We start from the raw sequence: 72,089 nt of genomic DNA, 5'->3' as shown, positions 1-72,089 counted from the left end.
TATGAAAAGCCACAGTCCATTTGCCATTTAGCTTATTTGACTGAGAAAAAACCGAGGCACAGGAAGTCACAGTCATGGAACCAGAGTCACACAAACACAAAAGGCAGATCAGGGTCACATGAGGTCTGTCTGCAGCCACAGGCCCTTCCTCTCCTCCACTAGAAGTGAGGAATTACTGGGTTCCAAGGACCCATAGTCATTTATTGGCTCAAATCCTCTCTTCTTAGGCATCCAAACCTCAGAGGAGTGAGAGCAAACGGTCAGCTGATTAGTCTGCACTCCAGAACTAAATCACCTGCCTCAACTGTCAGAGGCAGTGCAAAAAATGTCCAGGCCTCTCCCACATATCTTAACCCTTATCCTTGAACCTCAAATCCTGTGTTTCCCAAAGTGTCCATGTCACTGGCATGACAAGATAAAGGAGAGGACCTTGTTTTCTTTCCCCACTTAAACACTGCACCAGCACAGGCCCAGTGAGAGACACACACTCAGGAGCTCTCACATAACAAATGAAGGAATTGACTGAAGAAATGAATGATTCATAACCTCTTTAGAGACTGGATCATGGATGCAGAATTCTAGGAAGTTCTAGCCACACCTGTCCTTTGACCTTCAGAGGCTGACAAGCATGTTTCATCCCCCAACTACCTCTTGCCTCTAATGCCACCCCACCTAATATAACTCTGAAGCTCTTTGGCCACTGGTGGGTTTTCAGGGCTCCCTTGTCCTGGGCTGTTGAGCTGGGGCACCTGGTCCCTGGGGTCACTGAAGTCACTGTAGGGCCAATGTTCACTGCCATGCTATCTCTGCCTCTCTCTGCTTCTCTGTGTCCTTCATCTTCCTCTCACTTCATTCTAACTTGCAAGCCCTGTCCTGCACAGCTTCTTCCTCCACTCCTTGGCTTTCCCCAGACACTTCTTCTAACTAGGCTGACTGTTCTGTTCCCTTCCTGCTAACACTGTGACCTGGCTCACCTCCCAGGAAATAGGAAAGGCACAGAAATCACCCAGAGTTTCCACTCCTCCCAGGCTTCATCTCGAGCCAATGTCCCCAGGTCACTAAGAGAATGAGCTTCCACTGTATCCCCATCCAGGATTCTGTTCCTTTGTGAGGCTGTTCTGTGGACAAGACCATGGGACAGGGATAGGCAGCTCCTCCATCCACTCTTATAATTCCCAGACAAGTTCTTCTGGCCTCCTGCATAAAGAAAACCAATTTATCCCAATGGTGATTTGCAGTAAAGAAAGATTTTAATGAGTCCAAGTCTGCCAGACAGGAGGATGGAGGTTTATTATTACTCAAATCAGCTTCCCTAGTGGATCAGGGGTTAAAGATTTTCAAGGATAGTTTCAGGGGCACAGGACTAAAAAATGGGTACTGCTGACTGTTTGGGGATGAAATCATGTGGGCGGAGGGAAATGATCTGTTTGTGCTTGAATCTGCCTCTAGGTGGGGACCACGTGACTGGCTGAGCCATTAGTCATGGGTATGGATGAGGTCAGCCGGTTGCCAGAATGCAAAGAATGAGAAACATCTCAAAAGACCAATCTCAGGTTCTACAATAGTGATGTTACCTATAGGAGCAATTAGTTACAAATTTTGTAAAATCTGGCCAAATGACATTTGAGCAGTAAGTGATTATAGAAACTGTGCTCCATTTTAGCAGAATTCACTTCCCTCCTATAATCCTACTCTCCTGGTCTTTCACCAGTTTTACAAAGGCAATCTCTGGGCAAAATAAGGGTATTAGTGTTATGGAGGAACTATTATTATTCTTGCTTCAAAGTTAAGCCATAAACTAAATTCCTCCCATGGTTAACCTGGCCTATGTCCAGGAATGAGTGAGGACAGCCAGCCTGAGACTAGATGCCAGGTGGATTCAGCCATGCTAGTTTGCTATCACTGTTGTAAACTTTGCACTGACTCACCAGGTTGTCAGTTGTTGGACAGGCCTGTAGTGCCCAAAGCCCATGAGCTCATTTCACCCATTTCACTCGTGACTCCATCCTCAGCCTACTATGGAGCTCACATTCTCCAGTCACTTCCTAGAGATTTCTGGTTTCCTTTCAGGCATATAACAAGCTTGAAATTTGTCACTCGGTTTTAATAGTAAGTAAAAAGCTGACCAAACTCAAAAGTCAACAACTCATTAAAATCCCTAAGAGATTAGCCTGGCACAGTGGCTCACGACAATAATCCCAGCACTTTGGGAGGCTGAGGCGGGCAGATCATGAGATCAGGAGATCGAGACCATCCTGGCTAACACAGTGAAAGCCCGTCTCTACTAAAAATACAAAAAATTAGCCGGGCGTGGTGGCGGGCAACTGTAGAGGCTGAGGCAGGAGAATGGCATGAACCCAGGAGTCGGAGCTTACAGTGAGCCAAGATCGTGCCAGTGTACTCCAGCCTCGGCAACAGAGCGAGACTCCATCTCAGAAAAAAAAAAAAATGGGTTGTTGGAGAAATGAAGAATTCTTTTGATGCTTACTGGTAGACTGCACACAGCTCAGGAAGGAATCCCTAGCTTGAGGATGTGTCAGTAGAAACTTCCAAAACTGAAACAGGAAAGCTCAAAAAGAGTGGGGGGAAAAAAAGTGGAACAACATATTCAACTTCATATTTAATATTTTGTATTGACAATAGCAATTTTTCAATTTTGTAGTTGTGGGACAACTACCAAGGCTGTAACATACATATAATGGGAATCCTGATGGTTTCAGGGACCTGTTGGAGGTGGTCATGTGGCTGCTAGCTGATGGTTTTACGGCCTGTGCTACAAACCATTGTTTCATCATTATGATGTCATTTTCATAAGTTGGGGTTCTTCATGTGGGCGACACATGAGCTATTGGCTTCTCACTTAGACTCTTCCTAATTCACACAAACTGAAACACTAGTCATATTTCCTGAGGTTAACAGAAAATGCAGAAAGCATTTCAAATACCTGTTTTGGGCTCCTCCAAATTTTTCCTAACTCTGCACAGAAATTAGAAACAGGGAGTTCTTTCTATATTTACTAACATAACACTTATCACTTCTTTTAATTTGACATCATTCCTCTCTTTATGTAATTGACACACTGACCAGTTCTGTCCTTTTAACGGGACTCTCTCTACTTAAGGACTTGCTAATTTCAAATCACCTTTGGCATCTTTCTTTGAGCATAATGTGATCCTGTTGGAATTCACCCCACACCTAAACCTTAATTTGGTATCACGAGAAATATTACTACCAGCAACTGATCTTAGATGTTTGGACCATACGTAAAAATTTCCACTTATGACAACCTTTAGTGTTTCCTCCAAATTTGCTGTTGCTGTTGTTACTGGAGTCAGAACATAGCATGAGGTCTAAATTCCTGAGAACTTTCTATGGGAAAATTACAGTATTACAAATTGAGCATCCAAATCCAGAATCCAATATCTGAAATGCTCCAAAATCCAACACTTCTGACCACTGACGTGATGCTAAAAAGAAGTGCTCACTGGAGCATTTTGGATTTTAAATCTTTCAGATGTGGGATGCTAAACCAGTACATCTACTGCAAATACTCTAAAATTAAAAAGAAGTTAGAACTCCAAAACACTTGGTTTTAAGCTTTCTGCATAAGGAACACTTTATCTGTATGAACAATAGGCATGAAGCTGCACAAGAGATCTCTAGAACCTCCTCATCCTGCATAACTGAAACCGCACACCCACAGAACAATACCCTAGTCCCCTGACCACAGCTCCTGGAATCTACTGCTCTACTCTCTAATTCACTCTGGAATCCACTGAGATGAGGTACATAGAGTAGTCAAACTCATAGAATCAGAGAGTAGAATGTCTAATGAGAGAAAGTATCTGCAAGACTTCTTCCCAAATATTGGTCTAATAGCCACCAAACACATATGGTCCATGAGGGCCAGACTTCCATCATCAGTTCATGCTCGCCCTTTCCACCAGTCAGTTCTGCATTTGCAAACATCCACATGTATTTCTAGAAAGATCCACATGGTCCTCACCTGCCCTCTACAGGGGGAAGGGAACATCATGGACCCAGAACAGGGAACATGGTCTTGGTCCAAAGCTATCAGCTCTTGCCTGTCCCCTTCACTCTTTGTAGGTCATTTCCTGGACTCTGCTCTATCTTTAGAGGTCACTGGCTCAAGTCAGTCACTATGAGACAGCTGGGAAAACTGCCCCACCTTGTAGCTCCACTGCCTGATGACTAAACTGACCTCCAGACTTGACTCTGGTCTCCCCTGTGTTATTTCTGCTCAAGTACCCAGCCCAAGGCCAGGCTTCCCAAACCCAAAGGGTTTAAGGACATTGGGAAGTTCCATCATCCATCTCTAGGATGTCCTTGGAAGGGGAAGCTACAGAAAAAGCATACCTTGGGGTGCAAGGTAAGACTGAAACTAAGAAGATTCCAGCACTACATGCTCCAGGTGAGGACCACAGGGTGGGCCAGGCAGGTCGTTGGAGAGGGAGGGACTCAGAGAGGCACCAGGGGCTGTGACTGCTGGTCCCATGTTTTTCCATGACCCAATGCTACTGCTCAATACACACTTGGGAAAGTCTGTGCTTCTACCACATAAAGCAGGCAGCCTCAGAATCTCTGAGCCCTCAGATTGCCATGCATCTGTCTTGTAACACACACACCTTCCATGGGCTTTTAGGGACTTGGATGTGCTGAGTGGTGGGCAATGCCAACTCTGATTGAAAAATGTCTTAGGAGGAATCAAAAGTGCCACACAGGGCAATCTTCTCTGTTATCTGCACAGTGGAGACTCCCAAGCCCTCCATCAACAGCAGCAACTTCAACCCCAGGGAGGCCGCAGAGACTGTAATCTTATCCTGTGATCCTGACACTCAGGACGTAAGCTACCTGTGGTGGATAAATGGTCAGAGCCTCCCTATCAGTCCCACGTTGCAGCTGTCTGAAAACAACAGGACCCTCACTGTATTTGGTGTCACAAAGTATACTGCAGGACCCTATGAATGTGAAATGAAGAGCCCAGTGAGTTCCAGCCGCAGTGACCCAGTCACCCTGAATCTCATCTGTGAGTATCTTCTGTTCCTCTGCGAGTCAGCTGCAATCCCAAATACACATGGCCAGAGGCCAGGCCTCCCAGTCCCTCTCAGGTGTAAGTACAGAGACCTTTACCCCTGGACATCAAAGCTTGCCATGACTACTAAGGCTAGGCTTAGGCTTGATCTACAATGGGAGAGAAGAGGCTGCTCCTGTCATGGGAAACTCAGGGTCCACAGCTTATGATGGGAGAAACAGGTCAATGTCTCAGGTTCCAGATCAGTGAACACAGCAGGGATTTGGCTGGGACTTCAGTGTTGTGACTTAGCTCACAGGGTCACTGTGACCCTTCCACAGACCAGGATTTTCCCTTCCCTCTGACAACATCACCTGTGACTTTATTCTCTTTGCTTCAGATGGTCTGGATACCCCCACCATGTCTTCTTCATACACCTATTACCATACAGGGGAAGTCCCCAAACTATCCTGCCTCACAGACTCTCACCCACTGGCAGAGCTTTCTTGCCTGATTGATGGGAAGTTCCAGCAATCAGCACAAGTGTTCTTTATCCCCCAAATCACTAAAACATATAGAGGGGTCTATGTCTGTTTCATGCATAACTCAGCCACTAGTGGAATGAATGTCATAATCAAGAGGATCATAGTCCCTGGTAAGTGGGTCCCTGGAGCACTGCCAATATGTTTTCCGGTGAAGTCTCTCTGGCTATTAGGGAAGAGCCAACTGCCCTCTGCAAACGGAGAGGGAGTATCAAAAACCCAGGACAGGGAATATGTTTCTGATCCAAAACCACCAGCTTTTGCCTGTCACCTTCACTCCTTCTACATCATTCTTTAGACTATACAGTAACAATGAACAATCTGAAAGGAAATTAAGAAAAGAATTTCCATTCACATTAACATCAAAAGGAATAAAATATTTTGGAATAAGTTTAACCTAAAAGATCTACGGGTTATACCCTGAAAACTACAAAACATTACTGTAAGAAATTAAAGACGACATCAATATATGGAAGACAATTCATTCTCACTGATTGGAGGAATCAATGTTGTTAGGAAGACAATATTACCCAAAGTGAGCTGCAGATTGAACACAATCCCTATCCAATCCCAGTAACATTTTTTGCAGAATTACAAAATCTATCCTAAATCTGACCTGACAGGCTCTTATTGATGACTGCCACAACAGAGACACCGAGGAAAAGATGCAACCATGAAAAGGTGGAAAATGTTGATGACATTGAAAATAGCAATCATTATTTCTCACACCCCAAAGCCTTCAAAAATATACAAGTGCAGCATGGCCAGTATGCAACTGACCAAAAACAAATCACCAAGCTAGAAATATGGTGAAAGGAAAAAAAAAAGAGCAAGAAAATATTTGGACTATCACCTCCCACTTTTGCATACTAATCTGAGGCTGAAAAGAAATGCTCACTGGAGCATTTTAGATTTTGAATCTTTCAGATTTGGGATGCTAAATCAGTAAGTATGTGACAAATATTTCAGAATCAAAAAATGTCAGACATCCAAAACACTTATTGCCCTAAGTCTTATGCATAAGAAATACTCAATCTGTGTGAACTGTAGGCATTAAGCTGTACAGCAGATCTCTAGAACCTCCCCGTCTTGCAGAACTGAAACTGCACCCCCATGAACAACTTCTGATTCTCCCCACTCCCAGCTCCTGGCAACCAGCAGTCTCTTCTCAGATTCACTCTGGAATCCACTTCCATGATATCTCTAGGTTAGTCAAACCCATGGAATTGAAGTGTAGAGTGTCCAGTGAAAGAAAATATTTGCAAAACTTCTCCCCAAATTTGTCTCATATCCATCAAATACACATGGTCCATGAGGAACAGATATCCAGGAGTTAACTCCCACCCTTTCCCCCAGTCAGTTCTGCATTTGCAAATGTCCACATATATTTCTGGAAGGATCCACATAGTCCTCACCTATCCTCTGCAGAACGAGAGGAAACTTAAAGGACCCAGAATGTGGAATATGGTTCTGCTCCAAAGCCACCAGCTCTTGCCTGTCACCTTCACTCTTTCTAGATCATCCTTGTACTCTGCTCTATCTTTGGAGGTCACTGGCTCAAGTAAGTCATCATGAAACACCTGCAGAAAACTGCCCCACTTGTGCCTCCATGGCCTGATGACTGAACTGACCTCCAGGCTTGACTCTGGTCTTCCCTGTCTTATTTCTGCTGAAACATCCAGTCCCAGCCCAGGCTTCTCAGTATCTTCAGGGTTTCAGGACAATGGAAAATGCCATTATTACTCATCTCTAGAATGTCCTTGGTAATGGAAGCTGCAGAGAAATCACATCTACGGGGGCAAAGTAGGATGGAATTTGGAAAGGGCACAGCAGTTGCACATTCCAGGTAAGAAACCCAAGGTGATCCAGTCAGTCAGCTGATTAGAGAGAGACTGGAGGTGTAACAGGAGCTGTGGCTCCCGCTGACGTGTCTGTCCATGACCCAACACTGCTGCTCAATTCACACTTGAGAAAGTCTATGCTTCCCTAAGACACAGCAGGCGGCCTCACAGTCTTTGAGCCCTTAGATCATCATGCATCTGTCTTGTGACACACACACCAGCTATTGACTTTCAAGGACTCAGATGGGCTGAGAGGTGGGAGATGCTAACTCTGATTGAAGGATGCCTGTAGAGGAATCAAAGGTGCCACACAGGACAATCTTCTCTCTGTTATCCACCCAGCGGAGCTTCCCAAGCCTACATCACCAGCAACAACTTCAACCCCATGGAGAATAAGAATGTTGTAGCCTTAACCTGTGAACCTAAGACTCAGGGCTACATCTACATGTGGTGGCTAAATAGTCAGAGCCTCCCGGTCAGTCCCAGGCTAGAGCAACCCAGTAAAAACAGGATCCTCATTCTAGCCAATGTCACAAGAAATGACACAGGACCATATGAATGTGAAATATGGGACCGAGTTGGTAGCATCTGCAGTGACCCAGTTACCCTGGATGTCCTTTTTATCTTTGGTTCCTCTGTGGACCAGGCTACCAGCAGAAATCCAAATGACCAGAGGCCAGGCATTTCAGTCTCCCTCAGGTCCAAGTACAGACACTTTTATTTCTGGACACCAGGGCTGGCCATGGCTCCCTGCCCTGAGAAAACTTGGCTAGGCACAGCCTTAAGCAAGAATATAAAGGGAGGGGCTGCTCTTGTCATGGGAAACTTGGGGTCTACAGCCTGTGATGGGAGAAACACGTGAGTACCTCACGCCTCGGCTCAGTGAAGACAGAAGGGGTTTGGCTGGGCCTTGAGGGTGTGTCTTGGCTCAGAGGGACACTGAAATCCCTTTAAGAGACCAGGCGCATCCCCTTCCCTCAGACGACATCACCTGTGGCTTTTTTCTCTTTACACCAGATGGTCCATACGACCCCAGCATTTTCTCTCCATTCACCAATTACCGTTCAGGAGAAAATCTCTTCTTGTCCTGCTTCGCGGACTCTAACCCACCGGCAGAGTATACTTGGACGATTAATGGGAAGTTTCTGCAATCAGGACAAGAGCTCTCTATCCCCAAAATTACTACAAAGCATAGTGGGCTCTATGGTTGCTCTGCTCGAAACTCAGTCACTGACAGCGAACGTTCCACATTCCAGAGGATCAAAGTCTCTCGTAAGTGGATCCCTGCATCATTGGCAATAGAGTTTTAGGTTTTACTAGCCATGTGACAACAGGAAAGTTGTTACACTACTCTAAGCTTCTGTCTTTTCATCGGCAAATGGAAATAATGTCTACCTGACAGGGTTACTGTGTGAATTAAATGACGTACAGGTAAAGTATTTAGCACAGGGCCTGGCACATAGGACGTGCCCCTCAACAGTACCTATTTCCATATATATATAGAGAAAAAGAGATAACACATAAAACACTAGGACATGGTTACTGACTACTTGTGGGAGAGAAAGAAAAAAACTAAGTGCAAACAATCAATCCTGGTATGTTAGTTTTTACCAACTGAGATGCATCCAGGATGGGATTAGACATATAATTAATCAGGGAAGACATCTGTGAGGGAATGTGGGACAGGCATGAAGGTAGTATGGGAGAACCCAAAGGAGGTGTTGAATTTGAAATGCACTGACCTGGGCCTTCTGTCAATCAAGTCCCTGCCATAGAGACCTAACAGGGTCTCATTCATGGTTGCCACCACAGAGACACTGAGAAAAAGATGCAACCATGAAAAGGTGGAAAGGTGGAAAGTTCTAGTGACATAGAAAATAGTGACTAGCCTTTCTCTCATCTGAAAGCTTTTGGAAATATCTCAGTGCAGCAGACAATTGACAGAGGACTGATCAAAAACCTAGAAACATGGTGAGAGGGTATAAAAACTGCAAGAATATAATCATCTCCCATCACCTTTCCAACAGAAATAATACATTTCTTGAAGAAACAATTGTAGAGTACCTCATGTTACATGCTGGTTCCTGAGGTTCCCCCCTGTAAAATAACATCATCTCCATTCCTTCTTTTCCTTTCTTTCCATGACAGCTCCTTTAAGAAGAGGACATTTATCCTGGCGTTATTAGACATAGCAGCTGTGATGTCATTTCTGTATTTCAGGAAGACTGGCAGGTATAATGGCCTTTTCTCTTGTCCTGTTTCCTGCAGGGCTGACTGCCATGCTTGGGAGAGGGAAAAGACTTATTTCCCTGTATCTCGGACTGGATCTCCTCCTTCCTCCCCCAAACTCCTGCTTCTCAGCACTAATTCCTGCAGTTCCCTTTCTCCCTGGCCTTTATGCTGCCTGTATCCCAATGCCTTTTAGACTTAATTATCTCTGGCTTCTGCTCGTTTGTTGCTCAGATTCAAATGAGAAACACAATTTCATATTGTGAAACCCTCTTCATTATTTTTCACATCTCTCAACAGTGTAATTCTTTCCATTCCCATAAAGCTCAACCACTTCTCAAAGTGTTGCTTGACTTCTTGTCTCCAGACTTTGAAACCTTCCTTGCATATGACTGCCTCTTTACCTTTCTAAAATCTAGTTAATTCACTTAATCAAGAACCTCCAGTGTCTACTCTAGCCTATTTGGTAAACTCAAATTGCTTCTATTTGCTAATTCTTCTCACTTCCTTTACCCCTACTTCCTAGTATAATTTCTCCATCCTGATTAGAACTGTCTTCCTACCCACCCCTGCCACTTCACCTATATAGACATAAAATTCTTAGTTTCAAAGCTATGCTTAAAAACAGGGTGAACTCCGCTCCACCATCTTCACTACAGATGTAACCACACCCTTCATCACAAGCCATCTCTGACCTCGTGGAGAACAAAGACTTTAGGATGAGCCTGTGAACCTGAGACTCAGAACACAACATATGTGTAGTTGAGATCTTTTACTGATGACCAATTCACATGTTCAGAAAAGATACAGAAAAGAAGAAGGCAACGTCCCTACCCCAGAGCACATAAAGCCTAAGACAGAAAATGAGACCTGAAAATAATCATGATACCAAAATAGAAAAAAAGTGAAGGCCACAAGAAATCAGAGAAATCTGATGGGAAATATAGCTACACATTGGAATCACTGGAAAACATTTTTAAAAGTGGACGCTCAAGCCCACCCATGAGTTCCAGTTTAAAGGTCTGGAGAGGGACCCAGACACTGGTAATTTTTAAGTCTTCCCTGACACTACAAACATGTAATGAGAATGGAGAACTCTTGTTGTAATAGGTAGAATTTAAAACTAAATCAATGATTTTCAGCTAGAAGTACTGGAATTACCTAAGGACCTTTTTGAACATACATAAGACTAGACGTTTTTGGCCCTAATTATTAATGGGCTACACCAAGAACTCAGTAATCCTGTTGGGAAATAGAAGATGAATGGACAAGCCACTTTATTTCATATGTTAAAATATATATAAAGCATTTTCAAATGAGTGATGTGATGCTAAACCTTGTCTAAATAATATTTATGGGAATGTTAATCAGATGAGTTTTCTAGGCTGGGCACAATGGCTCAGGTCTGTAATCCCAGCACTTTGGGGGGCCGAGGCCGGCAGATCATGAGGTCAGGAGTTCGAGATGATCCTGGCTAACACAGTGAAACACCGTTTCTACTAAAAACACAAAAACAAATTTAGCCGGGTGTGATGGCAGGCTCCTGAAGTCCCAGGTACTCCAGAGACTGAGGTAGGAGAATGGCATGAAGGCAGGAAGTGGAGCTTGCAGTGAGCAGAGATTCTGCCACTGCACTCCAGCCTGGTCAACAGAGCGAGATTTCATCTCAAAACAAAACAAAAAAGTTAAAATATTTTTAACAAATGAGTTCTAAACACTATATGAAATTTCTGGAAATCCAATATGTTATCAGTTATAGTGTCACATGCCACAGAATAACTAGATTTCTATGTGAGCTGTGTCTTTACCATAATAAACCTAATATAAATCTCATTAGATTTTTAACCATGGTACTTTTAAATCTTTGTCATTCCCAGACAGTTGCTTTGATTCTTCCTCGAGGTATTTACAGTCAGCTACAGTCCAAAATTGCTTTTTCTTTGAGGAGATATATGGAAAAGGCTCTGACAACGACCCTTGAATACAAGTTTCTGATAACTTCAAGATCATACCACTGGACTCTCTGAGAACTTTCAAAATTTTAATGAACATGCTGATAACTTCATGAAATTCAAGACAAAGAAGAAAAAAACCTCAGTTTTATTGGACTAAATAATCGAAAGGAAAATGTTTTCATAATTTTTTATTTGAAAATGTGCTGATTCTTTGAATGTTTTATTCTCCAGATTTATGAATTTTCTCTTTTAAGCTATTTATACTTTACAGCAATTTGGTAAGGTATACTTTTGTAAACAAAAATTGAAACATTTGTTTTACTCCAATCTGAGTGCCTCAGAATTGGGAAACTACTCATGAGTATTCATATGCCTAGGGTAATAAAGTTATTTGCACAAGTTCAGTAAGAATCTACTCTCTTTATAACAGGACACATTTGAAAACATTGGTTATGTTACCAAGGCTTTGACTAGGATGTTCTATTTGAGAATATACATAGAATAGACCGGGCGCGGTGGCTCAAGCCTGTAATGCCAGTACTTTGGGAGGCCGAGACGGGCGGATCACGAGGTCAGGAGATCGAGACCATCCTGGCTAACACGGTGAAACCCCGTCTCTACTAAAAAATACAAAAAACTAGCCGTCGGGTGGCGGGCACCTGTAGTCCCAGCTACTCGGAGGCTGAGGCAGGAGAATGCGTAAAACCCGGGAGGCGGAGCTTGCAGTGAGCTGAGATCCGGCCACTGCCACTCCAGCCCGGGCGACAGTGCGAGACTCCGTCTCAAAAAAAAAAAAAAAAAAAGAGAATATACATAGAATAAACCCATAGGGAATGCAGGGAAAGTCTGAAGTTGGCCTTGATTTGCCTTCCTAGTCTCGAGAGGTTTTTGAAAGTTTAATCTGGGAGTCTTATAAAGCTTCTAACAAAGCAAAGTTTAAAAAGATCCTCTATGGTGCATTGCTACTCTTGCTGCACTTAGGTAAAAAATCTAGGCAAGTTCGGTGAGACTCAATCTATTTTGCAAACAAATTCATCCTACTGGGATTATCCTTGGTTAAAATAGAGACCCTTATATAGAGAAAAATTATTTTGAAAAGAAAAACTGTAGTACACCTGTTACCATATTGAACCACTGTTCATTATCTTTGAGTATTTATAATCCATTGGTAGACTGGACTGGACCCTGAATTCTTTCGGTTCTTTCAATTCAATTTTCTCCAATGAAATCATTAAGAACAGGAACAGCTCTGTTCCTGAAGCCACATAAGCTAGAGGTGGACAACTCAGTGTAAATTTCATGGTAAAACCCTCGTGTCTGAGGTGTGGGCCACTCAGAGCTCACCAAATATTCAACACCATCACTTAGAGACACTTAAACTGCAAACCACAACAACAAGTTGATGACTGTACACTGTGGACAACTTTTCTCAAGATGTCAGAACAAGACTGTCAATCATGATGAGACTCTTACCTCTCTTAATTTGTTCTTGTTTATGCCTGTCTCCTTTGCTTCCCAGAAAAATGCTGTACTTAGGATTTCACAAGAAGTACCTTCTGAGAGTAAGCTAACAGTGTCAGATATAGCACACCTACCAAAATTTTTTCTTTTTTTAAGATGTAGTTTCTCTCTTTGCCCACACTGCAGTGCAATGGTACAATCTTGGCTCACTACAACCTCCGCCTCCTGGGTTCAAGTGATTCTCCTGCTTCAGCCTCCCTAGGAGCTGGAATTATAGGCATGCTCCACCACATCAGGCTAACTGTGTATTTTTAGTAGAGACGGGGTTTCCACATGTTGTCAGGGTGGTCTCGAACTTCCAAACTCAGGTGATCTGCACGCCTCGGCTTCCCACAGTACTGGGATTACAGGCGTGAGCCTCTGCACGTGGCTCACACATTTTAACATAACAAGAGATCCTTTAGCCCACCCAAAGGCTGAAGTTAGCTCCATCTTTAACACAACTTTTTCCTCAAATCTATGGAGCTTTTTAGGCTTCTACTTCTATACTTGCCTATTCTTCTTACTCCCTGTTTTAATTTAAGGTAGACATGCAATGCTAGAAAATAGAATTGCTCTCTACCAGCTAAACAGGGGGGAGCCTGTGCAGTTTCTGACACTTCTTATTGTACATGGATAAATACATCGGGTATTGTAGAGACTCAGTTGTGAAAACCAACAAATGTGCTGCCTGGTTAAAATGACTAGACTCTTCTGGCTTCTTCTTTGATCTATTCTATTGTAGTTGGTTTGCATTTTGCTTAAGGTGCATATTCCAACCTCATGATATTTTTGTCCTGATAGTCATACTGGTACTCTCCCTCATGTGGTGCAATTTACAAACATTTTTATTTGCGTGAAAATATTTGTGTGCAGCCATCCTTCAAATATCAAATTGTTTCTCTTGGACTGGAATTCAAAAACTCAAAGAAATGTGTGGTTTATGGGCCAGGCACAGTGGCTCACATCTGTAATCCCAGCACTTTGGGAGGTCAAGGCGTGCGGATCACAGGGTCAAGTGTTCGAGACCAGCCTGGACAATATGGTGAAACATTTCTCTACTAAAAATACAAAATTAGCCAGGTGTGGTGGTCTGCACCTGTAGTCCTGCAGGGAGATCCCTGAAATCATTGCTGTGGAATAAAAGATGAAATGCTCCTGATTATTGTAAATACAAAATTACATGCAGGATTGCGTAAAGACAATGCCAGATTGGGCTGCCAGAATGAGCCAACAGCGCGTGATGTGCTTCCCCCTGCAGAGAGCTTGTAAATGGACGTGTAGTCAGGGAGGTTTCACATCACCAAGATTCCTATCCCAGAAAAGCAGATGTTCATAGCTCTGGGAATGGAATGCAACCCTTGTGGAGAACCTATAAATGGACACATGAGGGGCGCCTGTTCATATGGATAAGATAGGGTTATAAATGCCCTTATCTTGCCACAGCTCTTCTAGGTCTTTTTAGGGTTAAGGCATACTCCCGTCAGAGAATTTTTTGGTTTAACGGTTGTCTAGCTTCACATCCTGTTTCTATTGATTGTTTGCAACCAGCTTTTCCTGCAATTCTTACTGCTGATTAATAACTTGCTAATCATAGGTTATGGATAGACTGTGTTTCTGTTGTAAGGCTCCGTTAGAAATTGTTGATGCACACACTATGTTGCAAATTCTCATCTCTGTATACTGTACTTCTGCATACCGATGTTATGTTAAAGAATTACCTTATGTCCATGTGACCATCTCACCTCATAATCAAACTTATGTTAAAGAATTACTTCATCCCGTATGACCATCTCACCTCATAATCAAACGACCCTAAATCCCTCACCAACCTACCCCTGCCCTCACTAAACTTAATAATAAATGCTGGTATATCCAGTGCATTGGCGGCATCACAGGATCAGAAGGCATTGATCCCCCTGGACCCAGTTATCACTATCTTGTGTATGTCTTTTGTTTATTGACCTGGAAATCCACCTGGGAACAAAGAAAGAGCCCTGTTGCATTGTGGGCTGCTGGCCAGATCCCGCAATATAATCCCAGCTACTTGGGATGCTGAGGCGGGAGAATCACTTGAACCCGAAGACGGAGGCTGCAGTGAGCCGAGATCATGCCACTGCAATCCAGCCTGGGCCACAGAGACTCCATCTAAAAATAAAAAAAAGTAGGGGTGGGGGGGGGGGTGGTGGTGCCAAGATGGCCGAATAGGAACAGAACCAGCCTCCAGCTCCCAGCGTGAGCAACACAGAAGACGGGTGATTTCTGCATTTCCAACTCAGGTACCTGGTTCATCTCACTGGGGTGCCTTGGACAGTGGGTGCAGGACAGTGGATGCAGCCAAACGATTGAGAGTGGAAACAGGGCGAGGCATCATCTCACCTGGGAAGTGCAAGAGGGAAGGGAATTCCCTTTCCTAGCCAAGGGAAACTGTGACACACAACATCTGGAAAATCTGGTCACTCCCACCCTAATACTGTGCTTTACCAAGGGTCTTGGCAAACGGCACACCAGGAGATCATGTTCTGAGCCTGGCTCAGAGCAAACTCCAACAAACCTGTAGCTGAGGGTCCTGACTGTTAGAAGGAAAACCAACAAACAAAGGACATCCACCAAAAAACCCCATCTGTACGTCACCATCATCAAAGACCAAAGGTAGGTAAAACCTCAAAGATAGGGAAAAAGCAGTGCAGAAAAGCTGAAAATTCTAAAAATCAGACTGTCTCTCCCCCTCCAAAGGAACGCAGGAACCAGCAACGGAACAAAGCTGGACAGAGAATGACTTTAACCAGTTGAGAGAAGAAGACTTCTGACAATGAAACTTCTCCGAGATAAAGGAGGAAGTACGAACCCAGTGCAAAGAAACTAAAATCCTTGAAAAAAGATTTGAAAAATGGCTAACTAGAATAATCAATGTAGAGAAGTCCTTACACGACCTGATAGAAATGAAAACCATGAAATGAGAGCTACGTGACAAATGCACAAGTTTCAGTAACCAACTCGATCAACTGGAAGAAAGGGTATCAGTGATTGAAGATCAAATGAATGAAATGAAGTGAGAAGAGAAGTACAGAGAAAAAAGAGTAAAAAGAAGTGAAAAAAGCCTCAGGAAAATTTGGGATTACGTGAAAGGACCAAATCCACGTCTGATTGGTGTACGTGAAAGTGACGGGGAGAATAAAACCAAGTTGGAAAACACTCTGCAGGATATCATCCAGGAGAAATTCCCCAACCTAGGAAGGCAGGCCAACTTTCAATTTCAGGAAACACACAGAACACCACAAAGATACGTCTCGAGAAGAGCAACTCCAAGATGCATAACTGTCAGATTCATCAAGTTGAAATGAAGGAAAAAATGTTAAGGGCAGCCAGAGACAAAGGTCGGGTTACCCACAAAGAGAAGCCATCAGACTAAGAGCGGATCTCTCAGCAGAAACTCTACAAGCCAGAAGAGAGTGGGGGCCAATATTCAACATTCTTAAAGAAAAGAATTTTCATCCCACAATTTCATATTCAGCCAAACTAAGCTTCATAAGTGAAGGAGAAATAAAATCCTTTACAGATGAGCAAATGCTGAGAGATTTTGTCACCACCAGACTTGCCCTACAAGAGCTCCTGAAGGAACCACTACACACGGAAAGGAACAACTGGTACCAGCCACTGCAAAAACATGCCAAAATGTAAAGACCATCAATGCTAGGAAGAAACTGCATCAACTAACGAGTAAAATAACCATACAACATCATAATGACAGGATCAAGTTCACACATAACAATATTAAACTTAAATGTAGATGGGCTAAATGGTCCAATTAAAAGACACAGACTGGCAAATTGGATAAACAGTCAAGAGCCATCAGACTGCTGTATTCAGGAGACCCATCTCACATGCAGAGACACACATAGGCTCAAAATAAAGGGATGGAGGAAGATCTATCAAGCAAAAGGAAAACAAAAAAAGGTAGGGGTTGCAATCCTAGTCTCTGATAAAACAGACTTTAACCAACAAAGATCAAAAGAGATAAAGAAGGCCATTACATAATGGTAAAGGGATCAATTCAACAACATAACTATCCTAAATACATATGTACCCAACACAGGAGCACCCAGATGCATATAGCAAGCCCTTAGAGACTTACAAAGAGATTTAGACTCTCACACAATAATAATGGGAGATTTTTAAACCCCAAGGTCAGCATTAGACAGATCAACGAGACAGAAAGTTAACAAGGATATCCAGGAATTGAGCTCAACTCTGCACCAAGCGGACCTAATAGACATCTACAGAACTCTCCAACACAAATCAACAGAATATACATGCTTCTCAGCACTACATCAAACTTATTCCAAAATTGACCACATAGTTGGAAGTAAAGCACGCCTCAGCAAAAGTAAAAGAACAGAAATTATAACAAACTGTCTCACAGACCACAGTGCAATCAAACTAGAACTCAGGATGAAGACACTCACTCAAAACCACAAAACTACATGGAAACTGAATAATCTGCTCCTGAATGACTACAGAGTACATAATGAAATGAAGACAGAAATAAAGATGTTCTTTGAAACCAATGAGAACAAAGATACAACATACCAGAATCTCTGGGACACATTTAAAGCAGTGTGTAGAGGGAAATTTCTAGCAATAAATACCCATAAGAGAAAGCAGGAAAAATCAAACATTGACACCCTAACAACACATCACAATTAAAAGAACTAGAGAAAAAAGAGCAAACACTTTCAAAAGCTAGCAGAAGGCAAGAAATAACTAAAATCAGAGCAGAACTGAAGGAGATAGAGACACAAAAACCCCTTCAAAAAAATCAGCGAATCCAGGACCTGGTTTTTTGAAGAAGTCAGCAAAATTGATAGACTGCTAGCAAGACTAATAAAGAAGAAAAGAGAGAATTATCAAATAGACACAATAAAAAATGATAAAGGGGATATCACCACCGACCCCATAGAAATACAAACTACCATCAGAGAATACTGCAAACAACTCTATGCAAACAAACTAGAAAAACTAGAAGAAAGGGATAAATTCCTGGATACATACACTCTCCTAAGACAAAACCAGGAAGAAGTTGAATCCCTGAATAGACCAATAACAGGTTTTGAAATTGAGGTAATAATTCATAACCTATCAACTAAAACAAGTCCAGGACCAGACGGATTCACAGCCAAATTCTACCAGAGTTACAAGGAGGAGCTGGTACCATTCCTTCCGAAACTATCCCAAGCAGTAGAAAAAGAGGGAATCCTCCCTAACTCATTTGGGAGGCCAACATTATCCTGATACCAAAGCCTGGCAGAGATACAACAAAAAAAGAGAATTTTAGACCAATATCCCTGATGAACATCGATGTAAAAATCCACAATAAAATACTGGCAAACAGAATCCAGCAGCACATCAAAAAGCTTATCCACCATGATCAAGTGGGCTTCATCCCTGGAGTACAAGGCTGGTTCAACATATGCAAATCAATAAACATAATCCAGCATATAAACAGAACCAAAGACAAAAACCACATGATTATCTCAATAGATGCAGAAAAGGCCTTTGACAAAATTCAACAGCCCTTCATGCTAAAAAATTCTCAATAAATTCAGTAATGATGAAACGTATCTCAAAATAGTCAGAGCTCTTTATCACAAACTCACAGCCAATATCATACTGAATGGGCAAAAACTGGAAGCATTCCCCTTCAAAACTGGAACAAGACAGAGATGCCCTGTCTCACCACTCCCAGTCAACATAGTGTTGGAAGTTCTGGCCAGGACAATCAGGCAAGAGAAAGAAATAAAGGTATTCAATCAGGAGAAGAAGAAGTCAAATTCTCCCTGTTTGCCAATGACATGATTCTATATTTAGAAAACCCCATTGTCTCAGCCCAAAATCTACTTAAGCTGATAAGCAACGTCAGCAGAGTCTCAGGATACAAAATCAATATGCCGAAATCACAAGCATTCTTATACACCAATAACAGATGAACAGAGTGCCAAATCATGAATGAATTACCAATCACAATTGCTTCAAAGAGAATAAAATACCTAGGAATCCAACTTACAAGGGATGTGAAGGACCTCTTCAAGGAGAACTACAAACCACTGCTCAGTGAAATAAAAGAGGACACAAACAAATGGTAGAACATTCCATGCTCACGGAGAGGAAGAATCAATATCATGAAAATGGCCTGTCCAAGGTAATTGATAGATTCATTGCTATCCCCATTAAGCTATCAATGATTTTCTCCCAAGAATTGGAAAAAACTACTTTAAAGTTTATATGGAACCAAAAAAGAGCCTGCATTGCCAAGACTATCCTAAGCCAAAAAAAAAAGCTGGAGGCATCACGCTGCCTGACTTCAAACTATACTACAAGGCTACAGTAACCAAAACATCATGACACTGGTATCTAAACAGAGAGATAGATCAATGGAGCAGAACAGAGCCCTCAGAAATAATACCAGACATCTACAACCATCTGACCTTTGACAAACCTGACAAAAACAAGAAATGGGGAAAGGATTCCCTATTTAATAAATGGTGCTGGGAAAACTGGCTAGCCATAAGTAGATAGCTGAAACTGGATCCCCTCCTTACACCTTATACAAAAATTAATTCGAGATGGATTAAAGGCTTAAATGTTAGACCTAAAACCGTAAAAAAAAAACCCTAGAAGAAAACCTAGGCAATACCATTCAGGACATAGGCATGGGCAAGGACTACATGTCTAAAACACCAAAAGCAATGGCGACAAAAGCCAGAATGACAAATGGGATCTAACTAAAATAAAGAGCTTCTGCATAGCAAAAGAAACTACCATCAGAGGCAACAGGCAACCTACAGAATGGGAGAAAATTTTTGCAATCTACTCATCTGACAAAGGGCAAATATCCAGAACCTACAAAGAACTCAAACAAATTTACAAGGAAAAGCAAACAACCCCATCAAAAAGTGGGTAAAGGATATGAACAGACACTTCTCTAAAAGAAGATATTTATGCAGCCAACAGACACATGAAAAAATGTTCATCACCACTGGCCGTCAGAGAAATGCAAATCAAAACCACAATGAGATACCATCTCACACCAGTTAAAGTGGCGATCAATAAAAGGTCAGAAAAAAACAGGTGCTGGAGAGGGTGTGGAGAAATAGGAACACTTTTACACTGTTGGTGGGACTGTAAACTAGTTCAACCATTGTGGAAGACAGTGCGGCGATTCCTCAAGGATCTAGAACTAGAAATACCATTGGACCCAGCCAACCCATTACTTGGGATATACCCAAAGGATTATAAATCATGCTGCTATAAAGACACGTGCACATGTATGTTTATTGCGGCACTATTCACAATAGCAAAGACTTAGAACCAACCCAAATGTCCAATAATGACAGACTGGATTCAGAAAATGTGCCACATATACACCATGGAATACTATACAGCCATAAAAAAGGATGAGTTCATGTCCTTTGTAGGGACATGGATGCAGCTGGAAACCATCATTCTCAGCAAACTATCGCAAAAAACAGAAAACCAAACACCGCATATTATCACTCATAGTCGGAATTGAACAATGAGAACACTTGGACACAGGACGGGGAACATCACACACTGCGGTCTGTTGTAGGGTGGGTGAAGTGGGGAGAGATAGCATTAGTAGATATACCTAAGGTAAATGACGAGTTAACGGGTGCAGCACACCAACATGGCACATGTATACATATGTAACATGCACATTGTGCATATGTACCCTAGAACATATGCATATGTACCCTAGAACATAAAGTGCAAAAAAAATTTAAAAAGACAAAGGAAATTAAAAAAAGAAAAGAAGAAAATGATGGAAGCCCAAAACTACAGTTATTGAGACTAATGCTAATTCTTTAAGTTTTGATCATATTCTCACCTAAGTGAGAGTACAGACACTTCAAAATAGAGCCACACATGCTGGATGTTATATACTCCCACTGAAATTTTAAGGAAGCAGATAGCTCTCAAAACATCACATTTTTCTGTAAAAAGAAGATTCCAGTCTACCTGAGAGACCGTAATAAGGAAGTCCCCTCTGCTTTAACTTTTACCAAAATAAGTGACCTGAAGTACTCTGATGTTAACCAATCAATTTATTTCTATGCTTTGTTTACTGATTCACATTTGACAAAACCCAATGTTTTGTTATTGTATTGCTGAGGTGGAGTTATCACTGTATGTGTAGAGGGAGAGCTGCCCCAAATCATAAATCACAGATAAAAGCCAATTACATCTATAACTAAATTTGTTGAAATTTTGTCTTGTCACACATGTTCACAGAAAGCAATGGCCAGTGGAGTCTCTCAGGCTGCATCGTTCTCACTCTGACTCTCCTGCCTTTCCCTTTCACTTAAAGGACCTTTATGATGACACTGGGAGAAACCCAGATAATCCAGAATAAGCTTTCCATGTCAAGATACTCAACTGCTTCACCGTTGAACAGTGTTTTTTCCAAGAAAAGTAAATGCATGTGTTCCAAGGGTTAGAATGGGAATTTTTTTTTTTTTTTGAGACAGAGTTTCACTCATGTGTCCCCAGCTGGAATGCAGTGGGGTGATCTCAGCTCACTGTAACCTCCACCTCCCAGTTCAAATGATTCTCCTGCCTCAGCCTCCAAATAGCTGGGATTACAGATGCCTGCCACCAGGCCCAGTTAATTTTTGGATTTTCAGTAGAAACAGTGTTTCACCATGTTGGCAAGGATGGTCTCGAAATCCTGACCTCCTGATTTGCCCATCTCAGCCTTTCAAAGTACTGGGATTACAGACATGAGCCACCGCCCCCAGCCCAGATGTGGACATTTTTAAGAGGTCATTATTCTGCCTCATACAGGTCACTTTCAGAAACATTACCCACAACAAAAATATGTTTTGCCTTCCTACCATGTCTCACTTTTCTGTCTGCACAAACCGCAGTGAAACATACTACCTCTGCTATGAAGTGGCTGCATGACCCTAGGCCCCTCATTTGACCTCCCTCGGCCTCTTTTCTCATCTGCAGTGTAAGGCTGACCCTTACTACATCAGAAAATGACAGTGGAAGAGTAAATTAACATGTGTAAGACATTAGTCACAGAGCCTGGTACCTGATGAGCCCTCGGTAAACATTCCTTTCAGTCCTTCCCTTTCACCATCCCATTTTTCTTGCCCTCACCCAACTTTTCCTTCAAATTCTTTCTCTTTAGTAACTTTCTCCGTCTAACCTGCCAATTAAAAAAGCCACAGTACCCATTCTCTCATGATTCTGATGGTATGTTCTTGTGATAGAGTCTGCTATCCACTCAAGGCAAAGGTATTATGTATATGGAGAGGTCTCTTTGCAACAAGAAATCCTGTTTATCTTCACACAAAATTTATACATGATTTCCCTTAACTTACACATACCAGTCTCAATTCTACCCTGCTATTTCATACATGCACTTCATTATTTTATTCTTCAGTTTTTCTCCTTACACATTAAAAATTAGGATCGCACAAAAACAAAAATAAAGGCCTGGGCCAGAAGAGGGTATTCCTTTAGCAAGATGAATGCTTTCCTTTTTCAAGATAAGTGCTCTTTCAAGGCAGCCCCAAAGCCCATTTCTGGGTTTGGCTTACATCAAAGCCATTCCACTCTAGGACACATTCTTAGATTCCCAGAAGATAATGATTGTCACAGAAGCCAACTCACTGTGAGTATTCCTACTGTTGGGTAAAGGATTGTTTACAGAATGTTGTGTATGAGGTACTTCTCCTAAATTCTTCTAGTCCTGGAAGTCAAGATTCCCACTAACCAGTTTTATCTCCAGCTGGCCTGCCTGGACCCTGATTGGAAAGTACCTCCTCACTCTGGATGGCCAGGGTGGCACTTTTGCCTATTGCCAAAATTATAAGAGCTCACATACTGATGCAGCACTCACTATGCACCAGGCACTATCCTAAGAGCTTTTCATGTAGCTACAGTCATGATAAAAAAAATCCTAAGTGCCACCATCCCCATTTTTACAGATTAAAAAAAAAAAAATAGGGCAGAGAAGTATGTACCCACTCTCACCTAACTCTATAATTAAACCTCATCCTCCACTTATCTGGTGAGAGGGCACTCTAAGATTTACAAGGTTTCCTGAATGACATCCACCTTCAAAAATGATTTTTGTCCCATTTGCTTTCAGGATTTGACAGCCAGCATTTTGTTTTCTGTCTCATGCTTCACTTATGGACCTCTTCCCTAACACTACACTCACAACTGCACAGCCCTGCATAAATGCTAGCTTTTAGAAACCTCAAACTTTTTTGGAAAAAAGAAAGGCCAGGTTCCAAGCCCCAAAAGTCATTTTTTATTCTATTGTCAACTCTTTGCAAGACCATTCTCGCCAAAAACAAGTGCACTAGAAACAGAAAGCGTAATGAGAAGAAAGTAGGAGAAGGGTGAGTTTCTAGATAGACACACAGGGAAAAGATTCCAAATCCAGAAAATTTCATAAAATGCACCCAGGGAGTGTGGCTTTGAGCAATGACAGCCTCACCTGCCATGTTCCATGGCTGTTGGCCTCTTACTTCCTTCTCAACCTGCCCTTCCTGGTCTTGCTTTCTTAGACCAATACAAACAACCTGGGAGCTGGGGTCAGATGAGAGCACACAGCACTGAGTGGTAGTAGGGTTGGGAAAGGCAGAAAAGGAAGAAGAGTGTTTGACTCATGAACACCTCACGCACCTAGGTACACATCACCTAGACAGACAATAGATTACTGAAGGGCTTTGCAGGACTCATGGTGGTTATCCAGAATGACTGACTGAGGCAAGGGTCTTGAAAAAATTGAATTTTATTGAGCCATAGCTTGAAGGTGCACCCTGGGAAAACATGAGTTGCAAAAACCTCGGTGGCTTGTGTTCTCTCTGAAGACGTTTCAGGAGGCTTAGCATTTATACATTTGATTAAAGGATAGAAGGCAGGTAGGAAGAGATGCAGTGGGCAGAAAAGCAATTGATCTAATCTTCTCTTTCTTCTGTGCCTCAGAAAATAATAAAGTTATAATTGGCATGTCTTTCTTTTGCAAAGAAATATACATCTTGAAATGTTTTGAAGCCAAGAAAAAGCTTTTTCTTCAGGCAATCATCTGGAGATGCCTAAGATCTTTGGCTTTCCTGTTTCCACCATTCTTTTTCTTTTCTTTTTTTTTTTTTTTCTTTTTTTCTTTTCTTTTTTTTTTAAGAGACACACTCTTGCTCTGTCACCTAGATTAGAGGGTATTCACTGCAGTCTTGAACTCCTGGGCTGAAGCGGTCCTCCCACCTTAGCCACCCAAGTATCTGAGACTATAAGCATGCACCACTGCACCTGGCTAATTTGATTTATTTTGTTTAGTAAAGATGTGGTCTCCCTTTGTTGCTTTGGCTGGTGTTAAACTCCTTGTTTCAAGTGATCCTCCTGCCTTGGACTCTCAAAATGCTGGGATTACAGGCCTGTGACAGCACACCTGGCACCCCAATTCTTCAAAAGCTCTCAGAGAATGCATTGTAGAAAACCTTTGTGGCTGTATGTTTCATCTGATCCTACCTGACTAGAAAGGCTCATTCTGGAGAAGTCACATCCCATGGAAAAGGGGATGAAGTCAAATCAGAAAAGGGCAAAGAGAAATCACAGCAAAAAGGGGACAGTATAATCCTGGGACCTTATTAAAGTCACACAACTGCTTCTTCAATTAGAACAATTTGTTTGGCAAACATTGCTCTATACCTTTCAGTTCTATGTTGGCTCACCTGTAATATCTGGAGTAGTCTATAGACTGGTTTTTGTAGAGTTTCTGAAGCGTCTCCCAATTGCAATGGCAATGTGACACAATTCTCTGAATTGCAGTCTGAGTCCAGTGTTCGTGTGCACCTTTTGTCTAGTCTACACATCAGCAGGCATAAAGGTTGTTTATATATAAGTTGTTATGATTTCTCCGGAAGTTTATGTTAGCCATCTAGTTTCAGCTTGTAAGGTTTAATCTATCCATCTGACAAAAGGCTAATATCCAGAATCTACAAGAAACTTAAACGAATTTACAAGAAAAAAAAATGAACAACCCCATCAAAAAGTGGGCGAAACACACGAACAGACACTTCTCAAAATAAGACATTTATGTGATGAATAAACATATGAAAAAATGCTCATCATCACTGGTCATTAGAGACATGCAAATCAAAACCACAATGAGATACCATCTCACGCCAGTTAGAATGGTGATCATTAAAAGGTCAGGAAAACACCGATGCTGGAGAGATTGTGGAGAAGTACAAACGATTTTACACTGTTGGTGGGAGTGTAAATTAGTTCAATCATTGTGGAAGACAGCTTGGCAATTCCTCAAGGATCTAGAACAAAAATACCATTTGATCCAGTAATCCCATTACTGGGTATATACCCAAAGGATTATAGAACATTCTACTATAAAGAGACATGCACACATATGTGTATTGTGGCACTATTCACAATAGTAAAAACTTGGAACCAATCCAAATGCCTGTCAATGACAGACTAGATAAAGAAAATGTGATACATATACATCATGGAATTTGATGCAGCCGTAATAAAGGATGAGTTCACGTCATTTGCAGGGACATGGATGAAGCTGGAAACCACCATTCTCAGCAAACTAACACAGGAACATAGAACCAAACACTGCATGTTCTCACTCATAAGTGGGAGTTGAACAATGAGAACACATGGACAGAGGGAGGGGAACATCATACACTGGGGCCTGTGGGGGGTGGGGGGCTAGGGGAAGGATAGCATTAGGAGAAATACTTAATGTAGATGATGGGTTAGTGGGTGCAGCAAAACACCATGGCACGTGTATACCTATGTAACAAATCTGCAGGTTCTGCACATGTATCCCAGAACTTTAAAGTGTAATTTTAAAAAATGATAAAAATTTTAAAAGCACAGTTTTAATTTACAAAATACCAAAATGGAAGATAAATGGAAGAAAATTCTGAAATGATTAGTTTTGAAACTTGTACCCAGGAAAAAATTTAGGGTTCAGTCCAAATTGTAGGTAAATAACAAAATTCAAAAAAAAAAATGAACATATCTAAAATTTAATAACTGTTGTTGGGGGTGGAGCAAGATGGCCAAATAGGAACAGCTCCAGTCTCCAACTCCCAGTGCGAGTGACACAGAAGACCGGTGATTTCTGCATTTTCAACTGAGGTACTGGGGTCATCTCACTAGGGAGTGCCAGACAATTGGTGCTGGTCAGCTGCTGCAGCCTGACCAGTGAGAGCTGAAGCAGGGTGAGGCATCGCCTCACCTGGGAAGTGCAAGGGGGAAGGGAATCCCTTTTCCTAGCCAGGGGAACTGAGACACATAACACCTGGAAAATCGGGTAACTCCCACCCCAATACTGCGCTTTAAGGAAACAGGCACACCAGGAGAATTTATCCTACACCTGGCCGGGAGGGTCCCACGCCCACGGAGCCTCTCTCACTGCTAACACAGCAGTCTCCGGCGATCGATCTGCAAGGCAGCAGCGAGGCTGGGGCTCTGCGGACAGCTCACAGCTGCAGTCCAACAGGGGAAGCAGCCGGGGCCGGTGAAGACGCGAATGACTCTGTCTGACAGCTTTGGGGAGAGCCGTGGATCTCCTAACGTGGAGGTTGAGATCTGAGAACGGACAGACTGCCTGCTCAGGTGGGTCCCTGACCCCTGAGTAGCCTAGCTGGGAGACATCCCCCACTAGGGGCAGTCTGACACCCCACACCTCACAGGGTGGAGTCACCCCTGAGAGGAAACTTTCAAAGGAAGAATCAGACAGGTACACTCACTGTTCAGCAATATTCTATCTTCGGCAACCTCTGCTGCTGATACCCAGGCAAACAGGGTCTGGAGTGGACCTCAAGCAATCTCCAACAGACCAACAGACAGTCCTTCTGACTGTCAGATGGAAAACTATCAAACAGGAAGGACACCTACACCAAAACCCCATCAGTACGTCACCATCATCAAAGACCAGAGACAGATAAAACCACAAAGATGGGGAAGAAGCAGGGCAGAAAAGCTGGAAATTCAAAAACTAAGAGCGCATCTCCCCCTGCAAAGGAGCGCAGCCCATCGCCAGCAACGGATCAAAGCTGGTCAGAGAATGACTTTGACGAGATGAGAGAAGAAGGCTTCAGTCCATCAAACCTCTCAGAGCTAAAGGAGGAATTACATACCCAGCGCAAAGAAACTAAAAATCTTGAAAAAAGAGTGGAAGAATTGACAGCTAGACTAATTAATGCAGAGAAGATCATAAACGAAATGACAGAGATGAAAACCACGACACGAGAAATACGTGACAAATGCACAAGCTTCAGTAACCGACTCGATCAACTGGAAGAAAGAGATCAACGATTGAGGATCAAATGAATGAAATGAAGCGAGAAGAGAAACCAAAAGAAAAAAGAAGAAAAAGAAATGAACAAAGCCTGCAAGAAGTGTGGGATTATGTAAAAAGACCAAATCTACGTCTGATTGGGGTGCCTGAAAGTGAGGGGGAAAATGGAACCAAGCTGGAAAACACTCTTCAGGATATCATCCAGGAGAACTTCCCCAACCTAGTAGGGCAGGCCAACATTCAAATTCAGGAAATACAGAGAACGCCACAAAGATACTCCTCCAGAAGAGCAACTCCAAGACACATAATTGCCAGATTCACCAAAGTTGAAATGAAGGAAAAAATCTTAAGTGCAGCCAGAGAGAAAGGTCGGGTTACCCACAAAGGGAAGCCCATCAGACTAACAGCAGATCTCTCGGCAGAAACTCTACAAGCCAGAAGAGAGTGGGAGCCAATATTCAACGTTCTTAAAGAAAAGAATTTTCAACCCAGAATTTCATATCCAGCCAAACTAAGTTTCATAAGTGAAGGAGAAAGAAAATCTTTACAGATAAGCAAATGCTTAGAGATTTTGTCACCACCAGGACTGCCTTACAAGAGACCCTGAAGGAAGCCCTAAACATGGAAAGGAGCAACCGGTACCAGCCATTGCAAAAACATGCCAAAATGTAAAGACCATCGAGGCTAGGAAGAAACTGCATCAACTAACGAGCAAAATAACCAGTTAATATCATAATGACAGGATCAAGTTCACACATAACAATATTAACCTTAAATGTAAATGGACTAAATGCTCCAATTAAAAGACACAGACTGGCAAACTGGATAAAGAGTCAAGACCCATCAGTTTGCTGTATTCAGGAGACCCATCTCACATGCAGAGACATACATAGGCTCAAAATAAGGGATGGAGGAAGATCTACCAAGCAAATGGAGAACAAAAAAAAGCAGGGGTTGCAATCCTAGTCTCTGATAAAACAGACTTTAAACCATCAAAGATCAAAAGAGACAAAGAAGGCCATTACATAATGGTAAAGGATCAATTCAACAGGAAGAGCTAACTCTCCTAAATATATATGCACCCAATACAGGAGCACCCAGATTCATAAAGCAAGTCCTTAGAGACCTACAAAGAGACTTAGACTCCCATACAATAATAATGGGAGACTTCAACACTCCACTGTCAACATTAGACAGATCAACGAGACAGAAAGTTAACAAGGATATCCAGGCATTGAACTCAACTCTGCACCAAGCGGACCTAATAGACATCTATAGAACTCTCCACCCCAAATCAACAGAATATACATTCTTCTCAGCACCACATCACACTTATTCCAAAATTCACCACATAATTGGAAGTAAAGCACTCCTCAGCAAATGTAAAAGAACAGAAATTATAACAAACTGTCTCTCAGACCACAGTGCAATCAAACTAGAACTCAGGACTAAGAAACTCAATCAAAACCGCTCAACTACATGGAAACTGAACAACCTGCTTCTTAATGACTACTGGGTACATAACGAAATGAAAGCAGAAATAAAGATGTTCTTTGAAACCAATGAGAACAAAGATACAACATACCAGAATCTCTGGGACACATTTAAAGCAGTGTGTAGAGGGAAATTTATAGCACTAAATGCCCGCAAGAGAAAGCAGGAAAGATCTAAAATTGACACTCGCACATCACAATTAAAAGAACTAGAGAAGCAAGAGCAAACACATTCAAAAGCTAGCAGAAGGCAAGAAATAACTAAGATCAGAGCAGAACTGAAGGAGATAGAGACACAAAAAACCCCCCAAAAACTCAATGAATCCAGGAGTTGGTTTTTTGAAAAGATCAACAAAATTGACAGACCGCTAGCAAGACTAATAAAGAAGAAAAGAGAGAGGAATCAAATAGATGCAATAAAAAATGATAAAGGGGATATCACCACCGACCCCACAGAAATACAAACAACCATCAGAGAATACTATAATGCCTCTACGCAAATCAACTAGAAAATCTAGAAGAAATGGATAATTTCCTGGACACTTACACTCTCCCAAGACTAAACCAGGAAGAAGTTGAATCCCTGAATAGACCAATAGTAGGCTCTGAAATTGAGGCAACAATTAATAGCCTACCCACCAAAAAAAGTCCAGGACCAGATGGATTCACAGCTGAATTCTACCAGAGGTACAAGGAGGAGCTGGTACCATTCCTTCTGAAACTATTCAATCAATAGAAAGAGAGGGAATCCTCCCTAACTCATTTTATGAGGCCAACATCATCCTGATACCAAGCCTGGCAGAGACACAACAAAAAAAGAGAATTTTAGACCAATATCCCTGATGAACATCGATGCAAAAATCCTCAATAAAATACTGGCAAACCGGATTCAGCAGCACATCAAAAAGCTTATCCACCATGATCAAGTGAGCTTCATCCCTGGGATGCAAGGCTGGTTCAACATTCGCAAATCAATAAACGTAATCCAGCATATAAACAGAACCAAAGACAAGAACCACATGATTATCTCAATAGATGCAGAAAAGGCTTTTGACAAAATTCAACAGCCCTTTATGCTAAAAACGCTCAATAAATTTGGTATTGATGGAACGTACCTCAAAATAATAAGAGCTATTTATGACAAACCCACAGCCAATATCATACTGAATGGGCAAAAACTGGAAAAATTCCCTTTGAAAACTGGCACAAGACAGGGATGCCCTCTCTCACCACTCCTATTCAACATAGTGTTGGAAGTTCTGGCTAGGGCAATCAGGCAAGAGAAAGAAATCAAGGGTATTCAGTTAGGAAAAGAAGAAGTCAAATTGTCCCTGTTTGCAGATGACATGATGGTATATTTAGAAAACCCCATCATCTCAGCCCAAAATCTCCTCAAGCTGATAAGCAACTTCAGCAAAGTCTCAGGATACAAAATTAATGTGCAAAAATCACAAGCATTCTTATACACCAGTAACAGACAAACAGAGAGCCAAATCATGAATGAACTTCCATTCACAATTGCTTCAAAGAGAATAAAATACCTAGGAACACAACTTACAAGGGATGTAAAGGACCTCTTCAAGGAGAACTACAAACCACTGCTCAGTGAAATCAAAGAGGACACTAACAAATGGAAGAACATACCATGCTCATGGATAGGAAGAATCAATATCGTGAAAATGGCCATACTGCCCAAGGTTATTTATAGATTCAATGCCATCCCCATCAAGCTACCAATGACTTTCTTCACAGAATTGGAAAAAACTGCTTTAAAGTTCATATGGAACCAAAAAAGAGCCCGCATTGCCAAGACAATCCTAAGTCAAAAGGACAAAGCTGGAGGCGTCACGCTACCTGACTTCAAACTATACTACAAGGCTACAGTAACCAAAACAGCATGGTACTGGTACCAAAACAAAGATATAGACCAATGGAACAGAACAGAGTCCTCAGAAATAATACCACACATCTACAGCCACCTGATCTTTGACAAACCTGAGAGAAACCAGAAATGGGGAAAGGATTCCCTATTTAATAAATGGTGCTGGGAAAATTGGCTAGCCATAAGTAGAAAGCTGAAACTGGATCCTTTCCTTACCCCTTATACGAAAATTAATTCAAGATGGATTAGAGATTTAAATGTTAGACCTAATACCATAAAAACCCTAGAAGAAAACCTAGATAGTACCATTCAGGACATAGGCATGGGCAAGGACTTCATGTCTAAAACACCAAAAGCAACGGCAGCAAAAGCCAAAATTGACAAATGGGATCTAATTAAACTAAAGAGCTTTTGCACAGCTAAAGAAACTACCATCAGAGTGAACAGGCAACCTACAGAATGGGAGAAAATTTTTGCAACCTACTCATCTGACAAAGGGCTAATATCCAGAATCTACAAAGAACTCAAACAAATATACAAGAAAAAAACAAACAACCCCATCAAAAAGTGGGGAAAGGATATGAACAGACATTTCTCAAAAGAAGACATTCATACAGCCAACAGACACATGAAAAAATGCTCATCATCACTCGCCATCAGAGAAATGCAAATCAAAACCACAATGAGATACCATCTCACACCAGTTAGAATGGCAATCATTAAAAAGTCAGGAAACAACAGGTGTTGGAGAGGATGTGGAGAAATAGGAACACTTTTACACTGTTGGTGGGATTGTAAACTAGTTCAACCATTATGGAAAACAGTATGGCGATTCCTCAAGGATCTAGAACTAGATGTACCATATGACCCAGCCATCCCACTACTGGGTATATACCCAAAGGATTATAAATTACTCTACTACAAAGACACATGCACACGTATGTTTATTGCGGCACTATTCACAATAGCAAAGACTTGGAATCAACCCAAATGTCCATCTGTGACAGACTGGATTAAGAAAATGTGGCACGCTTTTCAGTCCCCATGTGTGAAAGGCAGTGGCTCTAGATGCCACTGGTTTTTTTTGTTTGTTTGTTTGTTTTTGTTTTTTAATCTTGTTTTTGTTTTTACTATTTTTCCTAAACACTAGACGACCAGGACCACTCTTGATGTTAGTTATTTTCCTGGACTTTTTACTCAACTATGTGATACATTTTGCTGACTGAAAGCATTCTCTCCAAAAGTGACAACAAGTTTGGGATTAACTTCTATAGCCATCCCCACCAAAAAATTTTTATAGCATTTCAAAATTAAATGTTGGCATGAGCTTCATCTGGATTTAATAAAATGCTTAACAAGAAATTAGCCTTTTGAAAACAAGGCTTGCATGTCTGTATAAGATGGAGGTTATACTCCTCTGTTTTCCTATTAGCAATAGACCTCATGGCAAGCACTGAAAACTGGACTCAATCACATTGGATTAAAACAAATAAGCTATTTAAAAGTTGTAAAATTACTTTGGAAACCTGAGGATTTTGTCACTTACAAAAGTAACAGTTTATCATTAGAGAAAACAAAAGAAAAAGTGCCTACAATTCTGCCATTCAGAAATAATTACAGTTAACATACTGGTACAAATCTATCAATCCATTTATTTTGTTATACCAAACATAGGATCTAGTGTCTTCATTTAAAATCTTTTAATGCCTTTCAGTACTCCGTTTACAATTAAAGGATAATAGTAACCTATTTAACGGATTTCTAGTTTACCTAATTCTTTAATGCTATATTCTTAGATTATTTCTCAATAATCCTTGCAAAAGAAATTAAAGAGGTTGGGAGATCTATCATGTCATACTGATTTTTGTAATGCATCTATGTATGTACACAGATACATATACATGTACACGTGTATATATGTATTTACTTTCAGGATTTTAACCCTGCATCTGAATAAGCTATGGCTTACAATAAATAGCTTGAAATAGAAAAAAAAAAAAAAAGAAAATGTGGCACATATACACCATGGAATACTATGCAGCCATAAAAAAGGATGAGTTTGCGTCCTTTGTAGGGACATGGATGCAGCTGGAAACCATCATTCTTAGCAAACTATCACAAGAACAGAAAACCAAACACCGCATGTTCTCACTCATAGGTGGGAACTGAACAATGAGATCACTTGGACTCGGGAAGGGGAACATCACACACTGGGGCCTATCATGGGGAGGGGGGAGGAGGGAGGGATTGCATTGGGGAGTTATACATGATATAAACGTTATGCACATGTACCCTAGAACTTAAAGTATAATAATAAAAAAAAAGAATACAAATAGGGGTCAAAGGGATAGAATTAAGAGTCCAGAAATAAACGCTCACCCTTGTAGTTCATTGCTCTTTCATAAGGGTGTCAAGATAATTTAATGGAGGAACAATCAACCTCTCAAATAACGGTGCAGAAACAACTAGATAAAAACATGCAAAACAATAAACTTAGAGAACTATACTTCCAACCATATCAAACAATTATCTAAAAATGGATCAGTGAGTTAATTATAAGATCTATAACCATAAAAACATCTTAGAAAAAGACATAGGGGTAAAATTTAATGACCTCAAATGTGCCATGGATTCTCAGGTATGACCCAAATGCATGAAAAACAAAAAGGAAAAATAGATAAATTGGGCTAAAGATGCAAGCCTTTTGTGCATCAAAGGATATTATCAGGAAAATAAAAAGACCAAACACAGAATGAGACATAATAGTTGCAAATCACATAAACAATGGTTTCATGCTCAGAATAGATAAAGAACTGCTACAACTCGACAACAAAAAGACAAACCACCCAATTTATATAAATGGGCAAAGGACTCAAATAGACATTTATTCAAAGAAGATATGCAAATCATCAAGAGGGACATGAAAAGAAACTCAACATCATTAGTCATTAGGAAAATACAAAGTCAAAGCCACAAGGATATACCACACTACACCTACAAATATGGCTTTTAAAAGGTTAAATAACAAGCGAAAGCCTTGTGTAGAATTTGGAATCCTCAAACATTGCTGGTGAGATTATAAAAAGGTACAGCCACTAGGAGAAACAGATTTGCTGTTCCTCAAGAAGATAATCATAGAATTCTCATATAAAAGAGCATCCATTCCTAGGTATGTACCCAAAGAACTGAATCCAGGGACTCAAATAGGTACTTGCATGAGACTATTGATTGCAGCATTACTCACAAAAGATAAAATAAGAAAACAATCCAAGTGTTCATCAACACATGAATAAACAAATGTGGTGACACATACAACAGAGTGTAAATCTGCCATAAAAAGGAAGGAAGCTCTGACATCCGCTGGAACATGCATGGACTTTGGAAACACTATGCTAAGTGAAATGTCAGAAACTAAATAACATATATATAAAATTCCATTTTCATGAAACATCAAGAATAGGCAAATTCACAGAGATAGAGTAGAGATGATCAAGGTCTATTATTATTATTGTTTCAATGATACAAAGTTTCAATTTAAAATGAAAAATTTTGTATGAAAAATAGTGGTGATGGGAACTTAACACTGTGTATACGGTTAATTCCACTTGATTGCACATTTTAAAGTGGTTAAAATAGCACATTATTCACAGAAATGTGAAAAATCGATTTCTATTATTTAATTCACCGAGGCTAAGTTGTTATAGCAGCTAAAGCCCATGAATACATCATCTGACCCAGCGTTTTTCAAGAAAACTGTCACTTTTTCAATCAAGTTAGCTGGAAGCTCCCAAGCCCATGTGCAGTGCTCAGCCCCAGACATCACTGCCCTCAGGGTATACAGAGTGCCGCCTACTGCACACAAACACAAACTCGCAGAAGGTGACAAAAATCTGCGTTCGGCACATCCGATTGTGAAAGAGGGAGAACAGTGACCGTGGAGCCACAGAGACTGGGACTCACGGGGCTGGAAGGTGACGGAGCTGTAACATAACATATGAGTGACCTGGCGTGAAATGTGCAGATCCTTGTGGAATAAAACACGCAGCCTGGCAGGGATTTCGGCCACCCACACTTCCCTTCCAGTCCACCAGAGGGTGGCAGAGTCCCTCCAGCCTGGAGCCTTCCCAGGGGATGCCGACTTCCCTCAGCAGAACCCATAGCCGAGAAGGGTCCATCCTCACTAGAGTCACCTCGGCCCAAGTCCTCAACGTCCTCCATGCTCCCCAAACGGACTCTGTCAGCTCCTCCCTGACATGGCGGCCGCCAACCTAATACAACTCCCTCTGCAGGCAGCTCCTGCCCCACACACTTGCTCCTTCCCTGGGCTCAGCTAAAAAGACATCTCCTAGGGCAGTGATGGTGCACGCATAGCCATACTGCGCGCTTTCCTCTCATGACCTCCCTCCATCCTCATCAACTCTTTCCGTCACTGTTCCCTAAATGCCCGCCCCTGCTCTGTCTGTCCTGTTCTCTGGGGCATCCCAGGCCAAGACTAGCGCTGACACAGAACAGCGGCTGCGTGAGGGCCCACAGCCTCCCCGGGAATCAGTCAGGCACCCTGTGACCTGCCTGCCCGCTGCACCCCGTGGGGCTCAGAGCACGTGTGATGGTCACACACAGGCACCATCCAGGATGTGGCCACCTAACCCCGGCTGTCCCTTGGGAAGACAGACCTCTCCTGTGTCCCTGCCGGGAGAAGGGGGTATTATTGCTCTTTGCTCCCAGAACACAACTCACCCTCACCTGCCCTCTCAGGGGTGAGCAACGTCCCTCCAAACAGGATCTCTGGAGACAGTCTGTTGCTCCTCTACAGAGAGCAGCTTGGCCAATTCAAAACCCTCAGGATAGACCCCTGGGTATGTCACCACATGGACGGCTGAGCCCATCACGACCATGGAGTAAGTCGGGATGAATCTCTCCAGCTCTGAATCCCTGCTCTGTCCCAGGCTCCCCTTCCTGTGTCTGAATGAGCCATGTTCCACGGGGTTCCTGGGTAACTCCCCACTTCCTCCTGCACCACCACGGGGAAGTGTACTGTGCTGACCACAGTACAATCAGATGAGCACAGAAGAGAGGACACAAAAGATGGTCAGGAAGAAATGAGAAACCCTGAGCCTCAGCTCAGCCACCAGTCCCCAGGGAGCAACAGAGTGGCTGACAACTGTCCCTTGGACCATGGGACTCATAGCTTTCACTGAGCAACTGGCAGAGGCCTCTCCTCCCAAGATACATGAGAGATTCACCCTGCACACCTCCAGGAAGGACAGTTTCCTCTGGGACACCCAGGTCCTGAATGTCCATCCTTGGAAGCTGCAGCCAAGCTAGACACAATTAGAGAAAGGAAGGGTCCCTCTCACCAGGCAACACACAGCTCACCCACAGCACAATGGGGTGTCCCTGTGACAGGGACCTGGTGCAGCTCCAGCCTCCTGCACTGAAGGGGAGAGCCAGATGGGGATGAAAGAGGGCAAAGGGTGTGAATGTGCACCCCAACCCAGAGCCATGGGGACAGCAGGAGGCTGAGGCCCAGGACTGTGCTTGCCCAACCTACAGGGTATGTGTGTGACTGTGTGTGTCTGTGTGTGTCTCTTTTGTGTGTGTGTTTGTGTTTCTGCACATAGTGTGTGTCGAGGTTTGGTGACAGAATCACTGCTGAAAAAGGCAGAGGCCTCCACAATTCCCAGGGACCTGACACACAGGCAAAAGGAAAAAGAGAAGGAGGGACAAGGAGGCAGGACTGAGAGAGGTGGGGACAGAGGGGTGTCCTGGGCACAGACCCCGCCCATGAGCCTGAGAAGTGCTTCTGCCTCGGGAAGAGGCTCAGCACAGAAGGAGGAAGGACAGCACAGCTGACAGCCGTGCTCAGAAAGTTTCTGGATCCCAGGCTCATCTCCACAGAGAACACACAGGCAGCACAGGCCATGAGGCCCCTCTCAGCGCCTCCCTGCACACTGCACATCACCTGGAAGGAGCTCGTGCTCACAGGTGAGGAGAGAACTTCCTCAGAGAGGACAGTAGGAAGAAGCAGAATGATTGGATGGGGTTTCCTGGAGAGGATGGAGTTCTTAATATTAAAAGTCAGCACTTTGGGATGCTGAGTTGGGTGGATCATGAGGTCAGGAGGTCAAGACCAGTCTGTTAAACACAGTGAAGCCCCGTCTCTACTAAAAATACAAAAAATTAACCAGGTGTGGTGGTGTGCTCCTATAATCCTAGTTACTCAGGAGGCTGAGGCAGGAGAATTGCATGAACCCGGGAGGCAGAGGTTGCAGTGTGCGGAGACTGTGCTACTGCACGCCAACCTGGCTGACAGTAAGAGACTCCATCTCCAAGAAAAAAAAAAAAAAACACAGGAAAGAAGGCTCTGTTGGAGCCTGGATAGGGGAAAATATATCAGAGAGGGACAGGGGTCAAAACAGGAAAATCACATTGAACTGGAATTGGTAAGAGGTAGGAAAATCTCAAGTGTTCTGTTTTCCTTGTTAATCATCACTGGCCACCACATTTTGAAAAATGATAATAATAACCATTACCAGATTGCACTTCAAATGAAAATGTAAGCAGGGCATGAAACACTGTCCTCAGCAAAAACTTCAACAATTGAGGAAAGAAAAAAAGACACCCCAGACATGGAGGGCCCTTGGAACTCTCACATCTACAGGAGTCTGCAGCCTGTCCCAGGCACTGGGGTGCAAACAAGATCACACAAGTCCCTGTCCTCACGGAGCTCATGCTCTCATGGGGAGGAAGACAGACATGCAAAGAGATCTAGAATGTGAGGTCAGGTGTTGACAAGAGCTCTGGAGGGAGCAGAGCAGGGAAAGGTCAGAAAGGGAAGACCCAGGGTCTCTGAAGGAGGTGTCAGGAAAGAAGTCTAAGGATGCCCTGATGTGAGCAGGACCTGAGGGCAGTGTGGAGAGAGCTGTGCAGACCTCTGGGGAAGAGGATTCCAAACAGAAAAATGCCGAGATCAGAAGTGTGGAAGGAATGGGGGTCATGCCACTGACCTTCACCCAGTAGGACAGTAGGACAGTAGGACACAAACACACAATCACACACACATAAAAAAAGAGGTATGTGTGTTTTTGTGTGTGTCTGTGTGTGTGTCTTCAAGGCTGATGATTGAAGAGATTTTCTCAGGACCCAGGGCCCCATCTTTTCACCCCAATACATAGGTTTCAATATTGACTGATGCTCTCTCCACCTCCTAGCATCACTTTTAATCTTCTGGAACCCGCCCACCACTGCTCAAGTCACAATTGAAGCTCAGCCAACCAATGTTTCTGAGGGGAACGATGTTCTTCTACTTGTTCACAATTTGCCCCAGAATCCTGCTGCCTACATCTGGTACAAAGGGCATTTAATGGATCTCCACCATTACATTACAGCATATGTAATAGAAACTGAAAGAATTGTATTTGGGCCTGCATACAGTGGACGAGAAACAGTATATTCCAATGCATCCCTGCTGATCCAGAGTGTCAACCAGAAGGACGCAGTATCCTACACCGTAGAAATCATAAAGCAAGGTGATGGGAATGAAGGAGTAACTGGAAATTTCACCTTATACTGTGAGTGATTCCACATGATCCCTGGGTGTTGGGGGGTGGTAGTCACTTCTACTTTGCACACACAGGATTGTCAGGCCTAGACCATGCCTGCGTCCCTCTCTGCATTATGTCCCATGTTGGGGCTTCAGCATTTAGTGCAGGACACACACAGAGGAGACAAACTACAGCAGATCAGAATTCTTTTCCTGACTCCAGACTCTGCCAACACTTGCTGCACAGGAAGGACAGTCTGATGGGGAGATGCTCAGCAGCAGGAGATCAGTGTCAGCCAAGCACCTCATGTCCTCTTCATAAACTTGACCCTGAGAAAGACCCTGGAGAACTGAGTAGGGCTTTGCCTAAGAAGACCCCTGAGATACTCTCAGAGAAGCTCAGCCCAAGAAGCCTCAACCCCAGACCTCTGTCCTTAAATCCTTACTCCAGATAAAGCTGAGGAGCCTGTGCCAATTCTGAGTTGTAGTAGGGCTTACTGGGACAAAGGATTCACCAGCTGTCTGAGGACTGTGTCTCCTGGAGCTGCTCACTAGCCAGAGCTCAGCCCTCAGAACCTCATCTGGTCAAGGACAGAGCTTTCTTCACCTGACACTCAGAGTGGAGAGGACAGAAAGACAAGCTTTGTAGGCCATTGGCCAACTACCTTGCGAGGCTTAGGACACTCCATAGGAAGTCTAATGTCCCCAGAAGCAGAAACAGAAGAGAGAAAATGTAGCTTCTCCACAGGGATCTGACCTAAAGGTGCTCTCTCATGGAAGTGAATAATAATAAATGCTGTTTGTGTGAACACCTCCACTGTGCCAAGTATTAGGTCTGGTGACTGTGAATAATTTACAGTTTATTCACAGATAGCATTAAAAGCCACAGCCCATTTGCCATTTAGCTTATTTGACTGAGAGAAAACTGAGGCACAGGAAGGCACAGTCACTGAACCAGAGTCACACAAACACAAAAGGCAGATCAGGGTCACATAAGGTCTGTCTGCAGCCACAGGCCCATCCTCTCCTCCACCAGAAGTGAGGGCTTGTTGGGTTCAAATGACCCTGTAGTCATTTATTAGCTGAAATTCTCTCTTCTTAGGCATCCAAACCTCAGAGGAGTGAGAACAAATGGTCAGCTGATTAGTCTGCACTCCAGAACTAAATCACCAGCCTCAACCATCAGAGTCAATGCAAAAAATGTCCAGGCCTCTCCCTAAGATCTTAACTCCCATCACTGAACCTGAAATCCTGTGTTTCCCAAAGTGTCCATGTCACTGGCATGACAGGATAAAGGAGAGGACCTTGTTTTCATTCCCCACTCACACCCTGCACCAGCACAAGTCCAGTGAGAGACACACACTCAGGAGCTCTCACATAACAAATGAAGGAATAGGAATTCAATGAAGAAATGAATGATCCATAACCTCTTTAGAGACTGGGTCTTGGATGCAGAATCCTACGAAGTTCTCACCACACCTGTCCCTTGTCCTTCAGAGGCTGACATCCACGTTTCATCCCTCCACTTCCTCTTGCCCCTAAAGCCATCCCACCTCATGTGTAACTCTGAAGCTCTTTGGCCACTGGAGGGTTTTCAGGGCTCCCTGGTCCTGGACTGTGGAAATGGGAGCACCTGGTCCTTGGGGTCACTGAAGTCACTGTGTGCCCCACAGTTCACTGCCATGCTGCCTCTGCCTCTCTCAGCTTCTCTGTGTCCCTCATCTTCCTCCCACTTCATTCTAACTCGCAGGCCCTGTCCAGCACAGTGTCTTCCTCCATCCCTAGGCCTTCCCCAGACACTCCCTCTAACTAGGCTGACTGTTCTGTTCCCTTCCTGCTAACACTGTGGCCTGGCCCACCTCCCAGGAAATAGGAAAGGCACAGAAATCACCTGGAGTTTCCACTCCTGAAAAGCTTCATCTCGAGGCAATGTCCCCAGGTCACTAAGAGAATGCTCTTCCACTGTATCCCCATCCAGGGCTCTTTCCCTTTGCGAGGCTGCTCTGTGGACAAGACCATGGGACAGGGATAGGCAGCTCCTCCATCCACTCTTATAATTCCCAGACAATTTCTTCTGGCCCCTATCCCAATGGTGATTTGCAGTAAAGAAAGATTTCAATGACTCCAAGTCTGCCAAACAGGAGGACGGAGGTTTATTATTACTCAAATCAGCCTCCCTAGTGGATCAGGGGTTAGAAATTTTCAATGATAGTTTCAGGGACACAGGACTACTGCTGATTGTTTGATGATGGAATAATGCGGGCGGAGGGAAATGATCCGTTTGTGCTTGAATCTGCCTCTAGGTGGGGACCACGTGACTGGCTGAGTCATTAGTCATGGGTATGGATGAGGTCAGCAGGCTGCCAGAATGCAAACAATAAGAAACATCTCAAAAGACCAATCTCAGGTTCTACAATAGTAATGTTATCTATTGGAGCAATTACTTACAAATTTTGTAAACTCTGACCAAATGACATTTGAGCAGTAAGTGATTATAGAAACTGTGCCTGCACTTTAGCAGAACTCAGTTCCCTCCTATAATCTTACTCTCATGGTCTTTCACCAGTTTTACAAAGGAAATCCCGGGCAAAGTAAGGGTATTAGTTTTATCGAGAAACTATTATCATTGTTTCTTCAAAGTTAAACCATAAACTACATTCCTCCCATGGTTAACCTGGCCTATGTCCAGGAATGAGTGAGGACAGCCAACCTGAGACTAGATGCCAGATGGAGTCAACCATGCTAGTTTTCTGTCACTGTTGGAATCGTTGCACTGACTCACCAGGGTGTCAGAGGCTGGACAGGCCTGCAGTCTCCAAAGCCAATGGGCTCATTTCACCCATTTCACTCGTGACTCCATCCTCAGCCTACTATGGAGCTCACATTCTCCAGTCACTTCCTAGAGACTTCTGGTTTCCTGTCAGGCATATAACAAGCTTGAAATTTGTCACTCGGTTCTAACAGTAAGTAAACAGCTGAACAAACTCAAAAGTCAATAACTCATTAAAATCCCTCAGAGATGGCCTGGCACAGTGGCTGACGCCTGTAATCTCAGCACTTTGGGAAGGTGAGGCAGGTGGATCACGAGGTCAGGAGATCGAGACCCTACTGGCAAACACGGTGATACCCCGACTCTACTAAAAATACAAACAAATAGCCAGACGTGGTGGCAGGCACGTGTAGTCCCAGCTACATGAGAGGCTGAGGCAGGAAAATGGTGTGAACCCAGAAGATGGAGCTTGCAGTAAGCCAAGGCCATACGACTGCACTCCAGCCTGGGCAACAGAATGAGGCTCCATCTCAGAAAAAAAAAAAAAAAGTGCTGTGAGAGAAATGAAGAATGCTTTTGATGCTTACTAGTAGAATGCACACAGCTGAGGAAAGAATCCCTAGCTTGAGGATGTGTCAATAGAAACTTCCAAAACTGAAACAGGAAAGTTCAAAAAGAGTGGGGGAAAAAAAGTGGAACAACATATTCTACTTCATATTTAACATTTTGTATTGACAACAGCAATTTTTAAATGTTGTAGTTGTGGGACAACTACCAAGGCTGTAACATACACGTAATGGGAATACTGGTGGTGTCGGGGACCTGTTGGAGGTGGCCAGAGGTTGCTATCTGATGGTTTTACTGCCGGTGCCACATATGATTGCTTCCTCCTGATGATGCCATTTTCACAAGGTGGGGTGCTTCGTGTGGGGGACACATGAGCCATTGGCGTCTCACTTAGACTCTTCCTAATTCACACAAACTGAAACTCTAGTTGTATTTCCTGAGGTTAAGAGAAAATGAAGAAAGCATTTCACATACCTGTTTTGGGCTCCTCCCCATTTTTCCTAACTCTGCAGAGAAATTAGAAACAGGGAGTTCTTTCTATATTTACTAACATAACACACATCACTTCTTTTAATTCTGCATCATTCCTCCCTTTATGTAATTGACACACTGACCAGTTCTGTCCTTTTAACGGGACTCTCTCTACTTAAGGACTTGCTAATTTCAAATCACCTTTGGCATCTTTCTTTGAGCATAATGTGATCCTGCTGGAATTCACCCCACACCTAAACCTTAATTTGGTATCAAGAGAAATACTACTACCAGCAATTGATCTTAGATGTTTGGACCATCAGTAAAAATTTCCACTTATGACAACATTTTAAAGCTTCCCCCAATTTTTTTTGTCTTGTTACTAGAGTCAGAACATAACATGAGGTCTAAACTCCTGAGAACGTTTTATGGGAAAATTACAGTATTACAAATTGAGCATCCCAAATCTAGAAATCCAAAATCTGAAACGCCCCAGAATCCAACACTTCTGACCACTGATGTGATGCCAAAAAGATGTTCTCACTGGAGCATTTTGGATTTAAAATTTTTCAGATTTGGGATGCTAACCCAGTACATCTACTGCAAATATTCCAAAATAAAAAAAGAAGTTAGAAATCCAAAATATTTGGTTTTAAGCTTTCTGCATAAGGAACACTTTATCTGTATGAACTATAGGCATGAAGCTGTACAGGAGATCTCTAGAAACTCCTCAACCTATCTAACTGAAACCACACAGCCATGGAACAATGCCCTATTCCCCCAACCCCAGCTCCTAGAAACTACTATTCTACTCTCTGATTCGCTCTGGAATCCCCTGAGATGTGGTAAATAGAGTAGTCAAACTCATAGAATCAGAGAGTAGAATGTCTAATGACAGAAAGTACCTGCAAGACTTCTTCCCAAATATTGTTCTAATAGCCACCAAACACATATCGTCCATGAGGGCCAGACTTCCATCATCAGTTCATATTCGCCCTTTCCACCAGTCAGTTCTGCATTTTCAAACATCCACATGTATATCTAGAAACAACCACATGGTCCTCACCTTCCCTCTACAGGGGGAAGGGAACATCATGAACACACAACAGGGAACATGGTCTTGGTCCAAAGCTATCAGCTCTTGCCTGTCCCCTTCACTCTTTATAGGTCATTCCTTGGACTCTGCTCTATCTTTGGAGGTCACTGGCTCAAGTCAGTCACTATGAGACAGCTAGGAAAACTGCCCCACCTTGTGGCGCCACTGCCTGATGACTGAACAGACCTCCAGGCTTGACTCTGGTCTCCCCGGTGTAATTTCTGCTGAAGTACCCAGTCCCAGGCCAGGCTTCCCAGTACCCAAAGGGTTTAAGGACAATGGGAAGTTCCATCATCCATCTCTAGGATGTCCTTGAAAGGGAAGCTGCAGATAAAACATACCTTGGGGGGCAAAGTAAGACTGAAACTAAGAAGATTCCAGCACTGCATGCTCCAAGTGAGGAACACAGGGTGGGCCAGGCAGGCAGTTGGGGAGGGAGGGACTCAGAGGAGCACCGGGAGCTGTGACTGCTGGTCTCATGCCTTTCCATGACCCAATACTGCTGCTCACTTCACACACGAGAAAGTCGGTGCTTCTCCCACATAAAGCAGGCAGCCTCACAATCTCTAAGCCCTCAGATTGCCATGCATCTGTCTTGTAACACACACACTTGACATGGGCTTTTAAGGACTTGAGTGGGCTGAAAGGTGGGAAATGCCATCTCTGATTGAAAAATGTCTTTGGAGGAATCAAAGGTGCCACACAGGGCAATCTTCTCTCTGTTATCTGCACAGTGGAGACTCCCAAGCCCTCCATCAACAGCAGCAACTTAAACCCCAGGGAGGCCACGGAGACTGTGATCTTATCCTGTAATCCTGACAATCAGAACGCAAGCTACCTGTGGTGGATAAATGGTCAGAGCCTCCCTATCAGTCCCAGGTTGCAGCTGTCCGAAAACAACAGAACCCTCATTCTATTTGGTGTCTCAAAGTATACTGCAGGACCCTATGAATGTGAAATGAAGAACCCAGTGAGTTCCAGCCGCAGTGACCCAGTCACCCTGAATCTCATCTGGGAGTATCTTCTGTTCCTCTGTGAGCCAGGCTGCCATCCCATATACACATGGCCAGAGGCCAGGCCTCCCAGTCCCTCTCAGGTCCAAGTACAGAGACCTTTACCCCTGGACATCAAAGTTGGCCATGAGTACTAAGAGTAGGCTTAGGCTTGACCAACAATAGAAGAGAAGAGGCTGCTGCTGTCATGGGAGACTCAGGGTCCACAGGTTATGATGGGAGAAACAGGTGAATGTCTCAGGGTCCAGATCAGTGAACACAGCAGGGATTTGGCTGGGACTTCAGTGTTGTGACTTAGCTCACAGGGTCACTGTGGCCCTTCCACAGACCAGGATTTTCCCTTCCCTCTGACATCATCACCTGTGACTTTATTCTCTTTGCTCCAGATGGTCTGGATGCCCCCACCATTTCTTCTTCAAACACCTATTACCATACAGGGGAAGTACTCAAGCTCTCCTGCCTCACAGACTCTCACCCACTGGCAGAACATCCTTGGCTGATTGATGAGAAGTTCCAGCAATCAGCACAAGTGTTCTTTATCCCCAAATCACTAAAACATATAGAGGGGTCTATGTCTGTTTCATACATAACTCAGCCACTTTTGGAACAAATCTCATAATCAAGAGGATCATAGTCCCTGATAAGTGGGTCCCTAGGGCACTGGCAATATGTTTTCCAGTGAAGTCTATCTGGCTATCAGGGAAGAGTCACCTGCCCTCTGCAAAGTAAGAGGAAAAAACAAAAACCCAGGACAGGGCATATGTTCCTGCTTGAAAACCACCAGCTTTTGCCTGTCCCCTTCACTCTTTATACATCATTGTTCAGACTATACACTAACAATGAACAATCTGAAAGGAAATTAAGAAAAGAATTTCCATTCACATTAACATCAAAAGGAATAAAATATTTTGGAATAAGTTTAACCAAAACGGTCTAAGGGTTATACCTTGAAAACTACAAAGCATTACTGAAAGATATTAAAGATGACATCAGTATATGCAAAGACATTTCATTTTCATGGATTGGAAGAATTGATATTGTTAGGAAGACAATACTACCCAAAGTGAGCTGCAGTTTCAAAGCAACCCCTACCAGAAACCCAGTAACATATTTTGCAGAATTACAAAAACCTGTCCTAAATCTGACCTGAGAGACTCTTATTAATGACTGCCACAACACAGACACTGAGGAAAAGATGCAATCATGGAAATGTGGAAAGATTTGATGACATAGAAAATAGCAATCATAATATCTCACATCCCAAAGCCTTCAAGAATATACAAGTGCCACATGACCAGTACGGAATCGACCAAAAACTAATCACCAAGTTACAAACGTGGTGAGAGAGAAAAAACAAAAAGAAAGAAAAAAAAGGGCAGGAATGTATTTGGCCTATCACCTCCCACTTTTGCGTACTTAACTGATGTGAAAAGAAATGCTCACCTGAGCATTTTAGGTTTTGAATCTTTCAGATTTAGGATGCTAAACCAGTAAGTATGTGACAAACGTTTCAGAATCAAAAAATGTCAGAAATCCAAAACACTTTTTGTCCTAAGTCTTATGCATAAGAAATACTCAATCTGTGTGAACTATAGGCATCAAGCTGTACAGCAGATCTCTAGAATCTCCCCATCTTGCATAACTGAAACTGCACATCCATGAACACCTTCTGATTCTCCCCAATCCCAGCAGCTCTCTTCTCAGATTCACTCTGGAATTCACTTACGTGAGGTCCCAAGAGTAGTCAAACCCATGGAATCATAGAGTAGAGTGTCCAATGGAAGAAAGTATTTGCAAAACTTCTCCCCAAATTTGTCTCATATTCATCAAACACACATGGTCCATGGGGACCAGATTTCCAGGAGTTCATTGCCACCCTTTCCACCAGCCAGCTCTGCATTTGCAAATGTCCACATGTATTTCTGGAAAGATCCACATAGTCCTCACCTGTCCTCTGCAGAAGGAGAGGAAACTTAAAGAACCCCAAACAGGGAACATGGTTCTGCTCCAAAGCCACCAGATCTTGCCTGTCCCCTTTACTCTTTCTAGATCATTCCTTGCACTCTGCTCTGTCTTTGGAGGTCACTGGAACAAGTAAGTCATCATGAAACACCTGCAGAAAACTGCCCCACCTTGTACCTCCACTGCCTGATGACTGAACTGACCTCCAGGCTTGACTCTGGTCTCCCCTGTCTTCTTTCTGCTGAAACATTCAGTCCCAGGCCAGGCTGCTCAGTATCTTCAGGGTTTCAGGACAATGGGAAGTCCCATTATTACTCATCTCTAGAATGTCCTTGGAAATGGAAGCTGCAGAGAAATCACATCTAGGGGGGCAAAGTAGGATGGAATTTGGAAGGGGCCCAGCAGTTGCACATTCCAGGTAAGGAACCCAAGGTGAGCCAGCCAGACAGCTGATTAGAGAGGGACTGGGAGGGGTACCAGGGGCTGTGACTCCCACTGACATGTCTGTCCATGACCCAACACTGCTGCTCAATTCACACTTGAGAAAGTCTGTGCTTCCCTAAGACAGAGCAGGTGGCCTCACAGTCTTTGAGCCCTTAGATCATCATGCATCTGTCTTGTGACACACGCACCAGCTATTGACTTTCAAGGACTCGAGTGGGCTGAGAGGTGGGAGATGCCAACTCTGATGGAAGGATGCCTGTGGAAGAATCAAAGGTGTCACACAAGACAAACTTCTCTCTGTTGTCCACACAGCAGAGCTGCCCAAGCCATACATCACCAGCTACAACTTCAACCCCGTGGAGACTAAGAATGTTGTAGCCTTAACTGTGAACCTAAGACTCAGGGCTACACCTACGTATGGTGGGTAAATGATCAGAGCCTTCGGGTCAGTTCCCAGGCTAAAGCAACCCGGTAAAAACAGGATCCTCATTCTAGCCAATGTCACAAGAAATGACACAGGACCCTATGAATGTGAAATACGGGACCGAGTTGGTAGCATCCCCAGTGACCCAGTCACCCTGGATGTCCTTTGTATCTTTGGTTCCTCTGTGGACCAGGCCACCAGCTAAAATCCAAACAACCAGAGGCCAGGCATCTCAGTCTCTCTCAGGTCCAAGTACAGACACTTTTATTTCTGGACACCCGAGCTGGTCATGACTCCCTGCCCTGGGAAAACCTGGGTAGGCACATCTTAAACAAGAATATACGGTGAGGAGACTTGGGGTCTACAGCCTGTGATGGGAGAAACAGGTGAATACCTCAGGCCTCGGCTCAGTGAACACAGGAGCGGTTTGGCTGGGCCTTGAGGGTGTGTCTTGGCTCAGAGGGACACTGTGTCCCTTTAAGAGACCAGGAGCATCCCCTTCCCTCAGACGACATCACCTGTGGCTTTATTCTCTTTACTCCAGATGGTCCACACGTCCCCAGCATTTTGTCTCCATTCGCCTATTACCGTTCAGGAGAAAACCTCTACTTGTACTGCTTCGCGGACTCTAACCCACCGGCAGAGTATTCTTGGACGATTAATGGGAAGTTTCTGCAATCAGGACAAGAGCTCTTTATCCCCCAAATTACTACAAAGCATAGCGGGCTCTATGGTTGCTCTGCTCGTAACTCAGCCACTGGCAGCGAACGTTCCACATTCAAGACGATCAAAGTCTCTGGTAAGTGGATCCCTGCATCATTGGCAATAGGGTTTTAGGTGGAGTCTATCTGGCTTTCAGAGAAGAGTCAGGAAAACATTTTTATTCCCAGCCTGTGTCCCATGGGCAGAAGCAAATCCTAAATTCTCCTCCTGAACCCTCCCAATTTGTCTCTACAGACTCTCTTCTCCTTGTTTTTCTGTTTTCTCATGGCTGAACTTGTGTCCAGGCTGAGAAAGGTTGGGAGGGGGCTTTGTCAGTCCTGAGCCCTATGTGGTGGAAGAGGCTTCACAAAGGGACAAGAAGGAGAGTCCTCAAGGTCAAGTTTTTTCTCACTGTCACCAACACATCCCTTTCTACCATGTCTTTGTTTTCTTTTACTACTCCATGAGCTGCAAGGAACATCTGAGGCTTTGAAACAAGCTCACATTTTTCCTCCAAATGAGAGGAGGAAGTCCCCTGGATGAGAGAGGAGCAGCTCAGACCGCTCCCTGCTCTGCTCCGGGCTTCTCTGGTGTCTGGGCCTGCTGGACTCCACCTGGGGTGGGACCAGCTTGTGTAGAGAAAGAGCCCTGGTGGCCTGTCCTGAATTCGGCGAAATCAAGTTGCCAGTTGAAGTGAAGCCTAGGCTGCAGGGAAATAAGAAGAGAGGGAGCCTTGGGGCTGACTCTTGAGCTGTTTCCTGACTCTGAAGTCATCAGCTGTGTGAGGCTGTGGGCACAGCACTAGGACACAGCACAGAGGAGAGTGAGTGATGCACACTTGGAGAAATAGGGAGATTCACCTCTGGGACTCTGCCTGGCAGGAAAGGGACAATACCAAAAGGTGTGTATTTCTAGAGCGTAACACTACCAGGACACTTTTTATATATCTAATATAAGGCTTATCATTAACTATTTCTAAGTGTGCAATTTTGTGTTGTGTAACCATCACACTATCCATTTCTGGAACTTTTTCCTCTTACCATATTAAACCTCTGTACTCAATAAACAGTAACTCTCACTCCTTCTCCCCTTAACCCTTAGTACCCACCATACTACTTTCTGTCTCTATGTAACTGGCTACTATATCTTTTATAAATGGAAGTAGGTAAGAATTATCCTTTTGTGTCTGGCTAATTTCGGTTAGCATAATGTTTTCAAGGTTCATCCATTTTGCACGATGTATTGGAATTTTATTCCTTGTTAAGTTTGAATAACTTTTATTATTATTATTATACTGTAAGTTCTAGGGTATATGTACATAACATGCAGGTTTGTTACATATGTATACTTCTGCCACGTTGGTGTGCTGCACCCATCAACTTGTCAGCACCCATCAATTCGTCATTTACGTCAGGTATAACTCCCAATGCAATCCCTCCCCCCCAACCCCGTGATAGGCCCCGGTGTGTGATGTTCCCCTTCCCAAGTCCAAGTGATCTCATTGTTCAGTTCCCACCTATGAGTGAGAATATGTGGTGTTTGGTTTTCTGTTCTTGAGACAGTTTGCTGAGAATGAGGGTTTCCAGCTGCATCCACGTCCCTACAAAGGACACAAACTCATCATTTATTATGGCTGCATAGTATTCCATGGTGTATATGTGCCACACTTTCTTAATCCAGTCTGTTAATGATGGAGATTTGGGTTGATTCCAAGTCTTTGCTATTGTGAATAGTGCTGCAATAAACATACATGTGCATGTGTCCTTATAACAGCATGATTTATAATCCTCTTGGTATATACCCAATAATGGGATGGCTGGGTCATATGGTACTTCTAGTTCTAGATCCTTAAGGAATTGCCATACTGTTTCCATAATGGGTGAACTAGTTTACAATCCCAACAACAGTGTAAAAGTGTTCCTATTTCTCCACATCCTCTCCAGCACCTGTTGTTTCCTGACTTTTTAATGATTGCCATTCTAACTGTTGTGAGATGGCATCTCATTGTGATTTTGGTTTGCATTTCTCTGATGGCCAGTTATGATGAGCATTTTTTTCATCTGTCTGTTGGCTGTATGAATGTCTTCTTTTGAGAAATGTCTGTTCATATCCTTTGCCTACTTTTTGATGGGGTTGTTTTTTCTTGTAAATTTGTTTGAGTTCTTTGCAGGTTCTGGATATTAGCCCTTTGTCAGATGAGTAGATTGCAAAAATTTTCTCCCATTCTGTAGGTTGCCTGTTCACTCTGATGGTAGTTTCTTTTGCTGTGCAGAAGCTCTTTAGTTTAATTAGATCCCATTTGTCAATTTTGGCTTTTGCTGCCATTGCTTTTGGTGTTTTAGACATGAAGTCCTTGCCCATGCTTATGTCCTGAATGGTATTACCTAGGTTTTCTTCTAGGGTTTTTATGGTATTAGGTCTAACATTTAAGTCTCTAATCCATCTTGAATTAATTCTCGTATAAGGAGTAAGGAAAGGATCCAGTTTCAGCTTTCTACTTATGGCTAGCCAATTTTCCCATCACCATTTATTAAATAGGGAATCCTTTCCCCATTTCTTGTTTTTCTCAGGTTTGTCAAAGATCAGATGGCTGTAGATGTGCGGTATTATTTCTGAGGACTCTGTTCTGTTCCATTGGTCTATATCTCTGTTTTGGTACCAGTACCATGCTGTTTTGGTTACTGTAGCCTTGTAGTATAGTTTGAAGTCAGGTAGCGTGATGCGTCCAGCTTTGCTCTTTTGACTTAGGATTGTCTTGGCAATGCAGGCTCTTTTTTGGTTCCATGTGAACTTTTAAGCATTTTTTTCCAATTCTGTGAAGAAACTCATTGGTAGCTTGATGTGAATGGCATTGAATCTATAAATTACCTTGGGCAGTATGGCCATTTTCATGATATTGATTCTTCCTATCCATGAGCATGGTATGTTCTCCTATTTGTTTGTGTCCTCTTTTATTTCACAGAGCAGTGGTTTGTAGTTCTCCTTGAAGAGGTCCTTTACATCCCTTGTAAGTTGGATTCCTAGGTATTTTATTCTCTTTGAAGCAATTCTGAATGGAAGTTCATTCATGATTTGGCTCTCTGTCTGCTACTGGTGTATAAGAATGCTTGTGATTTTTGCACACTAATTTTGTATCCTGAGACTTTGCTAAAGCTTCTTATCAGCCTAAGGAGATTTTGGGCTGAGACGATGGGGTTTTCTTTTCTTTTTTTTTTTTTTTAAATTATACTTTAAGTTCTAGGGTACATGTGCATAACGTGCAGGTTTGTTACATATGTATACTTGTGCCATGTTGGTGTGCTGCACCCATCAACTCGTCAGCACCCATCAATTCATCATTTACATCAGGTATAACTCCCAATGCAATCCCTCCCCCCTCCCTGCTCCCCATGATAGGCCCCGGTGTGTGATGTTCCCCTTCCTGAGTCCAAGTGATGTCATTGTTCAGTTCCCACCTGAGTGAGAACATGCGGTGTTTGGTTTTCTGTTCTTGTGATAGTTTGCTAAGAATGATGGTTTCCAGCTACATCCATGTCCCTACAAAGGATGCAAACTCATCCTTTTTTATGGCTGCATAGTATTCCATGGTGTATATGTGTCACATTTTCTTAATCCAGTCTGTCACAGATGGACATTTGGGTTGATTCCAAGTCTTTGCTATTGTGAATAGTGCCGCAATAAACATACGTGTGCATGTGTCTTTATAACAGCATGATTTATAATCCTTTGGGTATATACCCAGTAGTGGGATGGCTGGGTCATATGGTACTTCTAGTTCTAGATCCTTGAGGAATCGCCATACTGTTTTCCATAATGGTTGAACTAGTTTACAATCCCAACAACAGTGTAAAAGTGTTCCTATTTCTCCACATCCTCTCCAACACCTGTTGTTTCCTGACTTCTTAATGATTGCCATTCTAACTGGTGTGAGATGGTATCTCATTGTGGTTTTGATTTGCATTTCTCTGATGGTGAGTAATGATGAGCATCTTTTCATGTGTCTGTTGGCTGTATGAATGTCTTCTTTTGAGAAATGTCTGTTCATGTCCTTTGCCCACTTTTTGATGGGGTTGTTTGTTTTTTTCTTGTATATTTGTTTGAGTTCTTTGTAGATTCTGGATATTAGCCCTTTGTCAGATGAGTAGATTGCAAAAATTTTCTCCCATTCTGTAGGTTGCCTGCTCACTCTGATGGTAGTTTCTTTTGCTGTGCAGAAGCTCTTTAGTTTAATTAGATCCCATTTGTCAATTTTGGCTTTTGCTGTCGTTGCTTTTGGTGTTTTAGACATGAAGTCCTTGCCCATGCCTATGTCCTGAATGGTATTACCTAGGTTTTCTTCTAGGGTTTTTTATGGTTTTATGTGTAACATTTAAGTCTCTAATCCATCTCGAATTAATCTTCCTATAAGGAGTAAGGAAAGGATCCAGTTTCAGCTTTCTACTTATGGCTAGCCAATTTTCCCATCACCATTTACTAAATAGGGAATCCTTTCCCCATTTCTGGTTTCTCTCAGGTTTGTCAAAGATCAGATGGCTGTAGATGTGTGGTATTATTTCTGAGGACTCTGTTCTGCTCCATTGGTCTACATCTCTGTTTTGGTACCAGTACCATGCTGTTTTGGTTACTCTAGCCTTGTAGTATAGTTTGAAGTCAGGTACCGTGACGCCTCCAGCTTTGTCCTTTTGACTTAGGATTGTCTTGGCAATGCAGGCTCTTTTTTGGTTCCATATTAACTTTAAGGCAGTTTTTTCCAATTCTGTGAAGAAACTCATTGGTAGCTTGATGGGGATGGCATTGAATCTATAAATAACCTTGGGCAGTATGGCCATTTTCACGATATTGATTCTTCCTATCCATGAGCATGGTATGTTCTTCCATTTGTTTGTGTCCTCTTTGATTTCACTGAGCAGTGGTTTGTAGTTCTCCTTGAAGAGGTCCTTTACATCCCTTGTAAGTTGGATTCCTAGGTATTTTATTCTCTTTGAAGCAATTCTGAATGGAAGTTCATTCATGATTTGGCTCTCTGTTTGTCTGTTATGGTGTATAAGAATGCTTCTTATTTTTGCACATTGATTTTGTATCCTGAAGAGAGCATCCCTGTCTTGTGCCAGTTTTCAAAGGGAATTTTTCCAGTTTTTGCCCATTCAGTATGATATTGGCTGTGGGTTTGTCATAAATAGCTCTTATTATTTTGAGGTACGTTCTAACCATACTGAATTTATTGAGCATTTTAGCAAGAAGGGCTGTTGAATTTTGTCAAAGGCCTTTTCTGCATCTATTGAGATAATCATGTGGTTCTTGTCTTTGGTTCTGTTTATATGCTGGATTACGTTTATTGATTTGCAAATGTTGAACCAGCCTTGCATCCCAGGGATGAAGCCCACTTCATCATGGTGGATAAGCTTTTTGATGTGCTGCTGAATCCGGTTTGCCAGTATTTTATTGAGGATTTTTGCATCGATATTCATCAGTGATATTGGTCTAAAATTCTCTTTTTTTGTTGTGTCTCTGCCAGGCTATGGTATCAGGATGATGGGGGCCTCATAAAATGAGTTAGGGAGGATTCCCTCTTTTTCTATTGATTGGAATAGTTTCAGAAGGAATGGTACCAGCTCCTCCTTGTACCTCTGGTAGAATTCAGCTGTGAATCCATCTGGTACTAGACTTTTTTTGGTTGATAGGCTATTAATTATTGCCTCAATTTCAGAGCCTACTATTGGTCTATTTAGGGATTCAACTTCTTCCTGGTTTAGTGTTGGAAGAGTGTAAGTGTCCAGGAAATTATCTAGTTTCTTTGTGTAGAGGTGTTTATAGTATTCTCTGATGGTAGTTTGTATTTCTGTGGGGTCCATGGTGATATCCCCTTTATCATTTTTTATTGCATCTATTTGATTCCTCTCTCTTTTCTTCTTTATGAGTCTTGCTAGCAGTCTGTCAATTTTGTTGATCTTTTCAAAAAACCAACTCCTGAATTCATTGATTTTTTGGAAGGTTTTTTGTGTCTCTATCTCCTTCAGTTCTGCTCTGATCTTAGTTATTTCTTGCCTTCTGCTAGCTTTTGAATGTGTTTGCTCTTGCCTCTCTAGTTCTTTTCATTGTGATGTTAGAGTGTCAATTTCAGATCTTTCCAGCTTTCTCTTGTGGGCATTTAGTGCTATAAATTGCCCACTACACACTGCTTTAAATGTGTCCCAGAGATTCTGGTATGTTGTATCTTTGTTCTCATTGGTTTCAAAGAACATCTTTATTTCTGCCTTCATTTCGTTATGTACCCAGTAGTCATTCAGGAGCAGGTTGTTCAGTTTCCATGTAGTTGAGCGGTTTTGATTGAGTTTCTTAGTCCTGAGTTCTAGTTTGATTGCACTGTGGTCTGAGAGACAGTTTGTTATAATTTCTGTTCTTGTACATTTGCTGAGGAGTGCTTTACTTCCAATTATGTGGTCAATTTTGGAATAAGTGTGATGCGGTGCTGAGAAGAATGTATATTCTGTTGATTTGTGGAGGAGAGTTCTGTAGATGTCTATTAGGTCTGCTTACTGCAGAGATGAATTCAATTCCTGGATATCCTTGTTAACTTTCTGTCTCATTGATCTGTCTAATGTAGGCACTGAGGTGTTGAAGTCTCCTATTATTATTATTGTATGGGAATCTAAGTCTCTTTATAAGTCTCTAAGGACTTGCTTTATGAATCTGGGTGCTCCTGTATTGGGTGCATATATATTTAGGATCGTTAGCTCTTCCTGTTGAATTGATCCCCTTAAAATAATGTAACGGCCTTCTTTGTCTCTTTTGATCTTTGATGGTTTAAAGTCTGTTTTATCAGAGACTAGTATTGCAACCCCTGCTTTTTTTTTGTTCTTCATTTGCTTGGTAGATCTTCCTCCATCCCTTTATTTTGAGCCTATGTATGTCTCTGCATGTGAGATGGGTCTCCTGAATACAGCAAACTGATGGGTCTTGACTCTTTATCCAGTTTGCCAGTCTGTGTCTTTTAATTGAACCATTTAGTCCATTTACATTTAAGGTTAATATTGTTCTGTGTGAATTTGATCCTGCCATTATATTAACTGGTTATTTTGCTCGTTAGTTGTTGCAGTTTCTTCCTAGCCTCAATGGTCTTTACATTTTAGCATGTTTTTGCAATGGCAGGTACCAGTTGTTCCTTTCCATGTTTAGTGCTTCCTTCTGGGTCTCTTGTAAGACAGGCCTGGTGGTGATAAAATCTCTAAACATTTGCTTATCTGTAAAGGATTTTATTTCTCCTTCACTTATGAAACTTAGTGTGACTGGATATGAAATTCTAGGTTGAAAATTCTTTTTTTTAAGAATGGTAAATATTGGTCCCCACTCTCTTCTGGCTTGTAGAGTTTCTGCCGAGAGATCTGCTGTTATTCTGATGGGCTTCCCTTTGTGGGTAACCCGACCTTTCTCTCTGGCTGCCCTTAACATTTTTTTCCTTCATTTCAACTTTGGTGAACCTGGCAATTATGTGTCTTGAAGTTGCTCTTCTCGAGGAGTATCTTTTTGGCGTTCTCTGTATTTCCTGAATTTGAATGTTGGCCTGCCCTACTAGGTTGGGGAAGTTCTGGATGATATCCTGAAGAGTGTTTTCCAACTTGGTTCCATTTTTCCCCTCACTTTCAGGCACCCCAATCAGACGTAGATTTGGTCTTTTTACATAATCCCATACTTCTTGCGGGCTTCGTTCATTTCTTTTTCTTCTTTTTTCTTTAGATTTCTCTTCTTGCTTCATGTCATTTATTTGATCCTCAATCGCTGATACTCTTTCTTCCAGTTGATCGAGTCGGTTACCGAAGCTTGTGTGTTTGTCACGTATTTCTCGTGTCACGGTTTTCATCTCTGTCAGTTCGTTTATGGCCTTCTCTGCATTAATTATTTTAGTTATCAATTCTTCCACTCTTTTTTCAAGATTTTTAGTTTCTTTGCACTGGGTACATAATTCCTCCTTTAGCTCTGAGAAGTTTGGTGGACTGAAGCCTTCTTCTCTCATCTCATCAAAGTCATTCTCCATCCAGGTTTGATCCGTTGCTGGTGATGAGCTGTGTTCCTTTGCAGGGGGAGATGCACTCTTATTTTTTGAATTTCCAGCTTTTCTGCCCTCCTTTTTCCCCGTCTTTGTGGTTTTATCTTCCTCTGGTCTTTGATAATGGTGACGTACTGATGGGGTTTTGGTGTGGGTGTCCTTCCTGTTTGTTAGTTTTCCTTCTAACAGTCAGGACCCTCAGCTGTAGGTCTGTTGGAAATTGCTTGAGGTCCACTCCAGACTCTGTTTGCCTGGGTATCAGCAGCAGAGGCTGCAGAAGATAGAATATTGCTGAACGAGTGTACTTGTCTGATTCTTACTTTGGAAGCTTCTTCTCAGGGGTGTACTCCACCGTGTGAGGTGTGGGGTGATGGTCTGCCCCTAGTGGGGGATATCTCCCAGGTAGGCTACTCAGGGGTCAGGGACCCACTTGAGCAGGCAGTCTGTCCATTCTCAGATCTCAACTTCCCTATTGGGAGATCCACTGCTCTCTTCAAAGCTGTCAGACAGAGTCGTTTGCATCTGCAGAGGTTTCTGCTGCTTTTTTGTTGTTGTTGTTGTTGCTGTTGCTGTTGCTGTTGTTGTTTAGCTGTGCCCTGTCCCCAGAGGTGGAGTCTACAGAGATAGGCAGGCCTCCTTGAGCTGCTGTGAGCTCCACCCACTTTGAACTTCCCAGTGGCTTTGTTTACTTACTTAATCCTCAGCAATGGTAGGCGCCCCTCCCCGAGCCTCACTGCTGCCTTGCCGTTAGATCGCAGACTGCTGTACTAGCAATGAGGGAGGCTCCATGGGCATGGGACCCTCCCAGCCAGCTGTGGGATATAATCTCCTGGTGTGCCCATTCACTGAGACCCTTGGTAAAGCGCAGTATTGGGGTGGGAGTTACCCGATTTTCCAGGTGTTGTGTGTCTCAGTTCCCCTGGCTAGGAAAAGGGATTCCCTTCCCCCTTGCGCTTCCCAGGTGAGGGGATGCCTCGCCCTGCTTCAGCTCTTGCTGGTCGGGCTGCAGCAGCTGACCAGCATGGATTGTCCAGCATTCCCTAGTGAGATAAACCCAGTACCTCAGTTGAAAATGCAGAAATCACCTGTCTTCTGTGTTGCTCGCACTGGGAGCTGGAGACTGGAGCTGTTCCTATTTGGCCATCTTGCTCCGCCCACCTTGAATATCATTTTGATATATAGATATACCTCATTGGCCTACCCACTTATCTTTCAATGGACTTTTCCGTTGTTTCCATTTTTTGGCTATTATGAGTAATTCTTCTCTGAACATCAATGTGCAAATATTTGTTCAAATTTTTTTCAGTTCTATAGGGAGTATGTCCAGAAGTGGGATTGCTGGATCAAATGGTAATTTATGTTTAATATTTTGAGAAACAGCCACACCACTTTTTACAGTGGCTATAACATTTCCCATTCCCATCAGCAATGTGCTAGAGCTCTGATTTTTTCATCTATTTGAAAACACTTGTTGTTTTGTGTTGCTGTCTTCATTGTTATTTATCGAAGCCACCCTAAAGTGTGTGAGGTGGTGTCACATTGTGGTTTTGATTTGCATATCTCTAAGTACTCATGATGCTGAGGAGCTTTGCATGGGCTTATTGGATATTTGTATATCTTCCTTGGAGAAAACTCTATTTTAATCCTTTGTTCATTTTTTAATTGGGTTTCTGGATGTTTGCTACTTTTTCATGTATTCTGGAAATTAATTTCTTATCAAACTTATAATTTGCAATTATTTTTCTTATTTCATAGGTTGCCTTTTTACTTTCTTGTTAATGTTCTTTGATATATAAAAGGTTTTGATTTTTATGAAGTCCAATTTATCCATTTTATTTGTTGCCTATGCTTTTTTTTTACAACCAAGGAATCATTGTGAAATCCAATATCATGAAGTTTTCTCCTATGTTTTCTTCTAAGGGTTGTATAGTTTTTTTTCTTACATTTAAATCTTTGATCTATTGTGGGTTAATTTTTGTATATGATGTTAGGTAAAGGATCCACTCATTCTTGTCCTTGGATATCCAGCTTTCCCAATATCATTTGGTGAGAAGACTGTCCTTTCCCCATTGAATGATCTTGGCACACTCGATGAAAATCATTCGGACAGGCCGGGCGCGGTGGCTCAAGCCTGTAATCCCAGCACTTTGGGAGGCCGAGACGGGCGGATCACGAGGTCAGGAGATCGAGACCATCCTGCTAACACAGTGAAACCCCGTCTCTACTAAAATAATACAAAAATCTAGCCGGGCGAGGTGGCGGGCGCCTGTAGTCCCAGCTACTCGGGAGGCTGAGGCAGGAGAATGGCGTAAACCCGGGAGGCGCAGCTTGCAGTGAGCTGAGATCCGGCCACTGCACTCCAGCCCGGAGAGCGAGACTCCGTCTCAAAAAAAAAAAAAAAAAAAAAAAAAAAAAAAAAAAAGAAAATCATTCGGACATATATGCAAGTCTCTCTTTTGGACTCTCTGTTCCATTTCATTAATTTCTATGTCCTCCTTAATACCAGTACCATACTGTATTGGTTACTGGGGCTTTGTTGTAAATGTTCAAATCCGGAAGTGTCAGTCCTCTGGCTTCATTCTTCCTCTTCGAAGTTGTTTGTCTATTTAGGGTGATGAGTTTCAATATAAATTTTAGGATGGATTTTTCTTTTACTGCAAAAATGTCACTGAGATTCTGATAGGAATTGTATTGAATCTGCAGCTCACTTTGGGTGGCATTGTCCTCCTAACATTAGTGAGTCTTATAATTCATGAAAACAAAATGTCTTTCATTTTATTGATGTTATCATTAAGCAATATTTTATGGATTTCAAGTATAATTATTTCACCTCTTTGGTTAAGCTTATTCATAAATATTTTATTCTTTTTGATATTAATACAAATTAAAATTTTTTCTTAATTTCCCTTCAGATTGTTCATGGTTAGTGTATTGAAATACAACGGATATTTGAATGTTGGTTTTGTATTGTGCAACATTACTGAAATCATTTATTAATTTTAATAGATTTGTTCCATCTTTAAAATTTTCTACATATAAGTTCAAGTTATCTGTGAACAGAAATAATTTTACTCCTTTCTTCCAATTTGAATGTCTTTTTTAAAATTCTTGCCTAATTTTTCTGACTAGACCTTTCAATACTACATTGAATAGAAGTGTCAAAAGCAGCATCCTTGTCTTGTTCCTGCTCATACAGGGAAAGCTTTCAGTCTTTCTCCATTGAGTATGATGTTAGCATTGGGTTTTTCACATATTGCCTTTATGTTGAGGTGGTTTCCTTCCATTCTTAGTTAGAATGTTTTTATTATGAAAAAATATTGAATTTCATCAAATGCTTTTATTGATTCAATCTTATTACTGATTATAGTTCTATTCATATTTTTGTGTTTTTCTAGGAATTTGTCTATTCCATCTAGGTTATACAATTCATTGGCATACAATTATTGATAGCACTTTCTTAATCATTATTTTATCAGAATTGGTAGTAATCATTTCATTTTCTTTTTTCTTTTTTCTTTTCTTTTTTTTTTTTTAAGAGGGAGAGACAGGTGCTCACTCTGTAGGCCAGCCCAGGCTGAAATACAGTGGTGTGACTATGCCTCCTTGCAGCCTCAAACTCCTGGGCACAAGCAATTCTTCTTCTTCAGCCTCCCAAAATACTAGGACTACAGATGCATGCCACTATGCCCAGCCAATAGGTTTTAAACTTTTTTTGTAGAGACAGGGTCTCCCCAGGTTACCTATGCTGGTCCAAACACCTGGCCTCAAGAATTCCTCAGATTGTGCCCTCCCAAAGTGCTAAGATTAAAATATGACCCACCAGGCTCAGACTCCATATTCATTTTTGATTTTAGTAATTTTAATCTTCTTTCTTTTTTTCTTAGTCAAGTTAATGGTCGTCAATTTTGCTGATTTTATTTTGAGGAATCAAACTTTGGTTTTATTAGTTTACTCTATTCTTTTTCCATTCTGCATTTTATTTTCATCCACTCTAATCCATATTGTTTCCTTCATTCACTGTGCCTGGGTGTAGTTTGTTCTTCTTTCATATCCTGAAGTATGAGAGAGCTTGCTTCATACCATTCTTTTAAAGTTTTAATGCAGTCAATGAAAAAAGATGCCACACACAGACGAACCAATGTCAGCTGCTATATTACTACCATCATCATTAGCCTTGAGGTCAAATAGTACTAGAAAGAAATCTCAAATCCTAGAAAGAAATCTCAGTCCCAGAAAGAAATCTCAACTACTAGCCATATGACACCAGGAAAGTTTTTACTGTACTCTAAGCTTCTGCCTTTTCATCGGCAAAATGGAAATAATGTCTACCTGACAGGGTTACTGTGTGAATTAAATGAGGTACAGGTAAAGTATTTAGCACAAGGCCTTCCATATAGGACGTGCCACTCAACAGTACCTTTTTCCATATATATATAGAAAAAGAGGTAACACATAAAACACTAGGACATGGTTACTGACTGCTTGTGGGTGAGAAAGGAAAAAATCTAAAGGCAAAGAATCAAGACCGGTATGTTAGTTTTCAGCAACTGAGATGCATCCAGGATGGGATTAGATATATAAGATAATTTATCAGGGAAGACACCTGTGAGGAAACGTGGGGCAGACACGAAAGTAGTGTGGGATAATCCAAAGACCACTGTGCAAAGCTGACTCCTGTGAAAAAGAAAGAGAAAGAAGTTTTAGGTATCAATGCAGTTCTAAGAGAGTTTTTGCAAGGCTGATGAGGAGTCCACCAACAAGTCACCCATTAAAGTTAGGGAGAGTCTCAGAGAACTAGGCTTGCTTTCACGCCCTTGTTGGGAGCCTGTTGGGAGGAAGTGTTCTGTGCAAAGGAGGTGGTGAAATTGAAATGCACTGACCTGGGCCTTCTGTCAGTCAGGTCCCTGCCATGGAGATCTGGCAGGGTCTCATTCATGGCTGCCACCACAGAGACACTAAGTAAAAGATGCAACTATGAAAAGGTGTAAAGGTGGATAGTTCTAATAACAGACAAAATAGCGATCAGCCTTTCTCCCATCCGAAAGCTTTCTGAAATATCTGAGTGCAGTAGAGAATTGACAGAGGACTGATCAAAAACCTAGAAACAGGGTGAGAGGGGATAAAGAACTGCAAGAATATAATCATCTCCCATGAGGTTTCCAACAGAAATAATGCATTCCTTGAATAAGCAATTATAGAGTACTTCATGTTACATACTTTTTCCTGAGGCTCCCCCCTTAAATAACATCATCTCCATTCCTTCTTTTCTTTTCTTTCCATGACAGCTCCTTTAGGAAGAGGACATCTATCCTGGCATTATCCGACATAGCAACCGTGATGTCATTTCTGTATTTCAGGAAGTCTGGCAGGTATTATGGCCTTTTCTCTTCTCCCGTTTCTTGCACAGCTGAGGGCCATGCTTGGGAGAGGGAAAAGACTTATTACCCTGTATCTGGGACTGGATCTCCTCCTTCCTCCACCAAACTCCTGCATCCCAGCACTAATTCCTGCAGTTCCCTTTCTACCTGGCCTTTATGCTCCCTGTACCCCACTGTCTTTAAGACATAATTATCTCCAGCTTCTGTTCATTTGTTTCTCAGATTTAAATGAGAAACACATTTTCACATTGTGAAACCCTCTTCATTATTTTTCACATCTCTCAATAGCGTAATTCTCTCCATTCCCATAAAGACCAACCACTTCTCAAAGTGTTGCTTGACTCCTTGTCTCCAGGCTTTGAAACCTTCCTTGCATATGACTGTCTCATTACTCTTCTACAATCTAGTTAATTCACTTAATCAAGAATATCCAGGGATCTACACTAGCCTATTTGGTAAGTTCGCATTTCTTCTATTTACTAATCCTTCTCACTTCCTTTACCTCTACTTCCTAGTATAATTCCTCTGTCCTAATTAGAACTGTCTTCCTGCACATCCCTGCCCCTTCACCCATATAGACATAAAATTCTTAGTTCCAATGCTATGCCTAAAAACAGGGTGAACTCCCCTCCACCATCTGCACTACAGACTTAACCATACTCTTCATCACAAGCAATCTCTGACCTCGTGGAGAACAAAGACTTTAGGATTAGCCTGTGAACCTGAGAGTCAGAACACAACATATGTGTGGTTGAGACCTTTCCCTGATGACCAATTCCCATGTTCAAAAAAGATACAGAAATGAAGAAGGCAACGTCCCTACCCCAGGGTACATAAAGCCTAAGACAGAAAATGAGACCTGAAAATAATCATGATACCAAAATAGAAAAAAAGTGAAGGCCACAAGAAATCAGAGAAATCTGATGGGAAATATAGCTACACATTGGAATCACTGGAAAACATTTTTAAAAGTGGATGCTCAAGCCCCACCCATGAGTTCCAGTATTAATGTCTAGAGAGGGACCCAGGCACTGGTAATTTTTAAGCCTTCCCTGACACTACAAACATGTAACGAGGATGGAGAACTCTTGTAATAGGTAGAACTTAAAACTAAATCAATGATTTTCAGGTAGCAGTACTGGAATTACCTAAGTACCTTTTTCGACATATATAAGACTATACGTTTTTGGCCCTAATTATTAATGGGCTACACCAAGAACTCAGTAATCCAGTTGGGAAAGATAACCTGAGTGGAAAAGCCACCTTATTTGATATGTTAAAATATATATAAAGCATTTTCAAATGAGTGATAAGCGATGCTAAACCTTCTCTAAATAATATTTATGGGAATGTTAATAATACGAGTATTCTAGGCTGGGCGCGGTGGCTCATGTCTATAATCCCAGGACTTTGGGAGACCAAGACGGCCACATCATGAGGTCAGGAAATGGAGACCATCCTGACTAACACGGCGAAACCTCGTCTCTACTAAAAATACAAAACCAAAATTAGCCAGGCGTGGTGGCAGGCACCTGTAGTCCAGCTACTCCGGAGGCTGAGGCAAGAGAATGGCGTCAACCTGAGAGGCGGAGCTTGCAGTGAGCAGAGATTATGACACAGCACTCCAGCCTGGGCAACAGAGCCAGACTCCATCAAAAAATAAAAATAAAAAAGTTTTAAAAAATGAGTATTCTAAAAACTATATGAAATTTCTGGAAATCGAATATGTTATCAGTCATAGTGTCATATGCCACAGAAGTAACTAGATTTCTATGTGAGCTGTGTCTTTACCATAATAAACCTAATAAAAATCTCATTAGATTTTTAACCATAGTCATTTTAAATCTTTGTCATTCCCAGACAGTTGCTTTGATTCTTCCTCGAAGTATTTATAATCAGCTACAGTCCAAAATTGCTTTTTCTTCGAGGAGATATATGGAAAAGACTCTGACAACGACTCTTGAATACAAGTTTCTGATAACTTCAAGATCATACCACTGGACTCTCTGAGAACTTTCAATGTTTTAATTAACAGGCTGACACCTTCATGAAATTCAAGACACAGAAGAAAAAACCTCAGTTTTATTGGATTAAATAATCAAAATGATAATGTTTTCATAATTTTAATTTGAAAATGTACTGATTCTTTGAATGTTTTATTCTCCAGATTTATGAACTTTCTCTTTTAAGCTCTTTATACTTTACAGCAATTTACTAAAGTATACTTTTGTGAATAAAAATTGAAACATTCGCTTTTGCTCCCAATATCAGTGCCCCAGAATTGGGAAACTATTCATGAGCATTCATATGATTATGCTAATAAAGTTATTTGCACAAGTTCAGTAAGAATCTACTCTCTTTATAAAAGGACACATTTGAAAACATTGGTTATATTATAAAGGCTTTGACTGGGATGTTCTATTTGAGAATATACATAGAATAAACACATAGGGAATGCAGACAAAGTCTGAGGTTGGCCTTGGTTTGGCTTCCTAGTCTCAAGAGGTTTTTGAAAGTTTAATCTGAGAGTCTTATAAAACTTCTAGCAAAGCAAAGTTTAAAAAGAGTGTCTATAGTCCATTGCTTTACTTGCTGCACTTAGGTAAAAAATCTAGGCAAGTTCGGTGAGACTCAACCTATTTTGCAAACAAATTCATCCTACTGTAATTATCCTTGGTAAAAATAGAGACTCCTACGTAGAGAAAAATTATGTTGAAAAGAAAAACTGGCTTGCAGTGAGCTGAGATCCGGCCACTGCACTCCAGCCCAGGCGACAGAGCGAGACTCTGTCTCAAAAAAGAAAAGAAAAGAAAAACTGTAGTACACCTGTTACCAGATTGAACCACTGTTCATTATCTTTGAGTATTTATAATCCACTGGTAGACTGGACTGGACCCTGAATTCTTTAAGTTTTTCCAATGCAATTTTCTCCAATGAAATCGTTAAGAACAAGAACAGCTCTGTTCCTGAAGCTATGTAAGCTTGGACAGTGGGTGCAGGACAATGGGTGCAGCCCAACAAGTGATAGAGGAGGCAGGGTGTGGCATCTTCTCACCCAGGAAGTGCAAGGGGGAAGGAAATTCCCTTTCCTAGCCAAGGGAAACCATGACACACAACACCTGGAAAATCAGGTCACTCTCACCCTAGTACTACGCTTTACCAAGGGTCTTAGCACATGGCACAACAAGAGATCATATCCCAGGCCAGGCTCAGAGGATCGCTTGCCCACGGAGCCTCCCTCATTGCTAGCACAGCAGTCTGACATCTAACTGCAAGGCAGCGGGGAGGTAGGAGGAGGGGCGTTGGCCATTGTTGAGGTTTAAGTAATTAAACAAAGTGGCCAGGAAGTTTGAATTGGGTAGAGCCCACCACAGTTCAAGGAGGCCTGCCTGCCTCCGTAGACTGCACCTCTGGGGTCAGGGCATAGCCAAACAAAAGGCAGCAGAAACCTCTGCCGATGTAAATGTCCCTGTCTGACAGCTTTGAAGAGAGTAGTGGTTCTCCCAGCATGGACTTTTGGACCTGAGAATGGACAGATGGCTGGCTCAACTGGGTCTCTGAACCCTGAGATTAACTGGGAGACATCCCCACTAGGGGCTGGAAGACACCCCACACCTCACAGGGCCGGGTACACCTCTGAGATGAAGCTTCCAGAGGAACAATCAGACAGCAACATTGGCTGTTCGGCAATATTCACTCTTCTACAGCTTCTGCTGCTGATACCCAGGTAAACAGGGTCTGGAGTGAACCTCAAGCAAACTTCAACAGACCTGCAGCTGAGGATCCTGACTGTTAGGAGGAAAACTAACAAACAGAAAGGACATCCACACCAAAACCCCATCTGTATGTCACAATCATCAAAGATCAAATGTAGATAAAACCACAAAGATCGGGAAAAAGCAATGCAGAAAAGCTGAAAATTCTAAAAATCACAGTGCCTCTCCCCCTCCAAAGGAACGCAGCTCCTTGAGAGCAATGGAACAAATCTGGACAAAGAATAACTTTGACAAGTTGAGAGAAGAAGGCTTCAGACAATCATACTTCTCCAAGCTAAAGGAGGAAGTACGAACCCAGTGCAAAGAAATTAATAACCTTGAAAAAAGATTTGACAAATGGCTAACTAGAATAAGCAATGTAGAGAAATCCTTAAAAGACCTGATAGAAATGAAAACCATGAGATGAGAACTACGTGACAAATTCACAAGCTTCAGTAACTAACTCGATCAACTGGAAGAAAGGGTCTCAGTGATTGAAGATCAAATGAATGAAATGAAGCGAGAAGAGAAGTTTAGAGAAAAAAGAGTAAAAAGAAATGAACAAAGCCTCCAGGAAATTTGGGACTATGTGAAAAGACCAAGTCTACGTCTGATTGGTGCACCTGAAAGTGATTAGGAGTATGGAACAAGTTGGAAAACACTCTGCAGGATATTATCCAGGAGAACATCCCCAACCCAGCAAGGCAGGCCAACATTCAAATTCAGGAAAGATACTCCTCGAGAAGAGCAACTCCAAGACACATAATTGCCAGGTTCACCAAAGTTGAAATGAAGGAAAAAATGTTAAGGGCAGCCAGAGAGAAAGGTCGGGTTAACTACAAAGGGAAGCCATCAGACTAACAGCAGATCTCTCGGCAGAAACTCTACAAGCCAGAAGAAAGTGGGGGCCAATATTCAACATTCTTAAAGAAAAGAATTTTCACCCAGAATTTCACATCCAGCCAAACTAAGCTTCATAAGTGAAGGAGAAATAAACTCCTTTACAGACAAGCAAAGGCTGAGAGATTTTGTAACCAACAGGCCTGCCATATAAGAGCTCCTGAAGACAGCAATAAACATAGAAAGGAACAACTGGTACCAGTCACTGCAAAAACATGACAAATTGGCCAGGCGCGGTGGCTCAAGCCTGTAATCCCAGCACTTTGGGAGGCCGAGACGGGCGGATCACGAGGTCAGGAGATCGAGACCATCCTGGCTAACACGGTGAAACCCCGTCTCTACTAAAAATACAAAAACTAGCCGGGCGAGGTGGTGGGCGCCTGTAGTCCCAGCTACTCAGGAGGCTGAGGCAGGAGAATGGCGTAAACCCGGGAGGCGGAGCTTGCAGTGAGCTGAGATCCGGCCACTGCACTCCAGTCTGGGCGACAGAGCGAGAGTCCGCCTCAAAAAAAAAAAAAAAATGACAAATTGTAAAGACCATCTATGTTAGGAATAAACTGCATCAATTAACAAAGAAAATAACCAGCTAACATCAAATGAAAGATCAAGTTCCCACATAACAATATTAATCCTAAATGTAAATGGACTAAATGCTCCAATTAAAAGACAAAGACTGACAAATTAGATAAAGAGTCAACACCCATCAGCATGCTGTATTCAGGAGACCCAGCTCACATACAGAGACACACACAAGCTCAAAATAAAGGGATGGAGGAAAATCTACCAAGGAAATGGGAACCAAAAAAAGACAGGGATTGCAATTGTAGTCTCTGATAAAACAGAACTGAAACCAAGAAAGATCAAAAGAGACAAAGAAGGCCCTTACATAATGGTAAAGGGATGAATCCAACAAGAAGAACTAAGTGTCCTAAATATATATGCACTCAATACAGGAGCACCCAGATGCATAAAGCAAGCCCTTAGAGACTTACAAAGAGACTTAGAAACCCACACAATAATGATGAGATATTTTAACACCCCAGTGTCAACATTAGACAGATCAACGAGACAGAAAGTTAACAAGGATATCCAGGAATTGAACTCAACTCTGCACCAAGCAGATCTAGTAGACATTGACAGAACTCTCCACCCCAAATCAACAGAATATACATTCTTCTCAGCACCACATCACACTGATTACAAAATTGACCACAGAGTTGAAAGTAAAGCACTCCTCAGCAAATATAAAAAACAGAAATTATAACAAACTCTCTCTTAGGCCACAGTACAATCAAACAAGAATTTAGGATGAAGAAACTCACTCAAAACCACAAAACTACATGGAAACTGAATAACCTGCTCCTGAATGACTACACGGTACATAATGAAATGAAGGCAGAAATAAAGATGTTCTTTGAAACCAATGAGAACAAAGACACAACATACCAGAATCTCTGGGACACATGTAAAGTAGTGTGTAGAGGGAAATTTCTAGCACTAAATGCCCACAAGATAAAGCAGGAAATATCCAAAATTGACACCCTAACGTCACATCACATTTAAAAGAACTGGAGAAACAAGAGGAAACACAGAAACACATTCAAAAGCTAGCAAAAGGCAAGAAATAACTAAGATCACAGCAGAACTGAAGGAGAGACACAAGAAACCCTTCAAAAAGTCAATTAATCCAGGATCTGGTTTTTTGAAAAGATCAACAAAATTGATAAACCACCAGCAAGACTAATAAAGAAGAAAAGAGAGAAGAATCAAATAGACACAATAAAAAATGATAAAGGGGATATAACCACTGATCCCAAAGAAATACAAACTACCATCAGAGAATACTATAAACACCTTTACAAAAATAAACTAGAAAACCTGGAATAAATGGATAAATTCCTGGACACATACACTCTTCTAAGACTAAACAAGGAAATAGTTGAATCCCTGAATAGACCAATAACAGGCTCTGAAATTGAGACAATAATTCATAGCCTACCAACCAAAACAAGTCCAGGACCAGATGGATTCACAGCTGAATTCTACCAGAGGTACAAGGAGGAGCTGGTACCATTCCTCCTGAAACTATTCCAATCAATAGAAAAAGAGGGAATCCTCCCTAACTCATTTATGAGGCCCCCATCATCCTGATACCAAAGCCTGGCAGAGACACAACAAAAAAAGAGAATTTTAGACCAATATCACTGAAGAATATTGATGTAAAAATCCTCAATAAAATACTGGCAAATGGAACCCAGGAACACATCAAAAAGCTTATCCAACATGGTCAGGTAGGCTTCATCCCTGGGATGCAAGGCTGGTTCAACATACGCAAATCAATAATTGTAATCCAGCATATAAACAGACCCAGAGACAAAAACCACATGATTATCTCAATAGATGCAGAAAAGGCCTTTGACAAAATTCAACAGTCCTTCATGCTAAAAATGCTCAATAAATTCTGTATTGATGGAACGTATCTCAAAATAATAAGAGCTACTTATGACAAACCCACAGCCAATATCATACTGAAGGGGCAGAAACTGGAAGCATTCACCTTGAAAACTGGAACAAGATAGGGATGCCCTCTCTCACCATTCCTATTCAACCTAGTGCTGGAAGTTCTGGTCAGGGCAATCAGGCAAGACAAAGAAATAAAGGGTATTCATTTAGGAAAAGAAGAAGTCAAATTGTCCCTGTTTGCAGATGACATGATTGTATATTTAGAAAATCCCATCGTCTCAGCACAAAATCTACTTAACCTGATAAGGAACTTCAGCAGAGTCTCAGGATACAAAATCAATGTGCAAAAATCACAAAGATTCTTATACACCAGTAACAGACAGACAGAGGGTGAAATGAACTGCCATTCACAATTGCTTCAAAGAGAATAAAACACCTACGAATCCAACTTACAAGGGATGTGAAGGACCTCTTCAAGGAGAACGACAAATCACTGCTCAATGAAATACAAGTGGACACAAACAAATGGAAGAACATTCCATGCTCATGGATAGGAAAATCAATATTGTGAAAATGGCCATACTTGCCAAGGTAATTTATAGATTCAATGCCATCCCCATTTAGCTACCAATGACTTTCTTCACACAATTAGAGAAAACTACTTAAAGTTCATATGAAACCACAAAAAAGCCCGCATTGCCAAGACTATCCTAAGCCAAAAGAACAAAGCTGGAGGCATCAGGCTACCTGATTTCAAACTATACTACAAGGCTACAGTAACCAAAACAGCATGGTACTGGTACCAAAACAGAGATATAGACCAATGGAACACAACTGAGCCCTCAGAAATAATATAATACATCTACAACCATCTGATCTTTGACAAACCTGACCAACACAAGAAATGGGGAAAGGATTCCCTATTTAATGGTGCTGGGAAAACTGGCTAGCCATAAGTAGAAAGCTGAAACTGGATCACTTCCTTACACTTTATATGAAAATTAATTCAAGATGGATTAAAGACATAAATACTATACCTAAAACCATAAAAACCCTAGAAGAAAACCTAGGCAATACCATTCAGGACATAGGCATGGGCAAGCACTACATGTCTAAAACACCAAAAGCAATGGCAACAAAAGCCAAAATTGACAAATTGGATCGAATTAAACTAAAGAGCTTCTGCATAGCAAAAGAAACTACCATCAGAATGAACAGGCAACCTACAGAATGGAAGAAAATTTTTGCAATCTACTCATCTGACAAAGGGCTAATATCCAGAACCCACAATGAACTCAAATAAATTTACAAGAAAAAAACAAACAATCCCATCAAAAAGTGAGCAAAGGATTTGAACAGACACTTCTCAAAAGAAGACATTTATGCAGCCAACAGACACATGAAAAAATGCTCATCATCACTTGTCATCAGAGAAATGCAAATCAAAACCACAATGAGATATCATCTCACACCAGTTAGAACTGCGATCATACAAAAGTCAGGAAACAACAGGTGCTGGAGAGGATGTGGAGAAATAGGAACACTTTTACACTGTTGGTGGGACTGTTAACTAGTTCAACCATTGTGGAAGACAGTATGGCGATTCCTCAAGGATCTAGAACTAGAAATACCATTTGATCCAGCCATCCCATTACTGGGTATATACCCAAAGGATTATAAATCATGCTGCTATAAAGACACATGCACATGTTATGTTTATTGTGGCACTATTCACAATAGCGAAAACTTGTAACCATCCCAAATGTCTATCAATGACAGACTGGATTAAGAGAATGTGGCACATATATACCATGGAATACTTTGCAGCCATAAAAAGGATGAGTTCGTGTCCTTCGTAAGGACATGGATGCAGCTGGAAACCATCATTCTCAGCAAACTATCACAAGAACAGAAAACCAAACACCACATGTTCTCACTGACAGGTGGGAATTGAACAATGAGAACACTTGGACACAGGAAGGGGAACATCACACACCGGGGTCTGTTGTGGAGTGGGGGGAGGGGGGAGGGATAGTATTAGGAGATAGACCTAATGTAAATGACAAGTTAACGGGTGCAGCACACCAACATGGCACATGTATACACATTTAACAAACCTGCACGTTGTGCACACGTACCCTAGAACATAAAATACAAAAAAAAAATTTTTTGAAGACAAAGGAAATTGAAAAAAAAGAAAAGAATTGATGGAAGCCCAAAATTACGGTTAGTGAGATTAATGTTAATGCTTTAAGTTTTGGTCATATTCTCACCTAAGTGAGAGTACAGACACTCCAAAATAGAGCCACACATGCTAAATGTTATATGCTCCCACTGAAATTTTAAGGAAGCAGATAGTTCTCAAAACAGATCATATTTTTCTGTAAAAAGACTATTCCAGTCTACCTGAGTGAGCATAATAAGGAAGTCCCCTCTGCTTTAATTTTTACCAAGAAAAAGTGACCTAAAGTACCCTGATGTTAACCAATCAATTTATTTCTAGGGCCTTGTTTACTGATTCGCATTTGACAAAACCCACTGTTTGGTAATTGTATTGCCGAGTAGGAGTTATCACTGTATCTATAGAGGGAGAGCTGCCCCAACTCATAAATCACAAGTAAAAGCCAATTACGTCTATAATGAATTTAGTTGTAATTTTGTCTTGTCACACATGTTCACAGCAAGCAATGGCCAGTGGAGTCTCTCAGGCTACATCACTCTCACCCTGACCCTCCTGCCTTTCTCTTTCACTTACAAGGACCTTTGTGATGACACTGGGAGCCAACCAGATAATCCAGAATAAGCTTTCCATCTCAAGATATTCAACTTCATCACCGTTGAACAGTGTTTTTGCTAAGAAAAGTAAATGCACATGTTCCAAGAGTTAGGATGTGGATTTCTTTTTTTTTTTTTTTTTTGGAGACAGAGTTTCACTGATGTTCCCCTGGCTGGAGTGCAGTGGAGTGATCTCGGCTCACTGCAACCTTCACCTCCCAGGTTCAAATGATTTTCCTTCCTCAGCCTCCCAAGTAGCTGGGATTACAGGTGCCCACCACCACGTCCAGCTAATTTTTGCATTTTCAGTAGAAACAGGGTTTCACTATATTGCTCAGGCTGGTCTCAAACTCCTGATCTTCTGATTTGCCGGTCTCGGCCTCCCAAAGTGCTGGAATTATACGTGTGAGCCACCACAAACAGCCTGGATGTGGACAATTTTAAGAGGCCATTAATCTACCTCATACAGGTCACTATCATAAACATTACCCACAGCAAAAATATGTTTTGCCTTCTTTCCATGTCTCACTTTTCTGACTGCACAAACCACAGTGAAACATACTAGCTCTGCTATGAAGTGGTTGGATGACCCTAGGACACTGCTTTGACCTCCCTCAGCCTCTTTCCTCATCTGCAGTGTAAGGCTGACTCTCACTGCATCAGAAAATGACAGTGGAAGAGTAAATTAACATGTGTAAGATATTAGTCACAGAGCCTGGTGCCTGATGAGCCCTGGGTAAACATTCCTTTCAGTCCTTTCCTTTCACCATCCCATTTTTCTTGCCTTCACCCATCTCCTCCTTCAACTCCTTTCTCTTCAGTAACTTTCTCAGTCTAACCTGCCAATTAAAGAAGCCACACTACCAATTCTCTCATAACTCTGATGGTATGTTCTTGTGATGGAGTCTGCTATCCACTCAAGGCAATGGGTATTATTTAT

The 72,089-nt window shown here is 42.1% G+C and overlaps 2 protein-coding genes across 2 annotated transcripts in view; both read left to right on the top strand.

The window, feature by feature from the left end:
* The window catches only part of LOC117089233 (pregnancy-specific beta-1-glycoprotein 2-like), an 11,435-nt gene extending 2,710 nt beyond the window's left edge, over positions 1-8,725 (top strand). Inside the window, 5 exon segments of the mRNA XM_033220253.1 lie at positions 4,769-5,047; positions 5,433-5,687; positions 7,758-7,769; positions 7,772-8,044; positions 8,433-8,725. Coding sequence (XP_033076144.1) covers positions 4,769-5,047; positions 5,433-5,687; positions 7,758-7,769; positions 7,772-8,044; positions 8,433-8,725 — 1,112 coding nt within the window.
* A 27,774-nt stretch (positions 8,726-36,499) lies between these two features.
* On the top strand, positions 36,500-63,956 carry LOC117089229 (putative pregnancy-specific beta-1-glycoprotein 7). Its single transcript, XM_033220238.1, is given in 9 exon segments — positions 36,500-36,827; positions 38,054-38,413; positions 44,024-44,298; positions 47,017-47,083; positions 47,086-47,162; positions 47,164-47,299; positions 47,677-47,931; positions 61,164-61,247; positions 63,117-63,956. Coding segments are annotated over 8 exon segments (1,278 nt in total). The 5' UTR covers positions 36,500-36,763; the 3' UTR covers positions 61,208-61,247; positions 63,117-63,956.
* Positions 63,957-72,089: the final 8,133 nt, after the last annotated feature.

The sequence above is a fragment of the Trachypithecus francoisi genome, unplaced genomic scaffold, assembly GCF_009764315.1.
Source record: "Trachypithecus francoisi isolate TF-2019V2 unplaced genomic scaffold, Tfra_2.0 Contig00811, whole genome shotgun sequence".
NCBI lineage: Eukaryota > Metazoa > Chordata > Mammalia > Primates > Cercopithecidae > Trachypithecus > Trachypithecus francoisi.
The sequence above is the reverse complement of the archived record's forward strand: the minus strand, read 5'-3'. Positions and strand labels throughout refer to the sequence as shown.